This window comes from Maylandia zebra, linkage group LG3, assembly GCF_041146795.1.
Source record: "Maylandia zebra isolate NMK-2024a linkage group LG3, Mzebra_GT3a, whole genome shotgun sequence".
Classification (NCBI taxonomy): domain Eukaryota; kingdom Metazoa; phylum Chordata; class Actinopteri; order Cichliformes; family Cichlidae; genus Maylandia; species Maylandia zebra.
Window position 1 is genome coordinate 63,378,833 of NC_135169.1, and position 72,089 is coordinate 63,450,921.

At 43.1% G+C, this 72,089-nt stretch overlaps 1 protein-coding gene and 2 long non-coding RNA genes across 3 annotated transcripts; 1 reads left to right on the plus strand and 2 right to left on the minus strand.

The window, feature by feature from the left end:
* The first annotated feature begins 8,159 nt into the window (after positions 1-8,159).
* LOC143416624 (uncharacterized) lies at positions 8,160-29,141 on the plus strand. Its single transcript, XR_013097002.1, has 3 exons — positions 8,160-8,392; positions 17,525-17,630; positions 28,308-29,141. It is a non-coding gene; the product is annotated as an uncharacterized LOC143416624 (long non-coding RNA).
* Positions 29,142-31,612: 2,471 nt separating this feature from the next.
* On the minus strand, positions 31,613-34,094 carry LOC143416622 (uncharacterized). The gene is made up of 2 exons (XR_013097001.1): positions 32,615-34,094; positions 31,613-32,466 (listed from the first exon to the last, which is right to left on the minus strand). It is a non-coding gene; the product is annotated as an uncharacterized LOC143416622 (long non-coding RNA).
* A 4,608-nt stretch (positions 34,095-38,702) lies between these two features.
* Positions 38,703-66,290, minus strand: LOC143416623 (uncharacterized). The gene is made up of 5 exons (XM_076882065.1): positions 65,012-66,290; positions 61,994-62,099; positions 50,649-50,907; positions 40,329-41,765; positions 38,703-40,003 (listed from the first exon to the last, which is right to left on the minus strand). Exons 3-5 carry the CDS (start codon positions 50,790-50,792, stop codon positions 39,311-39,313), a joined length of 2,274 nt encoding a protein of 757 aa, XP_076738180.1. The 5' UTR covers positions 50,793-50,907; positions 61,994-62,099; positions 65,012-66,290; the 3' UTR covers positions 38,703-39,310.
* Between the last annotated feature and the right edge of the window lie 5,799 nt (positions 66,291-72,089).

Sequence of the window (72,089 nt, forward strand, 5' to 3'; positions counted from 1 at the left end):
CTCAAACGGTGAAAACCCCGTAGCTGCCGAGGTGAGAGAGTTATAAGCATACTCAATCCAAGCAAGATGACCACTCCAGGAAGCGGGGTCAGAGGAGGCCACACAGCGCAAGGCGGACTCCAGCTGCTGATTGGCCCTTTCAGTCTGTCCATTAGACTGTGGGTGATAGCCTGAGGAAAGGCTCACCCCCACTCCCAACGCGGTACAAAAAGCCTTCCACACCCGAGAAACAAACTGAGGCCCCCGGTCCGACACAATGTCCAAAGGAAGTCCATGTAACCGAAAAACATGATCCACGAGCACGCGAGCAGTTTCCAGGGCAGAAGGAAGTTTAGACAGAGGGACAAAATGCGCCGCCTTGGAGAACCTGTCCACAATGGTGAGGATCACCGAGTGACCAGCGGAACGCGGCAACCCGGTAACAAAGTCAACTGCAATATGCGACCAAGGTCGACCAGGGACAGGCAGGGGATGCAGCAACCCGGGAGGGGCCAGGTGACGGCTCTTATTGCGCGCACAAGTGTCACAGGCCAGCACATACTCGCGGGCATCCCTCGCCAAAGCGGGCCACCAAAAGGAGCGCTGTAGCAGGGAAACCGTACGACGCACGCCAGGATGACAAGCAAAACGAGACGCGTGCGCCCAGTGCAAGACACACGCGCGCACGGCCGCCGGAACAAACAGTTTACCCTGCGGGCCCGAACCCGGGTCCGGATCCTGCCGCTGTGCCTGGCGCACCAAGCTCTCGATCTCCCATGTCACGGCCCCCACCACGCAAGACGAGGGGATGATCGGAACCACCCCCGTAGACTCAGACGCGGGGGAAAACTGACGGGACAAAGCGTCCGGCTTAACATTGCGAGAACCCGGGCGAAACGAGATCGTAAAATGGAACCGGCTAAAAAACAGCTGCCACCTGGCCTGCCTGGAGTTAAGCCGCTTCGCACTCCGAATATAAGAGAGGTTCCTATGGTCCGTCCAAACCACAAACGGCTGTTCCGCCCCCTCCAACCAGTGACGCCACTCCTCCAAAGCCAGCTTAACCGCCAGCAGCTCACGATTACCCACGTCATAGTTCCGCTCAGCCGGAGAAAACCGCCGCGAAAAAAATGCGCACGGATGGAGACGGCCATCATCGGGCGAGCGCTGCGACAACACCGCCCCCGCACCCACATCAGAAGCATCCACCTCCACCACAAACTGTCTGGCACCATCCGGGTGGGCGAGAATGGGCGCGGAACAAAACAACTCCTTCAACCGAGCAAACGCCTGCTCGGCCTCAGGAGACCAACAGAAAACTCGAGCCGAGGACGTAAGCCGGGTGAGCGGAAGGGTGATCTGACTGAAGTTCTTAATAAATCGGCGATAAAAATTAGCAAACCCCAAAAACCTCTGCAGGTGTTTGCGCGAGGAAGGAGTCGGCCAATCAGCAATCGCCCTGATTTTGCCAGGATCCGGCCCCACCCGCCCCTTAGCAAAGACATAGCCCAGGAACGACACAGAATGAGCATGAAACTCACACTTCTCCGCTTTCACAAAAAGTTTGTTTTCCAGGAGGCGCTGCAAAACGCTGCGCACCTGCTGAACATGGTCCTCAAACGACCGCGAAAAAACAAGGATGTCATCCAAATAAACGAACACACACCGATTCAAAAAGTCCCGAAGCACATCATTAATCAACGCCTGAAACACTGCCGGCGCATTCGTCAGACCAAAAGGCATTACCAAGTATTCGTAATGTCCACGGTGAGTGTTAAAGGCCGTCTTCCACTCATCTCCCTGGCGCATGCGCACCAGATGGTACGCATTGCGAAGGTCCAGCTTCGTAAAAATGACCGCGTCCTGTAAAGGTTCAAAAGCAGAAGAGATCAGGGGAAGAGGATATTTGTTTTTCACAGTAATGTCATTAAGACCCCGAAAATCAATGCAGGGTCGGAGAGATCCATCTTTCTTATCCACAAAGAAAAAACCCGCCGCCAACGGCGAAGACGATGGACGAATCAGGCCCGCCTCCAGTGACTCCGTAATATACCTCTCCATGGCTGCCTTCTCTGGACCAGAGAGGTTATACAGCCGGCTGGTGGGCAAAGGAGCTCCAGGTAACAGTTCAATGCCACAATCATAAGGGCGATGGGGGGGAAGCGAGAGCGCACAGCGTTTACTGAAAACCGCCCCCAGATCATGATATTGTTCAGGTACAGACGAAAGATCCACCTCCTCGGGCGCCAGCTTAGACGAGCAGACAGGCGAAGGCGGAAGAGCAGACTGTAAACAGTGAGACAAGCAGTGGCTACTCCAACTCTCAATGCGACGGGAGGACCAATTGATATGAGGATTATGACGCTCGAACCACGGATAACCTAAAACAATGGGAGACTCCGGGGAGGAAAAAACAAAAAAACGAAGAACCTCACGATGATTACCAGAAAGAATCAACGAAACCGGTTCACGAGTGGCGAGCTCATCCTTCATGCGATCGTCCAATCCAATGACGAAAGCCCCGCGCAACGCGTCCTCACCCCACCCCGTCTCCGCGGCTTTAACCCGGAAATCAATAGAAAACTCCGCCACCGACCGGCCCCCTTGGCGGAGCCCGTGCAGTTGCCGCGCGGCCTCATCCGAGCGCAGGGGGTGGTGAAAAACCGCCTTAAAATCCCGAACAAACTGCTCATACGTGACAGTCTCCACGGGATGCAGAGCGAGATAAGACTCGGCCCAGTCCAAAGCACGATCACGAAGGGCACCGATAACATGAGAAATCTTAACAGCATCAGTGGAAAACGCTTGGAAACGCTGAAAAAGCAGAGAAACCTGAATCAAAAAACCCCCGCAACGGCCCAACTCTCCCGTAAAAGGCACCAGAGCCGGGGGAGCGGGGTCACGAACAGAGCCCACACTCAGTGAGGCAGACGGTACGGGCGGGGGAGCAGGAACAGCGGGAGCAGTAGGAGGAACTAGCCGAGCCAAAGTCTCTTGAATGGCCGACAGGGTCTCATTAACTCGGCCTGCCCATTGCTCGGACGCCGCCAACTGCCGAGACAAGCTAGACAAAGACTCCTCGTGTTTCCAGTGATCTGAGACCGAGACACTAACCCAGGATCATGATATGATGTTGTGAGAGTTTCACTAAGAATTAGCTCTGATTACAAGATTTCAATCTATCGTAACTCTAATTTGTATTTACTTCAGTTTGTTCATCTTGGAGCTGTGTGCAGCTGAGGACAGTCTTATTATTACCAGGTGAGGATATGTAACAGCCACAGTCTGTAGAGATGATGTCACCATGGAGTGGTGATGTCACTGGAGCTGCCAATATGTGCTCCAGCCAAAGCTACACCAGAGGGTTGTGCTGTGTAACAGGTTGGTGCAGGTGGTGTTATCTACATTTGAACATTAGGCAACAGTCTCATGAAGACACTTTATATTGTTCACTAAAGACCAACAATAACAGAGACAAAGGGAGAGCAGCAGAACTAGTGCTAACAATTAGCACTGCTAGCCTGCCCACCAACACCAGCTAATGTTCTAAAAACGATGATCAATGATTTTGCTGTAACGGCTCCAGCTGTCTGTGTCAGGGACACGTTGGAGATGAAGTGAGTGATCCAGTGACAAAGGTTTGGAAAGCTGCAGTCAGCTGAGACTAAAGGAGTCACCTGACCGAGAGACCAAATGTTTCACTGAGAACGTCCAGATGAACAGAATCAACCTTTGGGATAATCTGTTCCACACATCCATGTTTCACTTACTGCATTATATTTCCTCATTGCTGTGCACACAGGCCTGTGGCTTATAACCAACTCCAAGTTCAGACTCAGAGGCTGCTGAAGCTGTTTTCTGGAACAGAGACGTGTTGGATATAAAACCAACTCTTCTTTATGTGTCAGCACTGAGGAAAGGAGCAGCTTCGTTTCTAAGTGTATGAAGGACTGTAGCAGTGTGTGTGTGAGCTTTATTTCACAGACAGAACCATGTCAAAAACACAACTTCAGGTAAAAACAATACAAAATCAAAGAGTCTGATCAGAAGGATTAAACAGAGGAGTGTGGGACTGTTTTTAACAGACAGCAGGTTAAGCCAGGCTGGAGGAGTAAACTGAGCCTCGGTGTGAGCAGCAGTGTGTTTGACAGGAAGCTGAGATAAACAGTCTGGAGCCCATTTAGTGCTTCATATGAAAGTGTGAGGATTTGAAAGCAAATCTAAAATCAAGCAGGAGTCAGTGTGAGAATGATTTGTGCTTTTCCTCAGTCAGATGCTGGGAGTTTCAGTTCATCCATGTTCAGCGTGCTGTGCTTTGTGTAACAGGAGAATATGACAGTATAAATCAAGTCTTCATGTCACTGAAAGCCTCCACAGTCTGCTATGGAGGTGCATCAGTTTGGATTTACAAGAAGAACATTTCTTAAACCTGCCACAAGATGGCGCTCCAACAGAAGGGATGTCCACAGTGTAACACAGACACACACATACTGTGTGAATGTGTGAGTGAATGGGCTTTCAACACAAGGCTTCTGCTGCTACCTTTAATGACATAATTAGCTAACAAGAACAAACTGTTAATTACCACCAAAGAACGGCTCCAGATTTTAGCTGCTGACCATTTTGTGAAACGTTGATTACATCAGCTTATTGTTGATTTTTCAACCTTAATATCAGCTGCTTTAAAGGAGCCTCGTTCTCTCGCAGTAACACTTTTCTTCACTAGATGCAGTGCAGGCACAGTCTGTGTTTCTAAACTACACACTAATGTTCATTGTTGTGCAGCTAAATCCTCCCTCTGGATGGGAAGAATCCCTGTCAGGCTTCAAACACCTGGCTTGGTGTTCTGGAGCTAATGTGTCACCTGTGAGGACTCTGAGATGAACACACAGCAGACACTTCAGTTCTCCGTCTGTGTGTCCTCAGTTTCCCAGCATGCCTTGGCTGTGGTGGTGGAGGTGAATGAGGGGGAACATGCTGCTCTGTCAGCACTCAGGTTTCATACCTGGTGATCTCAGAGGACAAAGCGGCGTTACAGCAGCGCACGTTGATGAGACCTGATGCTCTGAACAGTTCAGACTTCAGCCTCACTCTGAGAAAACAAACGACTGACTGTCAGCAGCAACTACACCTGCTCCATCAGTGACGGAGAGAAGAACTGAGACTGAGAGACATACAGCTGCAGGTCAAAGGTCAGAAACGCCTGCTCTTTGTACGGGTCAGGAGTTAGTACTGCAGAGGTCAGAGGTCAGCTTGCTGACAAACCATTTGAAACAGTTTGGAGCTAAAAGCACAACAGCAGAGGAAAGAAGAGACACTGCAGAGATGATGCAAAATATTGTGTTTTGTTCTCAGCTGTCAAAAAGTGTAACACACGTGTTCCAGCACAGCCTTTGTGTACTTTCACTTCTCCATACTGTCCATTGGAAATCCTGTTTGTTACTTTTTGATTTCAGTCCATGTGTCCAAAGCAAACTTCTGTCCCACACTTTCTCTGCTGACTCTTCACCGATGCTCAGATGATCTCAGATGATTTCACCAGAACTCATCAAAATTCGGGCTCCACAGAAACCCAGACGTCACTAAACAAGCGTAACAAGCAAAGTGAAAACTGGTCGTTCAGCTTTATTGACCAAAGATAAGCTCACATGTCACCTCATGACACAGACACTTATTTCCACAGCATGCACGAGGACTGACAATAAGTGTCTATAAAGCCACTTCTATCTGCCACACCTGTGCTTCTGTCATGGTTGCTCTCCTCTCACTCTGTCATTTATCCACAGTCTGCCTCCCTCTGCTCCGTCAGCTGACGTCCTCTCTACACCACCTGCTGTGTTTTATCCTGCAAAAACACATTTAAGAAGCGTTGCACCGAGTAACGGGAGGAACTGCTATAAAATCCATTTAAAGGAGGTGGTGCTGAGTGCTGTGACTGGGGTCCCACCACTGACATCACGGGTGGAGGACATGTTGGAAAACTGCTACAAAGTGCTGTGCAGCCAGCAGAGCTTACAGTCTGTCCTGTGTGTCATACAGGCTCTCACACTTAGTGTTTCTGTGACACATTGAAGAGAAGTTTGTGTTGTTCACAGTTGTGCTTGTACTGAGTGACAGCTGACATGACCTAACAGGAATAATGTGTCTGTGCTGAATGAGAAGTAACACACAATGAAGTCTTGATGCATCTCAATCATCCAGGAAAGTGAGTCTGTTGCTTCTGTTCATCTGGACGCAGCGTTTTGTGGGAGAAACGTGTCGTCATCATCAGGTGACGTCTTCAGTCTCAGCTGCAGGTTTCAGTCTTACAAACAGGACATTTGCATAAAGACTGAAAGCAGCTGCAGGAACGATGGGCTGGGAGCTCCGTTCCTTCATCTTAATTATGCAGATTCTCAGGACCATTGATCAACAACCACTGATCCATGTCCATGAGTCCCATTCACAGAGATGTGGGAATGGCTGCAGTCACAGCATGTAAGATGGAAATAAATGAGAAGTATTTAGCTGAAGTGGATTTGATTTATGTTACTTCTTTTTTAACTTGTAGTTCTACATTGGAAGATTATTGTGATATTGGAATATAAAAATACATTTATATTCTATTATTTTCTCAAAATAAGCGTCACACTCGTGGAAGCCGGTGTAGCCGCCGAAACGCCTGCATTTATGGAGACTTTCAGCCCCAGGTAGGCCAGTTATGGATCTTCGGATCCACATTATGTCAGCAGCTGTTCTCCACCGTGAACTGTGTTCAAACAAACACGCTCACGCCTCACAGACGACAGCTTACAGTCTGTAGAGATAAAGTGACTCGTACAGCCCCGACCTGCAGACGCTGTGCGCAGAGGTTCAGGAGCAGAAGTCCCGTTGTAATGTGAATGGTTGGTTGTGTCTAAAGCCCTGAGATAGACTGGTGACTGCACACATCCTTTCAAGGAAGCATTTCATTCATCCCTAACAAATGGAACAAAACACTGTGCAGCGTGTTCAGGTTTGAACGTGGCCCTGGCCTCTCTCTGCATCCACCTGGCACATGCAACACACATCCACTCCCTGCTGAACTGCTTGTATTTGATGTGTTGAAGTTTTGGTAAAGTTTGAATAAATTCCACTTTATTTATAGGAACATTTCATCTGTGGACTCCTGCTTCCCCTCTCCTTGAGCCAGTTTGTGACGGGAACATGACATAAGAAAACTAATTTATCCCTTTTTGATTCTGTGTATCTGGCGCTCATCCAGTGAGTTCACACTTGGCAGAAACAGACTGAATTTGTCTGGAGAACTTTGGCTTCAGCCAAGTTAGATAAACACACTGTGTCTCTGTCAAAACAGCAGTGTAGTTGTGGCACCCCTGTGAGGGAATGACCACATGAATATTATTTTGTGTAAAACACTCATGTAACGGGACATTTTTCATTGCTATATGTATTTATTTTCAGTTTCTTTAAGAGGATAGAAAATCCATGTAACAGGGATTCATTTTATGTTAGAAAGCAGTGAGGGCGGAACTTTGGTGCTTGCTCCGGGGTTTCGGGGTGCAGTAAGTGGAGCCCACCTTCCGCTGCTTCCTCAGACACGTTCTGGAGGAAAGCAGAGACGCATCGTGTCTTCCTTACTCTGCTCTTCACCTGCTTTTACAGGTCGGTACACGGTGCTCGCACCGAAAATGTTGTTTATTGTCACCATGGTTACCCACGTTAATGTGAATGGGAGAGTTAAGGCGGTCCGCCAAAGTTATTTATATGTAAACACGGGAGAAAACCAGAGGAGTGTCCCGCGCGACCGCACCGCGAGCCCGCTCGTTAGGTGGAGCGCTCGTGAAGCAGAGTCAGTGCGCTCCTATGCTCTGTGCAAACGTGTTGTAATGCTCCAGTCAAATCAGTTCTGTGAGATGTGAATGTTAATAGTTCTGTTAAAGTGACTGAGTAGATTAGCTAGTGTAACACAAGCACTCTGAGCAACTCTGTGTAGCTAACAGAGGCATTCATGGGTTGATTCAACAAGCTGTGTTTCATGATGCACTAAATAGTGATTTTGCCAGTAAATTACTGGAGGGAACAAATGTAATGTATTTACCAATGCTGTTATTGAATAGAACTGTTTAGCCAGTAAGACACTGCAGAAGACAATGTGATGTGTTTATTGATATGATAAAAGGATGTAGCTGTTATGGAAAGAAGTGTGAACTTGAGAAACTGAACCAGTTAAAAAGAGTATATTTCACTGATGTTGTGAAATAAGTAAATGTAATTGATGTGAATGAGGAACCAGCTGAACAGTATATTGAAAGCTCATGTTTAGTGTTTTATAGCATTTATTTGTGTGAAATAAATCAGACTCAGACACGTTCTGGAGGAAAGCAGAGACGCATCGTGTCTTCCTTACTCTGCTCTTCACCTGCTTTTACAGGTAACATATTTGTCATCGAGGTCTTCATCCTTGGGACCCGTAACATAGTAACTTCTTCATTGTTATACTTCTATAGTTTTCCCATTTTGTGAGCTGTGGATGTGGAAAGTGTCTCAGTGACACATCCACATGAAAACGGCGTTACCTTCGTTCATTTGCACGTCAAATGAACGAGCTGTTTGGACTTTAACGTCACAGCTGATGCTTCGATACTCGAACTCAAGAGTTCAGCTTCCACTCAGAGGTACAAGTACACACAGCAAAGATAAACGTGTACACAAGGTTGAACCCACAAGTGCACAGCTCCAACCAGAGATGGGCAGTAATCCGATTACTTTTTTCAAGAAACGAGTAAAGTGAGGGATTACTATTGCAAAAAAGGTAATTAGATTACTGTTACTTTCCCGTAAGCACGCTGCGTTACTGCGTTACTAAAACCGCAGCTGTGTGCAGATGAACAATGGATAATCTATCGAGTGTGGAGAGAGTGTGAGCGTGCAGCGTTTAAAGCGTGGAAGCACTGACCTTACTTTGAGTTTGACTCTGTAAAAAGTGACAAAAACATTAGCATCCACTGTTCACTGCGTGGGAAGACAACATGCTCACTCACTATGTGTTAATGGGCATGCTTATTTATAACTTTGATTAAATGTCATAAAAATAATTCCATGCCAGCTCACCATTGGTGATCAGGTAGTTTCTGTTCCAGTTCCAGTCCCATAAATCATGAAGCTTGCTGCCAGAAAAGCTTCAAATCTCCTTTGAAAGCTGTTTGTGGTCTTGATTGTGGGAGCTTCAGTTGTCTGACTCCAGCTGCCACACAGTGCTCACTGATATCATTTGCAAAAACCCCAGTGTGACAATATTTATCAGTGAAGCAGAAATCAGGAAGTGACGACTTTTCTTTGAACATTTGCTCAGGCTAAGCTGTGCTTTCTACCACAGTTGGGAATTTCCTGGTTTACAACAAATTATTGTGTCAACACCGCATAAGATTTCAAACTACAGGAAAATCACTGGAGTTATAAGAGGCAGACAACGACACACACACCACATGCATGCTGTTGCTATTTATTGTGGATTAACCTGTCAAGGGCAAGAACAAAATAATTCTGCCTCAAATACAGGAAATCATAGCTTTCCTGTATTTCCTCCATTGTTGGCATGCTGGTTAGTGCTGTTGCTCCACAGTAAGAAGGTCCTGGGCTAAATTATCCATGAATGTAAACGGCTGTGTGTTTCTATCTGATAGACTGGTGAGCTGTCCAGGGTGTACCCTGCCTGGTAACCTATCACTTCAGGGTTATTTCCCAGCCCTGCTGCAACCAGGATAGAGATAGGAGGATGGTAGTTGTTGTAGACCCATTCAATTTCAATTGAAGGATTAAAATGTTCCAGGAGCTCAACTTACTCCATCTGAACATGTTTCAATCGTGTTTTATGAACACAACATGCAGCTTTACTGAATATGAAAAGGTTGTGTTGATTTAACTCAGTTGTTTAAGTTTCTGCCAAAGCAAAACCTTTGTGTGCAACCAGTGTCCACTATTGAATCAAGTAAATCCAACATGTTTTTGTCAGTGCAAAAGGAGTTACGGTGCCTGTATTCCTGCACAATATTGTCCCGGGAGGGAGGAAAACTTTCTGGTGAAGTTTTGGTTGATTTTTGGGTTTTGCTTGACACTAGGTTGATTTTATCAGTGAGGTTTGGATTGTTTTCTTTCTCTAAGAGAGAGAAAGATGGTTTTATGCTTGGACATGTTTGCAATGGGCCCCAGTATTTGTTACTTTATTAGTATTTTATTGGTTGCGTTTGTTTGTGCTTTTGTTACAGTGCACTGAGATAAGAACATCTGAGAGGTGTGATCCACCGGTGGTGATATTTTGGTATTTTGTGAGTTCCCGATTTAACAAATCAGCTCTTTAATCCAGACCTGAGAGGTTGAACTTTAAAGCGCTATAAAATATTCTTACTGGAAACAGTGGCAAAGTGTTTTTCTCCATGATTATAATGGGCTTGGGAGAAATTCACTGATATGTGACATTGATCACATGAGAAGTCCTGAGCCTAAAAGGATTGCAGCCAGTCAATCCAGTCCAAAAACAAGGAGCTGTTTTCCTTTAAAATGATGACGTCATCTTGCTGGTGATGGAGGCTCGAATAGGTTGCGCGTGAGACTCCATTATCAGCAATATCTGGTATGAATGTGTGTGGATGTATGCATGTGACTGGACTGTGATGGACTGACGACTAAAAGTTTAACTGACTTGATACTGAGACAAAAACGGTGCCGACTTTAGGATTAGTGAATGTCCACAACAATTCACCCAGCCTGTAGAAGAAGGGTGGAGGTTTTGTCTTGCTTTGTTTTGTTGTTGCAGGAGCAGAAGGATGACAGAGACTAAAGGGGGAGGCTGTAGCTTCACATGAGTGTGAGCTGCAGACTGAACCCTTTGGTTGCTAATGTTGAGTCACTGATGTTTGCATTAAGAAAATTGTGTTTTATTAGCTGTGTTTTAATTAAGGTATCACATTATATTGTTGGGAATGTTAAATGCTAAAGTGAAGAAAAGCTTTGATTTCACTCATGACTGAACATGTTATTATTAACCATAGCAGGCCACTGTAAAGAGTCAATTAACTTTTATAGAGGAAAAAAAGGCCAAAAACTCTGTTAATACCTATGAATAACAGGCAATGATAGACTTGTCACATTCAAAATAGAGATATGTAATAACAAACACGGGTCCGTGTCATTTAGGTTCTCCATTGAAATAGTCAATCATTTAGAAAAGTAGAATATATATATATATATGTCTCAACGCTGTTTCTCAATAATATTAAAAACCTAAAAACTATTGTTGTGGAAGATAGAAGTCACTGTGACAGCCCTCTGACTGTGGAGGACGTTTGTAATCCTATTTCTGCACTTAAGGCCAACAAATCTCCCGGCACAGATGGTTTAACTGCAGAGTTTTATGAATCATTTTCTAATCTCCTGGCTCCGTCTTACTGCAGCTTTTCATAGGAAGTGTAGAGAATAACATCCTCCCTCCTACTCTTACTCAGGGTCTCATAACACTTATTCCAAAGCCAAACAAAGACTTACTTCTTATTGATAATTGGAGACCCATCTGTCTGCTCAATGATGACTATGAGATTATGGCTTTAGTACTTGCTAACAGAATGAAAGAGTTCTTTGACACAATTATCGATGAGACACAATCAGGCTTTATGAGAAACAGACACCTTTCTAAGAACATGAGATTGGTTTTAGATCTACTTGATTACTCTGATTTGGTATCTGACTATAGCTTCATTCTCTTCCTGGATTTTTAAAAGGCTTTTGATACAATTGAACATCAATTTATTTTCCACTCTTTGGAAAAATTTGGCATTTTTCTGTAAAGCTATCAAAACCTTGTACACGAATGGCAATAGCTCAATTAAAATGATTAAGACTCCACCCCGAGATTTGACCTGTTATACAAGGAATCAGCACAGCTGATAAGGAGTTCATCATCAGCCAGCTAGCTGATGACACCACACTCTTCTTGAAGAATGCAAATCAAATCCATCCAGCCCTTAGTGTTATTAGTGATTTCTCTGAGGCATCTGCTTTATGTCGAAATCTAAAAAAAATGTGAATTACTAGCAATTAAAGGCTGCACTGCAAATGCTCTCTGTAACATTTCTGTTAAACAAGAAGTCACATATCCAGGACTGTTAATATAAAGACCAAAAGTCAAGATGCTCGTCAAACTTGTCAAACAGTGTTGGGGAATTCTCAATGGTGCTTGGTGCCATACCCTCAGGGACTTTAATGTTATATAAAAACACCGACAGCTCAATATCTGCCTCAGTCACTCTCCCTGATCCAGCTGAGTCAGCAGTGGGAAAAATCTGCTTTTCACAGGAACTTGGTAACAGCAATAAGAGAATACGTAGTTTATTCCAAGAAGATATCATGTCTCTCCCATATATAGAATATCTTACTGGAATCGACATGTTCCAGATATCACCTGGAAGACAGTCTGGATGATCCCATAAATATCTAATTGTGAACAAGGTGAAAGAAATCTCATATAAAATTCTTCATAAATGTTACCCAGCCAGTCACTATATGGTAACATTTAAAAGAGACATAAATACTAATTGAACTTTCTGTGGGGATCATCCAGAAACTTTGGCACATCTCTTTTGGTTCCTCTACACAGAGATTCTGGAAGAATTTAGCAGTTTTGTTATTGTCCATATTTTAAGGGAGTTTTCTTTACGATGGGAAAATGTTTTATTCTTTTTCTTTAAGGTCCCCAGGAAGAATGATAAATGTTTTTTTATAAAAAAATTGTTAATACTTTTAGCTATTTTATATCCATAAATGTAAGTTTATTAATAAAACACCATATTTCTGCCTTTTTATAAGGATATGAATTGTACATACAATCAATTTCAGACTCAACCAACAAAAAGCCTCTCAGAACAATATTTATATTGTAACAGTTGCTATTGTAATGCAGTGTATCACCACATGGCGGCGCCTCCTGTCTCACGACTGGTGTCACCCCCTTTTTGTTCTTCTTTGCACTCCTCCTGTAATGGATGCTCCCGTGTGTACGCAGACTAGTGTGCTCTTTAGTAATGTGTGGTAGAGGTAGCACTTTTATTTTTGATATTGTAAATAAATGAGTACTTTTTGGAAAGTCAGAAGCTGTTGCTCATTCGCTATCCACCTGCACACCTCCGCGGCTGGCTTCATCTCCACTGCACGTTACAATATGTTGATTTTTTTCGCCTACTCATATCATAATTTTTTTACTCCTGGTTCTGTATGTTCATGTTCTGTTCTTTTGTAAACTTCATCTGTTTGTATGTTGTATACTCATTGTGTTTCAATAAAGTTCGATTTAAAAAAAGGTACGTTCTAAACGAAGCTTCAGACGTCACTGATCACGTGACTCTGGCCAAACGAATCAAGCCTCGACACGGTGCTTCTGAAGCAGCGCGTTGATCTTTCTGACACACGCACCGGAGCGTCAGCTTCAAGCTGGCCATCACTACGTCTCACATCTAAAGGTGTCAAGGTAACTTTGAACTGAGTTCAGTCAATCTGGAGTTTTTCCAAGTTTTCTGTTGCTCTCTGTGAGAGAAGAGCGTTAAAGGCGGGGCTCTCCAAAGTCCAGCAAAACAGGAAACCACAGCTGGGTGTGTGTAAGTGTGCAAACCAATAGAATGCATCGTGGTGGGGGGGGCATCACGGGCAAGAAAAAAATAAAATAATCGGTCGTACCCATGCTTCCCCGACGTCATGCCAGCGCATATTGGGAAATTCGTAGGCACCGATCGGTTTTCTATCAGCCATTTGCTGGGAGTAAGGGCGCCCTCCGTTTGCGAGGTGCGCCTGCTGCTGGCGGCACAGGGAGGAGAGGTCGGGGCGGCGGGGAGTCTCTGGCTGGCTGCAGCGGCATCTAATAACCAACTCGCAAAACAAAATAAAAACAACAAACAGATATTATGATACAGACTTATAATCTGCACCCATGTTTTTTCTAAATTCTATAAAGTGAGCGCGAGAGCCCTCGGTGCGCCTGCGCGCTGCTGAAGTCAAAGTAAACTTTATTGTCATCTCCGCTACAGACAGTCCAGCATATAGAGAGACGAGACGACGAGGCTGCAGTTACAGCGGTGCAAGTAAACAAACAATAAATATAAGAAGAGTAAGAAAATAAATCTACACTTTAGGACTCGGGGTAAAGGATCAATAAAAATTAAAATTTATAATTTACAGTTTGATGATTTAAAGTCTCACACAAGCCGTCAAAAGGGGCGGGGCCGGCTGCTTCCAAGTAGAGCACATTTCATTTATAATGATGTAAATCCAAGCCCATCATGGATTCACGATCTGAATCCTGGGTTGTGTGAAATCCCAGAAATCAACCTTAGACAAAGTGAATCTGTGAACTAAGGTGTAGGTCTGTTAGGTTAATTGTGCTGATCCTCGGGTTGGGGGATTTGTGTTTGTACTGGAGCGCAAAATTCAAACCAATGGAAGATGGACAACAAAAGTTCAAAGCCATCAGGTGCTCAGTTTATGTATTTATTTTTGGCCTACATCAGTAAGAAATGCCAAATTATATACACAAAGTTACAGGAATCACCACTCCTGTTATTCATGATGATTTCAGTAACATCACATAATAACATGTAACGTTATTATGTGATGTGCGTACTGTTAATGCTGATACTGTGGTGAAATTCTCTGCTTCTTTTGTGTATTCTGCATCTATTACGTCAGATTGTCTTACCCCTCATATGGTTGAGCATTTTGCCAATACCCTGTTAACTACATGTTCCTCCATCCTCGACACTGTGGCACCTATTAAAATGAAGCGCCCCAGAACTTACTCACAATGTTGGTTAAGTGACTCTGTTCGCGCTCTACGACGTGCGTGTCGGCGGGATGAGAGAAGGTGGAGGAAAGATAAACTCCAGGCATCTTACGACATCCTACGTACTAGTCGCTTGAAGTTTCAAACTGCTGCCAAAATGGCTAAAGCAGCTTTTCTTTCAAAAGTTATCTCTACCAATGGTAACAATCCTCGAATTTTATTTAAAATTTTTAACTCTGTGGTCAACCCCTGCCCCACTATGCCGCTGCCGTGCTCCACGGTTCTTTGCGAACAATTTTTAAATTATTTTTTAGATAAAGTCTCATCTCTTAAATCTGCTCTTCCTTTAATGACAGGCCCTGCGTTTACCCCTGACTGTTCCTCTTCCTTCTATCAGTTTGAACCCGTTTCACTCCCTACTCTTAAGCGTCTGGTTGAACAACTGAACAATACTAATCTCGTATATGATGTTCTTCCATCTCGTATAGTTAAGGACTGTTTTAGTGCAATTGGACCTAGTATATTGTCCCTTTTGAACTCTTCTTTGCTCTCTGGTTGCGTACCATCAGCCTTTAAACATGCTATAATTCAGCCTGTTCTTAAAAAAAGGAACCTCGATTATAATGATTATGCGAACTATAGGCCGATTTCCAAGCTTCCGTTCTTGGCCAAAATTCTTGAGAAGATAGTGTTGCTTCAACTCCAGGCCTACCTGGATGAGAATAGCATTAATGATAAATTCCAATCGGCCTTCAAACCACATCATAGCACTGAGTCAGCGCTGCTCCGAGTTCTCAATGACCTTCTACTAATGGCTGACAATGGACGCTCCTCGGTCCTAGTGCTATTGGATTTATCGTCGGCTTTCGATATGGTTGATCATAAAATCCTATTGGCGAGACTTGAGCACACTGTAGGCATCAAGGGTGTTGCCTTGGATTGGTTTAAATCATACTTGTCCAATCGGCTCTCCTCGGTTCACTTGGCCACTTCCTCTTCCTCCGCTGTACCTGTCTGTTGTGGTGTCCCTCAGGGATCTGTGTTAGGCCCTACTCTGTTCTCATTGTACATGCTTCCATTAAGCGCTATCTTTGAGAAATATCACATCGCTTTTCATTATTATGCTGATGACATTCAGATCTACTTTGAGTTAAATGATGACCTAGCTTTGTCCTTGAATAGTTTTCGAGGGTGCATGTGTGAGGTCAGGCAATGGCTCCTGGCAAATACTCTTATCCTTTATGATAAGAAAACTGAAATTGTGGTCTTTGGCAGTGACGTCCTTCGTGCCAAACTTCGTGATGCTTTTGGTTTTCTCACTAGCTCCTTTTACGACACTGTTAGGAATTTGGGCGTGTTACTTGACAGCTCATTTAAACTTGATAGACAAGTGTCTGCTGTTGTTAGATCCAGTTTATACCAACTCCGCCTTATTTCTAAGGCCAGGCAGTATATCCCGCATAAAGACCTGGAAAAACTCATCCATGCCTTTGTAACTTCGAGGCTGGATTACTGCAATTCACTCTATTTTGGACTCCACTCTGCCCTCCTCCATAGATTACAGACAGTCCAAAATGCTGCTGCACGCATTCTAACCAAAACTAAGAAGTTTGCCCACATTACTCCCGTCCTAGCTGATTTGCACTGGTTGCCTGTGAAATACCGTATCCAATTTAAAATTCTGCTGTTTACTTTTAAAATCACTAATAACACAGCACCGAGCTATCTTAAGGAACTCTTAAGCTTATATGTTCCTGCTAGGGCTTTAAGATCATCCTCACAGTTACTGTTGGTGCAGCCTAGATCTCGGCTGAAGTCTAGAGGTGATCGAGCGTTTGCCCTGGCCGCACCAGAGTTGTGGAACAACCTTCCCATTTGCATTCGGGCGTCTGACTCTATTCAATCTTTTAAATCACGGCTTAAAACGTATTTGTTTAATCTTGCGTTTTCTACCGGTTAAATGCTGGCCTTGTCTGCAGTGATTTATTTTACTAATTTTCCTATCTTGCTTTTTATTTGCGCTGTGTATGTCTTATCCCCATTGTGTGTTGATGGCACAGTTATATTGTGCTATAGCTATGTGCTATAGTTATTGTTGAAAGATTTTATTATGTTTATGTATAGAAGTACATTTCATTTGAGGTTCTCTAGATGTGTTTGCTCTTTGTACTAGAGAAGTTACACTGTGCAAGCTCAGCACGAAGTCTCTACTGTTGTATGTTATCTCTTCCACTCATGTATCTGTGATGAAGTCTCTACTGTTGTATGTTATCTCTTCCACTCATGTATCTGTGATGAAGTCTCTACTGTTGTATGTTATCTCTTCCTGCATGTGTCTGTGACGCAAACATGTTTGAGTATAAATAAAGGGTGGCAACTGCTGCGGGGTGTGAGTCTTCGTTTGAACACTCACCCGTGTGCACGTTAAACCTGCAAACCTGTCTGAGTGTCATTTATTCTGACCTGAGTTGCATTACAGGAAAACTCCTGACAGTTATATTTTTTCTATTGGTGGCTTTTTCCTGTGAACATAATTCTACACTTTTATTTTTATGACTCTGATTATACTTGTGTTAATTTGTTCAGGCAGGTATCAGTGCTCAAACCTTTTGTGTTTGTTTCCAACAAGTTGCCCACCTCGGGAAACAAAAATGTGTTCTTTTACTTGTCAGATGAACATATGAGACGCTTTGACTCTTCAGTGCAGTGTGGAGCCTAACAAAGATCTGTTTTGTGTCCCAGCTGATCAGCAGGAGGAGGAGAGTCTGACGGAGCAGCAGAGGAACATTTTCAGCTACTTGGACTCAGCTCAGCCACTACAGAGGAAACAATGAGCTCAACACAGAAGGTGACAGACAGAGCAGGACCATATGACCAAAGATATTTATCACCATATACATTTGAACATTTGCCATAACGATGTAGCTGACGATAGAATTGACACCAGACAAAATACTTTACAGCTGCACAACTTTATTAAAATCCCATCAATGTATTTTCACTGAAACAAGCAGCTGTTGTTTATGTGTTTATGTACTAACAGCTGGAAACGTTTCATACAGCTGTGTTTGACAGAAATGAAGGAGAACATATTTAGTTCATTTGTTTCTACATGAGCTCTGTGTGATTTGATGAGTATCTGAGGCTGAGACCACAGGACTGTGAAACATGATTGTTGGGCTTCATTTCTGTGCTGAACAGTCGTTTAAGATTAGCTGTAAATAACAATTAGCTGATGTTGTTCATGAGACTAAAGTCATCTCACTGTGGTAATGTAAATATAATATGGCCAATATTATAGTTATTATATTGTTGGCATTACTAAATTTGGCTCAATGCTTACATATATGCGTAAAAAGCAAATGTAGGAGCTGTGATAACTGTTTCTGATAAAATGAAGAGTAGACTGATATATGAAATATTCCTTTATTGGGTGAGAAAATCAGACCATGTCATAACTGCTTTAAGTCACACAGAATAGATATCAGAGCCTTAAACAGGCTGACTTCTGCTAAATGGGTCAAACTGGGCAGAAAGTCTACAAACACATAACATCCTTATAGAATATGATGTAACACTATAGATCAACTTAGCTCAGAATATATAAAGCATATAAACAGTTACAGCAACATGATGCAACAAACACAGCAGCTACTGATCCAAAATGCTCAAAGCTTCATAGTCAAAGGAGCTTGCAAAGAAAAGCGTCTGGACTTCTTTAAGTTACTTGAAGACGTTTCACCTCTCATCCGAGAAGCTTCTTCAGTTCTAAGGTCAAATGGTGGAGAGTCCCAGATATAAACCTAGTGGGAGTGACCCCCCACAGAGGGACAAAAGGACCCCCTGATGATCCTCTAATCGCCTGAGCCAAGGTGTGAAACTGGGTGTGGGTCCCAATCAGCCAGAGTTTCGGGTGAGTTCATTGTGAAACCTGGCCCCACCTTATCATGCGAATTCCTGAGATCAGATGGCCCAGGATGTGAGTGGGCGTTAAGGCGTCTGGGAAGGGAACTCAAAACTGGATTATAGATGGCAGAGAGTTGGTGTTGTAAACCACCGCCTCTGTTCAAAGATGGTCGCTCACAGTGGACATAGATGGCTTCCTTCACTCCTCTTTCAAACCATCTGTCCTCTCTGTCCAAAATGTGAACATTGGCATCCTCGAAAGAGTGACCTTTATCCTTAAGATGCAGATGGACTGCTGAGTCTTGTCCTGTGGAGGTGGCTCTTCTGTGTTGTGCCATGCGCTTGTGAAGTGGCTGTTTGGTCTCTCCAATGTAGAGGTCTGGGCATTCCTCGCTGCACTGTACAGCATACACCACATTGTTAAGTTTGTGTTTTGGCGTTTTATCTTTCGGGTGAACCAGTTTCTGTCTGAGCGTGTTGCTGGGTCTGAAATGCACCGGGATGTCATGCTTGGAGAAAACTCTCCTGAGTTTTTCTGATACACCGGCTACATAGGGGATGACAATGTTGTTGCGTCTGTCCTTCTTATCCTCCCTCGCTGGTGTCTGGTCTTCTTTTCTGTGCCTCTTTGCTGACTTTAAAAACGCCCATTTAGGATAGCCGCACGTTTTGAGTGCTTCCTTTACATGTGTGTGTGTTCCTTCTTTTTTCCTTCAGGTTGAGAGGGAACATGTTCTGCTCGGTGGTGTAGGGTCCTAATTACTCCAAGTTTGTGTTCCAGAGGGTGATGGAAGTCAAAGAGGAGGTACTGGTCCGTGTGTGTGGGCTTCCGGTAAACTTCGATGTTGAGGTTGCCGTTCTCTTCAATGTGCACAGCGCAGTCCAGGAAAGGCAAACAGTCATCCTTTGTGTCTTCCCTGGTGAACTTGATGTTTTTATCCACAGCGTTAATGTGCGCAGTGAAGGATTCCACTTCTTGTGTCTTGATTTTGACCCAGGTGTCGTCCACATATCTGTACCAGTGGCTGGGTACTCTTCCTTTGAAAGAGACAAGAACCTCTGTGATCAGTGTGGGTCATCCTTCACCACTGCATGGAAGCTTAAAACACACAAAGGAGTCCACACAGGAGAGAAACCACACAAGTGCAGACACTGTGAGAGAAGCTTCTCACAGTCAGGTAGTCGTAACATTCATGAACGTGCACACATGGAAGGAAACTACAGCTGTGACCAGTGTGACAAGAGCTTCAGGAATCTCAGATCATACTCTGCACACAAACGATCCCACGTTACTAATAAACTGTTTCACTGTTACCAATGTGCCCAAACATTCACCTCATTGTCTGCTCTGTGCAAACATCAGCGTGATCACTCAGGGCTGAAATCACTCCCATCACTGGATCACAGTGAATCTGAAGACACAGAAAGATCCTCTGGTTTCTGTGTCAGACTCAAAAAGCTTGAGATCAGGCTCCACAGAGTTCAGATAGAATCATTTAAACTTGTGTTGAACTGAACTGGTTGCTGGGATGAACTTCTACATAATACAGATCTACATGGGATCTTCTTTTCTGTTGTTTTACTGAGTCAGTTTTGTCCTTTTTTCTCTGTCCTGGTTTTGCTCGTCTGTAAATGATTGAAACTCAGTCAAATAGTTCATTGTTCTCCAGTAAAACGTTTTGGAAACTCATGTTTAACCTTTAAAACTCTGACATGTTTTAGCACACAAGGCTTCATCGGGGAGTTCACTCATGATTGGACCATGAGAACAAAGGTTTTTAGTTCTTTCAAAGAGAGTCTTGGAGATGTTTGATGTTTCTGTTTTTCTGAAACCACCTGAAAGAAAAACTATTTTTCTTGCTTTATGTAGTGTGGAAGTTTTTAATGTTTCTTCATCTGTGATGTTCTTGAATGTGTTCGCGTGAAGATGGTACAAATAAACTGTCCTTTCAGCTTTAGCTCCTAATTTATTCATTATTTATGGATGTAGCACAGCAGCCGTCTCTTGATTAACACATGGAGGGCTCAGGATCTGATGGTGTCGTCTCCCTAATTTGCCCACTCAGTAAATCTCACTCATGGCCAAGAAATTGAAATAAACCTTGTTTCCCTGCTGGATAGTGATCCACTGTAACTCTGCTCCTCCTTCCTGTTTAGGATTTCTGTGGCTGAAGTAAAATTCCCTCCATCCATCACTTATCCCAGCTAACCCAAAGTGAAATAAAGTTTTGCTCGTCTTAAAAAAGCATTACAATAATGGGCATTACCAATGCAAACTGAATGATACAGAAGATGAAAGAAGAGACTTTGATCAGTTAATAAAGCTCATGATCTGGATTCATTGTGGCTGCTACACAGATACTTCTGGGTCACTTCTCTCAGTTAAGATAAGATAAGATAACCTTTATTAGTCCCACACGTGGGAAATTTGTTTTGTCACAGCAGGAAGTGGACAGTGCAAAAGTTATGAGGCAAAAATTAGAATACAATAAGAATAAATACAGTACACAACTGTACAGAATAGAATAAAATAAAATACTATATACAGAAGAATAAAATAAAATAAATATACAATAAGATAAAAATAGAATACAAATACAAATACTATATACAACTGAGTAAAAATACAACGATGACAGAAAGGATTATTGCACTTAGTACTATTGCATATGTATGGATGTGTGTGCTTGATCAGTTAAAGTCTTTATTATGGAGTCTGACAGCAGTGGGGAGGAAAGACCTGCGAAATCTCTCCGTCCCACACCGTGGGTGCCGCAGTCTCCCACTGAAGGAGCTGCTCAGTGCTGTCACAGTCTGCTGCATGGGGTGGGAGATGTTGTCCAACAGGGATGACAGCTTAGCCACCATTCTCCTGTCACTCACCACCTCCACTGGGTCCAGAGGGCATCCTAGAACAGAGCTGGCCCTTCGGATCACCCTGTTCAGTCTCTTCCTGTCCCCAGCAGAGATGCTGCCGCCCCAGCAGACCACACCATAGAAGATAGCAGAAGCCACAACAGAGTCATAGAAGGTCTTCAGCAGTGGGCCCTCCACTCCAAACGACCTGAGTCTCCGCAGCAGGTACAGCCTGCTCTGCCCTTTCCTGTAGAGGGCGTCTGAGTTATGAGTCCAGTCCAGTCTATTGTTCAGATGAACACCAAGGTACCTGTAGGTGTCCACAGCCTCAATGTCCATACCTTGGATGTTCAGTGGTTGCAGTGGAGAATGCTTGTGCCTGCGGAAGTCTACCACCAGTTCCTTGGTTTTACTGGCGTTGATCTGGAGGTAGTTCAGCTGGCACCAGTCCACAAAGTCTTGGGTCAGACCTCTGTACTCCTTGTCGTCCCCATCAGTGATGAGGCCGACTATTGCAGAGTCATCAGAGAACTTCTGCAGGAAGCACTGGGTGGAATTGTGGGAGAAGTCTGCAGTGTAGATGGTGAAGAGGAACGGAGCCAGAACCGTTCCCTGTGGGGCCCCCGTACTGCAGACGACCCTGTCCGACACACAGCCCTGAGTCCTCACATACTGTGGTCGGTCGGTGAGGTAGTCCAGGATCCAGGTAGTGAGGTGATGGTCCACTCCAGAGTTCACCAGCTTGTCCTTTAGAACCGAGGGAAGAATGGTGTTGAAGGCACTGGAGAAATCAAAGAACATGATTCTCACAGTGCTTCCAGCGGTCTCCAGGTGAGCGAGGGAACGATGTAGTTAGGAACCTTCCTCACCAAACTGACTGTTGGACCACACCCCTGGTTTCATGAGAAATTGTTTCAGCCATGATTTCTCTTCCTGTATTTCAGAGTAAAGACTGAAGTGACAAATGGAAGCATGTTTAAAAAACACAATGTGAGAGAGACGTTGAGGTCCTTAGAAGTTACCCTGGGTTTTTCTGTCACCCTGCTAGATGTTACACACCTTGTTATTGGACTGATTTCTACTGCTGGACTACTCCTGCGGAGAGTAACAATACTCTTACTAATTAGCTCCCTTTCACACCTTTGGGGATATTTATTTTTGTGTTTGCAGCGCTGTGAGCCAGAACAGCGAGAGAAAAATCTGCAACAGCGACGAGCCGAATGCTTACGTGAATCGCAGCAGCTGCACATGTGCAACGCTGAATTAGAGGATATCTTTGCTCTGGATTTCTATTTCTACTTTTTCGTTTCTATATGATTCTTCTTGCATCTAAACAAAGATGATTCAATTTGCTAAATGTTGATGGCTCTTCATGCTCAGGTGTAAATGAGACGTAATATTTGCTCTTGGTTTGGTTCTCCTGTACAGAACCTTGCAGTACAACAGAAACCTAAAAACATTATTTGTAGTTGTTATTCTTAGTTGTTCTGCTGCCTAAATACCACAGGGTCTGATTATGAAGTTATTGAGCTGCACATACGTTACGACCTGCTTAAGTTCGAGGTCACAGCGTCTGTAGAGCAGCTGGAACATAATGAAGTCTACAAGGTTAAAGTTTTCTCTTCAGTTATTGTTCTTTCTGCTGCTTGGTTTGATGGATCTGAGAGCTTTTGTTTTTATTATTGTTATTATAATTATCATGAATATTTTACTCTCTAGAAGCTTTAAAATAGTGTTTGTGTTTGAAAAAATTGATTTAAGAATTGAACAGAAACATCTGTCCTTCTGAAAATGGCCCAAAGGCACGGAGACAAAGTCAAAGGATGCAACCTGTAACTTTCTCTTCCTTCATGTCAGGACCATCATCCATGATTTATATAAAATGCATATAGCAACAGTAGCACTTTAGTTTGGACTTTATGATTTCTGTAACTGGAAAATATTATTTTGTTTAAAGACAGAAGTGACCGCATAGTTGCAACATCAAAGGGAAATATTAATTAATTAGCATCAAGTATATTTGTTGCTTAAGCGTTTGCACTATAACTTAAGTAGGATTATAACTTTTAAGGAAGGAAAGATTTCAGATATTTAGTTCACTGTTTCAGTTATTTTATATGAAATTAAAACATTTACGTTGGTCAAATATGATGCTCTAAATCAAATAAAAGTTTGAAAATAAATGATGTATTTTTAAATGCTGCAACAAATGTTCACAAAAAGTAACTATAATTAAAACCAGTTAAACAAAATCAAATGTTTGAATCATGCTTAACCAAATGCCAGGCTGGAGAGCTGAACCTAAAGTATACGTAGAAAGATTTCAACATCTGAGCAGTTTTTAATGTTTTTATCACATATAAATGTCACAGCAGTGGGTCCTGGCCCAATGCTTTGTGTTTTTGGTTTTCTTTGACTCTTGTTTTTCTTGGTTTTTGTTCTTCTTATTTATCAGGCTCTCAGTAATCTTAGTTCTCCCTCCCTCAGTGTTCATTTCAGCCTGTGTTTAGTTTCTGTTCCCGTGTCCCACGTTTCATCGTTTCATGTCGAGTCAGCCCTGTCTCTCTGTTTCCTGTGTCTCCCCAGTCAGCCCCGCCTCCCTCGGGCACTCATGTGTGATACAGAGTAATAAACCTGACTACATTTGCTGCACTCTCTTTATTACCTGTTACTTTAAAATTCATACACTAATTATGTCTGCCCATCTCTCTAATGTGAAGGTCAAAGGTCAACATCCCAGTGACATAAGAATAATCCCAAATCAGAATCGGAATCAGAATACTTTATTGATCCCTGGGGGAAATAATTTTTTGTTACAGTGCTCCATTTTAAACCAACATTAAGACAAGACAGACAATACACTAACTAAGAATAGTACAATATATACATATATATACATACATACATACATACATAAGTCACTCATAAATAAATAGTTGGAAAAGAAACATGTGTAGCTGTAGCAGCAAACAGTGTGTTAAGTGGATGCGTTGTACAGGGAGATGGCCACAGGCAGGAAAGATTTCCTGTGTCGTTCAGTGGTGCTTTTCGGTAATCTCAGTCTCTCACTGAACGTGCTCCTGTTACTGACCAGCATGTCATGGAGTGGGTGGGAGGTGTTATCCAACATTGTCTTTATCTTGGACAGCATCCGCCTCTCCGACACCACCTTGAGGGTGTCCAGCACCATCCCCACAACATTGCTGGCCTTACGGATTAGTTTATTAAGTCTGTTGGCATCTGCGACCCTCAGCCTGCTCCCCCAGCATGCAACAGCATAGAGGATCGCACTGGCCACAACAGACTCATAGAAAATCCTCAGCATTTTCTGGCAGATGTTGAAGGACCTCAGTCGCCTCAAAAAATAGAGACGACTCTGGCCCTTCCTGTAAAGTGCTGTGGTGTTTTTAGCCCAGTCCAGTTTATTGTCAATGTGTACTCCAAGGTATTTATAGTCCTCCACAATGTCAACACTGACCCCCTGAATTGAAACAGGGGTCAAGTGTTTCCTGGTCTTCCTGAAGTCCACGATCAGTTCCTTGGTCTTTGCCACGTTGAGCTGCAGATGATTCTGCTCACACCACGTGACAAAGGAGTCGATCACAGCCCGGTACTCTGTCTCATCATCCCTGCTGATGCATCCAACCACCGCAGAGTCATCAGAAAACTTCTGAAGATGGCAGGTCTCTGTGCAGTGGCTGAAGTCTGTGGTGTAGAGGGTGAAGAGGAAGGGGGAGAGGACAGTCCCCTGTGGTGCCCCTGTGTTGCTGATCACCTTGTCAGACACACACTGTGGGAGACGTACAGTGGGGCAAAAAAGTATTTAGTCAGCCACCGATTGTGCAAGTTCCCCCACTTAAAATGATGACAGAGGTCAGTAATTTGCACCAGAGGTACACTTCAACTGTGAGAGACAGAATGTGAAAAAAAAAATCCATGAATCCACATGGTAGGATTTGTAAAGAATTTATTCGTAAATTAGGGTGGAAAATAAGTATTTGGTCACCTCAAACAAGGAAAATCTCTGGCTCTCACAGACCTGTAACGTCTTCTGTAAGAAGCTTTTCTGTCCCCCACTCGTTACCTGTATGAATGGCACCTGTTTGAACTCATCATCTGTATAAAAGACACCTGTCCACAGCCTCAAACAGTCAGACTCCAAACTCCGCCATGGCCAAGACCAAAGAGCTTTCGAAGGACACCAGGAAAAGTATTGTAGACCTGCACCAGACTGGGAAGAGTGAATCTACAATAGGCAAGCAGCTTGGTGTGAAAAAATCAACTGTGGGAGCAATCATCAGAAAATGGAAGACATACAAGACCACTGATAATCAGAATCAGAATCAGAATCAGAATACTTTATTGATCCCTGGGGGAAATTATTTTTTGTTACAGTGCTCCATTTTAAACCAACATCTCCCTCGATCTGGGGCTCCACGCAAGATCTCATCCCGTGGGGTCAAAATGATCATGAGAACGGTGAGCAAAGATCCCAGAACCACACGGGGGGACCTGGTGAATGACCTGCAGAGAGCTGGGACCAAAGTAACAAAGGTCACCATCAGTAACACACTACAACGGCAGGGAATCAAATCCCGCACTGTCAGACGTGTTCCGCTGCTGAAGCCAGTGCATGTCCAGGCCCGTCTGAAGTTTGCCAGAGAGCACATGGATGATACAGCAGAGGATTGGGAGAATGTCATGTGGTCAGATGAAACCAAAGTAGAACTTTTTGGTATAAACTCAACTCGTCGTGTTTGGAGGAAGAAGAATACTGAGTTGCATCCCAAGAACACCATACCTACTGTGAAGCATGGGGGTGGAAACATCATGCTATGGGGCTGTTTTTCTGCCAAGGGGACAGGACGACTGATCCGTGTTAAGGACAGAATGAATGGGGCCATGTATCGTGAGATTTTGAGCCAAAACCTCCTTCCATCAGTGAGAACTTTGAAGATGAAACGAGGCTGGGTCTTCCAACATGACAATGATCCAAAACACACCGCCCGGGCAACAAAGGAGTGGCTCCGTAAGAAGCATTTGAAAGTCCTGGAGTGGCCTAGCCAGTCTCCAGACCTCAACCCCATAGAAAATCTGTGGCGGGAGTTGAAAGTCCGTGTTGCTCGGCGACAGCCCCAAAACATCACTGCTCTCGAGAAGATCTGCATGGAGGAATGGGCCAAAATACCAGCTACTGTGTGTGCAAACCTGGTAAAGACCTATAGTAAACGTTTGACCTCTGTTATTGCCAACAAAGGTTATGTTACAAAGTATTGAGTTGTATTTTTGTTATTGACCAAATACTTATTTTCCACCCTGATTTACGAATAAATTCTTTACAAATCCTACCATGTGGATTCATGGATTTTTTTTTCACATTCTGTCTCTCACAGTTGAAGTGTACCTTTGGTGCAAATTACTGACCTGTGTCATCATTTTAGGTGGGGGAACTTGCACAATCGGTGGCTGACTAAATACTTTTTTGCCCCACTGTACATATTGTGGTCTTCCTGTCAGGTAATCAACAATCCAGGACACCAGAGAAGCATCCACCTGCATCGCTGCTAACTTATCACCCAGGAGGGTCGGCCTGATGGTGTTGAAAGCACTGGAAAAGTAAAAAAACATGACCCTCACAGTGCTCGCCGGCTGGTCCAGATGGGTGTAGACACGATTGAGCAGGTAGATGATGGCGTCCTCAGTTCCGAGACGAGGCTGATAAGCGAACTGAAGGGGATCCAGGTGTGGTCTTACTATGGGTCGCAGCTGGTCCAGGATGAGCCTTTCCAGGGTCTTCATGATGTGGGAGGTCAATGCCACGGGCCTGTAATCCTGGGGGCCACTGGGACGTGGCGTCTTTGGTACAGGGACGAGGCATGATGTCTTCCACATCACTGGGACCCTCTGCAGACTCAGACTCAGCATAAACAGTTTATGAAAGACTCCACACAGCTGGGGGGCACAGGTCTTGAGGACAAGGGGACTCACTCCGTCTGGTCCAGCAGACTTGCCTGAGTGAAGTCTCCTCATTTGCATCTCAACCTGGTATTGAGTGAAGGTGATGGGTGGGGGAGGGGTGTCAGGAATCTCACAGGAGGCAAAATGTGAAGAGAGAGGCTGGCACAGTGGTGTGGCTCTGGATTCCAGGCTGACTGCAGGTGAGGTTGTGGGGGTGGGAGCAGACACTGTGGTGTCGAATCTATTGAAAAACAGATTCAACTCATTGGCTCTATTCTCACCTCCCTCAGCTCCCCTGCTGTTGGTTGGCCTGAATCCAGTGATGGTCTTCATGCCCCTCCACACCTCTCTCATGCTGTTCTGCTGGAGTTTCCACTCCAGCTTCCTCCTGTAATTGTCCTTAGCCTCTCTGATCTAAGGGGCAAAGGCAGCGGTTAATTTAGCACATTTAGCATTAAGGGTACAGCAAGGATATACTTTTACTTATTGTGGCAGGGGTGTGGTCTCTGGCCTGCTGCAGTGGAGGCTGGTGGCGGGACGTTGGACGGCACAGGTGAGGGTGATGGAGCTCATGACTCTCCCCTTTATAGTGACGGAGGAGACTGGCGTGGGGGAAGCGTGTAGTGGAGGAAGCCGAGGAGAGAGCTGGTTTCTGGCTACAAAGACGGCGTCAAACCAGAAAAGATTGCTCGTGGTCAAATAATGTGTCAATCACCTGTGAATCAAACTGTGTGGCTCAGTTCATGTCACAGTGTTGTTTAGTATATCTTCACTTGTCTCACTCTCCTTCTGTTCTGTCCATCAGGACGATCCTCAGCGCTTACACAGATCCTCCATCGATGTTTTGGATCCAATCAGTGATCAGTTCTACGAGGAGGCCTGGATGTTCACCAGCGCTCGCTGTGCAGTGATGTGTGTGAAACCTCTGAGGACTCACACGTGTGTGCTTCAGCCCACACACACATATGAAGCACTGCAACCTCACACAGAAGTGTTTTACACATCCAGCCTGAATCCTGATCATTTCTACAGTTTATTAAGTTCAGCTTCACCTGAACATCAGTGATGAAGCTGCTCTGACTCCATCACAGCTCACAGCTGTTGGAATGAGTCAAACAATGAAGAAGGTTCAGAAACAGCTGATGATTTTACAGAAACATGATGCAAACATGAAAATGGACACATGATTTTTTATTAACAGAAACTGTTTATGTTTCACTGTGCATGACGTCATCAACACTGACACCAGGGGGCGCTCATCACCAGCCTGAGGAAGTGTGATAATGGGGGGAGACGCAGTGTTGTGTGTACTGCAGTCGGACAGAAGGAAAAACTTCCTCCTGAAAACATTTTCATCCTTCCCAAAAGTGTTTGAGTCAAATGTTACAAATATATAAATACAATAAAACACAGGGTCTTACATAAAATCAGTGATGCAGTTGTGCACTGAGCACCTTTCCAATGTTCCTTCCTCAGATGAGTCCAGCTGCTGAACACATTAACATCTGTATGTAAATGTAGCCGAGAACCAACCTGAGCACTGCTGGGAAAATACAAAGGCAACCATCAAAGTGCTGTATTATCTTATTTATTCTGAATGTTGACTTAGATCCACACCACGATTTATGAAACTATAGAACTAAAATAACAACAATCGTCTGCTTCTTTAAAATTTCTTTCATTACATCAAACCAGTGAAAACTGAAAAAAACAAAGAGCTGTTAGCATGTTCAGACCAACTTTGAGACAGAGACTGTAAAGTTCTGCACTTTAAATCCTGCCTGTGTTCCTGCAAATGATTCACACTGAAAGTATCTTAGTTTAGTATTGAGTGAGCCACAAAGCAGCCTGATAGCTTTAAAACAGGAAAAGTAAATGAAATTGACAGTTTCAGTGTAGCTGGATCTATTATTGGGGGGTCATGACCCCCGTAACCCCGCCTGGTCCTGAGGTCAAATCCACCATCTTTGTTTCAGTGCTTCATGTTCTCCCGTGTTTGTGTGCGTCCTCTCCGGTACTCCGGCTTCCTCCCACAGTCCAAACACATGCAGTTAGTGGGGTCAGGTTAGCTGTGAGTGGTTGTGTCTCTGTGTTATTCCACCTTAATCAATGACTTCCTGTTAGCATGAAGTGCTTCTGTAGGACTGATGTCATTTTCATGGTTGGATCATTTAAATGAAGCTGGACTCAGATGCAGTAAATAAGCTGATTGATCATTAATGAATAAAGCTGGTCAAACTGCATCACGTGGACACATGTGATTGTGTGTTGTAGTATTGATCCCAATGCTGGTATCAGTCCTGGATCAATAACACTGGATGGATGCGTTCAGCATGGAGCCCCTGAGCTGTGTTACAGACAAACATGGAAACTGACAGGTCTGTGTCATTCACAGTCTGTAACACTTCTAAACAACAGAGGCTGACCCAAGTGCCTCAGAGCCAGGCACGCTCACATCACAGCTCTCTAAATAAGCCAGTTTCAAAATAAGAGCTGAAAGCTGTGTTTGCTTGTGTTAGCTTATTATTGTGGAGACTAACATTCAGTGATCATGTGTTCAGACTCATAATGATTACTCTCAGAAATCCTGATCTTTGTATTTACTGTGTGTTGGATCAATAACTGAGATTCATGGTATCACACAGCTGTGCTGCTGCTGATGTCAGCACATCTGGAACAATACGAGGTATCTGCTACCAGACTGAGCAGGACGTGAGACCTGTGGACTGTTTAAAGCTGTCCCTCCACAGCTCACTCAGACCTGATCCACACCTCAGTGATATTCTCTGACTTCCTCAGTAGAGACAGAAACCATTCAGATCTGGGACCATCAGCTGACTGATGATGTCACACAGACTGTGTTTTTCAGGAACAGTGATTCTGATGTGAGCCTGCTAGCTGACAGCAGACCTGATGAAAGCACATGTTCACATCTGTGAGGACAGACTGGACTCTTTGACTGCACCTTGGTTCTCCTCAGAGGTCTGTACAGGAGCATGTCCACCCCCACTGAAGATCTCAGTCACTGTGAAACATAGAAAGCTGCTTGTGTGGCCTCTGCCTCACATGTAGATACAGCTACAGGTTTCTCTGTCAGTCAGACTGAAACAGTGTCCTGATGCTGCATCATTCAGCTCTGTGCCCCAGTCAGCATCACTGGGAGCTACCAGTGTTTCTGCCCCTTTCCTGTAACACTACACTCAGCACAGGCTCAGCTGGTATCCAGTGTTGGACTTTGGCTTCAGCTGCTGTGATAGATCCTCTAACATAGATCAGCTCTGCTACATGTTGTTAGATAAGTGCAGCTGCTGTCATGTCCTGATGTTTCTCTGGCTCAGCAGCTTCTCCATCAGAGGTTCACATGGAGCTGATCCAGTATCTCCAGTAACTGTGTTCTGTGCCTCACTGGTTCATCCTTCTGTCTGTGTGACGTCAGTCAGATGTTGAAGTTAAACTCTGTAATCTTCACTGTGTCACAGAGTTCAGTGAGTCCCGTTATTCACAGTATCAATCAGATCATCAGAGAACAGCTGATCAGCAATCAGTGGTGCCAACAGCGCCTCCTGTGGTGAGAGGATGCAATAATGCAATGTAGCATTTTTCCACTCAACACTTGCAGTCATAGAAACTGTCTGTTGGATCTGTGTGACGTTGCTTTCTTGGTTAGAGTTCCTCACAAATGTCCAGATGATTCTTCTAATGAGGCGTCGACCATGTTTTCAGCTCTTTGGAAGAAAACGTCGCCCTTTGCCATCCTTACTTTTCTTTGACTTCTTCAAATGCAGCTGAACTCCAGCTGGTATTTTCTTGGACTTTGCAGCTGTTTCTGGTCATCAGTTCATTCCTGCAAACCTCTGAAGCTGAACAACAATGATGCTGCATTGCTGGCTGATCCCAAAAGGTTGATTCTGTTCATCTGGACGTTTTCAGAAACGTTTGCTCACTGATCAGGTGACTTCTTCAGTCTCAGCTGACTGCAGCTTTACAAGCTTACAAACAGCACATTTGCACAATGACTGAAAGCAGCAGCACCTGATATATATGATACTAATATAATACATATACATATATAATCCATACTAATGATGAAGGAACTGAGCTCACAGTCCATTGTTCATTCAGTGAACTACTCAGTTTATTTTGGGCCTCAGAAATGCTCACTCTGTTTGTACATCACTGTCAGCAATAGACTCATTCTGCTGTGTGGACAGGAACACATGTGACATCACTTCCTGTTTGTTTGTGACTGAAGAGGAAGAAGTTTACAAGGAATCATTTAGAAGAGTTTCAAACATCAACTGATTGAATCCATGAATCTGAAAACGTGTTTGTGAGTGAAAGAGACAGACATGTACAGACTGAACTATCTGTTCAACAGTCAGAGTGTTTCTGTAACAGGAGACACTCTTTACACTCCACTCAGCACAGGGACACTGAGGCACCAGGAAACCAGACCATAAACCCAGGATAAAGAGTTTGAGTGAATGTGGTGTTGAAGGTGTGGAGGTGGATCAGAGTGTCAGAGGAGACTCTGTAGAAGGACAGAGTGCCAGCAGGACAGTCCACATACACTGCTGCTCTGTTAGAGACAGAGGAGGAGGAGGAGGAGGAGGAGGAGGAGATGGATGTTTTTATTTTATTGTGCCTGACAGACTGAGGACCACGATCAGAGCAGAACAGACTCCAGGACTGATCATTCCATCCAAACCAACAGTCATAACTGACTCCTTTCCTTCTGATGCTTCTGTAACTCACTGATATACAAACGTCTCCTCTCCACTCGACCTCCCAGTAACAGCGACCAGTCAGACCATTTCTACACAGCAGCTGATGAACATCATCAAATCTGTCTGGATGATCAGGATATGACTGAACCTCCTCCACATGTGTCACCTTCCTGTTGTTGTCAGACAGTTGGAGCTTTGTGTTCACTGTGTTTGTGTCGATTGTGAGTTGACAGGAATCTGATGGAGAGAACAAACACAATCCAGCTGCAGTTATTGATCCATCATCTGTTCATTGATTGACACTTTGATGATGACTCCTGACATGATGAAGATGGTTGAATGTGTGCTGCTTTGTTTTCATGAATCCCATTAAAAACACACTTACACTTCCTCAGACCTGGTCTCAACCATCGGACTCCAGCAGGCTCCACCCTGAAAGGAGGAGGGGGGTCAGAGCAGCACAGTCAGCATGCACACATGGACATTACATGGCTCTCACACACACACTGTTACACACTGAGCTCAAAGCTCGGCTCCACTGTTTTATTCAAAGAAATCTACATTTATTTATCAGCACATTTAAAAACAGGTTGAGCCAAAGTGCTGCACAGAGTAGAGAGAAAATAGGAAACATACACAGTAATGACTATAAAGACTGGTCAGGATTGAAAGCTACAGAGTACAAATGTGTTTCCAACCGGCTTTTAAAAATGTCCAGTGTTGGTGACGACCTGATGTGAAGGGCGACTGTTCCAGAGTTTGGCTGCAGCCATCGATAAAGCTCACCTCTGTTTTTACGTCTAGTTCTGGTCAGAAGCTGCTTATCTGCAGACCTGAGGGCTCCACTTGGATTATTTTGTTAAAGAGAGATAAGATGGAGCCAATCCATTCACAGATTTAAAGACAACCAGATCTGGAAGTGGATTCTACCACGTACTGGTAACCAGTGGAAAAAGCTGGTGATGGGTCGTCTAGCACAGACCCACCGCTGGAACCAGACAATTGATGAGGGAGAGAACTGTGACAGCGCCGTTCCTTCACTTGACCTCAGTCGCTCTCGTCTGCTCCCTCGTAACACTGCTCTTTATTGAGCTTACATGAATATGCACAAGTTCATTAACATATGACGTCTTACACAGGTATGAACAAAGAGTACCAGTCTGTGCATAGTGTGTGTGTGTGTGTGTGTGTGTGTTCCAGATGTGACCCTGTGACCCCAAAGCTGGTGCTAAGAGTCCAGCGGTCCCCCTAACAAAGGGCTCTTATACTTAACCAGACGCAGAGTAGGTGTCCTCCTACACCAGGGGTCTCAAACTCGCGGCCCGCGGGCCAATTGCGGCCCGCAGGACGATAGTTTTTGGCCCCACCTTAATATGAAAATGTAATGTTAGTTTGATAACGTATGACACTTTACAGTGTTGTGGGCGGAGCTGAATTAACCCACCAATCAGGGTTGGATATGGATCTCATGGGACACCAGCCGGGCTTGATGCAAGCAGGGAAACATTTCTCAATGAGTCAAAGTTCCAGCAGCGTTGCCCTGGAGTGTTTCTTTCTTTCCTGTGCCTGGCTGGCTTCCTCCTTTCTATTGGGCAAACGCCGACATTCGCCCCAGCGCGCTGCGTTCACAACACTTCAAAAAAACTTGTTTTTTTAAGTTGCTGCCCAGCGGGACATTATACATATATAGATTTATACACACGTCAGTGGGATTTAAAGTTATTTTTCCACAGAGAGAGATCTCATATTAACTCTCACAGTGATGCGTAGGCGGCGGGATAAAAGAAAAGTCATGAACTCAATGCAGCCCAATTTAGTTTGCAGTCACATAGCGACGTCCCACCACCAGCCTCCACTGCAGCAGGCCAGAGACCACACCCCTGCCGCAATAAGTAAAAGTATATCCTTGCTTTACCCTTAATGCTAAATATGCTAAATTAACCGCTGCCTTTGCCCCTTTGGGATTATTCTTATGTCACTGGGATGTTGACCTTTGACCTTCACATTAGAGAGATGGGCAGACATAATTAGTGTATGAATTTTAAAGTAACAGGTAATAAAGAGAGTGTAGCAAATGTAGTCAGGTTTATTACTCTGTATCACACATGAGTGCCCGAGGGAGGCGGGGCTGACTGGGGAGACACAGGAAACAAAGAGACAGGGCTGACTCGACATGAAACGATGAAACGTGGGACACGGGAACAGAAACTAAACACAGGCTGAAATGAACACTGAGGGAGGGAGAACTAAGATTACTGAGAGCCTGATAAATAAGAAGAACAAAAACCAAGAAAAACAAGAGTCAAAGAAAACCAAAAACACAAAGCATTGGGCCAGGACCCACTGCGGTTGTGGGATTCATCGGGAAACTAGCGGATGATACCGTGGAGACAAAGACTATCACAACGTTTCCCAACCAGAAGCCGTGGGTGGATAAAACCATCCGCGACGCTCTGAGATCCCGCACCGCTGCCTACAACACGGGACTCATGACGGGGGACATGGACCCGTACAAAGCCGCGTCATATAACGTGCGGAGGGCGGTGAAAGAGGCGAAGCAGCGCTACGGGAGGAAACTAGAGTCACAACTCCAACAGAGTGACTCTAGGAGCCTGTGGCGGGGACTAAGGACAATAACGGACTATAAAGCACCAACAACCGGTATGACGAACGCGGCCGTGACTCTGGCAGACGAGCTGAACACTTTCTATGCTCGCTTCGAGGCTGCAGCTAAGGTCTCCAACAATGCTAGTGTTAGCGGCGCTAACGGCTGCAGACAGGAAGATACTGCCAGCACCGGAAACGTGCTCGTCATCTCCGAGCATGAAGTAAGGAGAGCCTTCAAGAGAGTGAACACCAGGAAAGCAGCAGGACCAGACGGCATCCCAGGTCGTATCCTAAGAGACTGCGCATACCAGCTAGCTCCTGTGTTCACTGAGATATTCAACATCTCTTTATCTCAGTCGGTGATCCCCACATGCTTCAAAGAGTCCATCATTGTTCCTGTCCCGAAGAAACCCCACCCTGCTTCTCTCAATGACTATTGCCCTGTAGCCCTCACCTCAGTAGTGATGAAGTGCTTTGAACGCCTGGTCAGAGACTTCATCATTTCTTCACTACCAGACACACTGGACCCACTACAGTTCGCTTACCGTCCAAATCGTTCCACAGACGATGCCATCTCTCATCTCCTCCACACATCACTCACTCACTTGGACACTAGAAGGGGGAATTATGTTAAAATGCTCTTCATAGACTACAGCTCTGCATTTAACACCATAATTCCCTCCACACTCACCACCAAGCTGGAGCATCTGGGACTCAGCTCATCTATGTGTCAGTGGATCTCCAACTTCCTAACTGGCAGACCACAGGCAGTAAGGATGGGCGGACATGTCTCAGCCTCCACCACTCTCAGCACTGGAGCCCCCCAGGGGTGTGTTCTGAGCCCCCTGCTGTACTCTTTGTACACATATGACTGTGTGGCCACTACCAGCTCCACCACCATCATCAAGTTTGCTGACGACACCGTCGTGGTGGGCCTGATCTCTGATAACAACGAGACGGCCTACCTGAAGGAGATTAGGAATCTGGAGAACTGGTGCCAGAGGAACAACCTCCTTCTAAACGTCAGTAAGACAAAGGAGCTGATAGTGGACTTCAGGACTAAGCAGGAGAGGAACTACCAGACCCCTGTCATCAACGAGTGCCCAGTGGAGAGAGTGGACAGCTTCAAATACCTCGGAGTTCACATCACGCAGGACCTGTCATGGTCCTGTCACATCAACACCGTGGTGAAAAAGGCCCGACAGCGTCTCTACCACCTCAGACGCTTGAGAGACTTCCAACTGCCCTCCAAGGTGCTCAGGAACTTTTACTCGTGCACCATAGAGAGCATCCTGGCGGGAAACATCTTAACCTGGTTCGGGAACAGCACCATGCAGGACAGACGAGCTCTACAGAGGGTTGTGCGGTCAGCTGAGCGCACCATCCGCTCCGAGCTCCCTGACCTGCACTCAATCTACAGCAGGCGGTGCTGGACCAAGGCCAGCAAGATCGTGAAGGACCTCAGCCATCCCAACAACAGACTGTTCTCTCTGTTGAGGTCAGGAAAGCGATTCCGCTCCCTGAAGACCAACACAGAGAGACTGAGGAGGAGCTTCTTCCCGCAGGCGATACGGTCTCTCAATCACACCACCACACAGTACTGACCCACACATATGGTTCTTTCACACACACTGGACTTTCTGGACTTTGGTTTTGCACAACACTGGTCACTATATTCTTCATTTCCGGTTAATACTTGTACAGCTGCTGTTATTGTGTATATATTTATTTATATTTAGATTTCTTCATACATTCTTATATAGTTCTATATTGTGTATTGTGTATTTTGTTGTACAGTTATTTTATTTTCAACTTTAATTTATATATTTATCTTTATCTTATTCTTCCCAGTTAAATTTACCCTTCATTCTAATTTGTGTTGTACAGTTATTTCATTTTTAACCTTAATTTATATTCTATTCCTTCCTAGTTAAATTTACCCTTTTTAATTTTTCATATTTATTTCCTATCTTATTCATAGCCTTTTCCTTTTTTGTTTTCTTTAGGTCACGAGCAGTTGTCCAAGCATTTCACTACATATCGTACTGTGTATGACTGTGTACGTGACAAATAAAATTTGAATTTGAATTTGAATTTTATATGTGATAAAAACATTAAAAACTGCTCAGATGTTGAAATCTTTCTACGTATACTTTAGGTTCAGCTCTCCAGCCTGGCATTTGGTTAAGCATGATTCAAACATTTGATTTTGTTTAACTGGTTTTAATTATAGTTACTTTTTGTGAACATTTGTTGCAGCATTTAAAAATACATCATTTATTTTCAAACTTTTATTTGATTTAGAGCATCATATTTGACCAACGTAAATGTTTTAATTTCATATAAAATAACTGAAGCAGTGAACTAAATATCTGAAATCTTTCCTTCCTTAAAAGTTATAATCCTACTTAAGTTATAGTGCAAACGCTTAAGCAACAAATATACTTGATGCTAATTAATTAATATTTCCCTTTGATGTTGCAACTATGCGGTCACTTCTGTCTTTAAACAAAATAATATTTTCCAGTTACAGAAATCATAAAGTCCAAACTAAAGTGCTACTGTTGCTATATGCATTTTATATAAATCATGGATGATGGTCCTGACATGAAGGAAGAGAAAGTTACAGGTTGCATCCTTTGACTTTGTCTCCGTGCCTTTGGGCGATTTTCAGAAGGACAGATGTTTCTGTTCAATTCTTAAATCAATTTTTTCAAACACAAACACTATTTTAAAGCTTCTAGAGAGTAAAATATTCATGATAATTATAATAACAATAATAAAAACAAAAGCTCTCAGATCCATCAAACCAAGCAGCAGAAAGAACAATAACTGAAGAGAAAACTTTAACCTTGTAGACTTCATTATGTTCCAGCTGCTCTACAGACGCTGTGACCTCGAACTTAAGCAGGTCGTAACGTATGTGCAGCTCAATAACTTCATAATCAGACCCTGTGGTATTTAGGCAGCAGAACAACTAAGAATAACAACCTACAAATAATGTTTTTAGGTTTCTGTTGTACTGCAAGGTTCTGTACAGGAGAACCAAACCAAGAGCAAATATTACGTCTCATTTACACCTGAGCACGAAGAGCCATCAACATTTAGCAAATTGAATCATCTTTGTTTAGATGCAAGAAAAATCATATAGAAATGAAAAAGTAGAAATAGAAATCCAGAGCAAAGATATCCTCTAATTCAGCGTAGCACATGTGCAGCTGCTGCGATTCACGTAAGCATTCGGCTCGTCGCTGTTGCAGATTTTTCTCTCGCTGTTCTGGCTCACAGCGCTGCAAACACAAAAATAAATATCCCCAAAGGTGTGAAAGGGAGCTAATTAGTAAGAGTATTGTTACTCTCCGCAGGAGTAGTCCAGCAGTAGAAATCAGTCCAATAACAAGGTGTGTAACATCTAGCAGGGTGACAGAAAAACCCAGGGTAACTTCTAAGGACCTCAACGTCTCTCTCACATTGTGTTTTTTAAACATGCTTCCATTCGTCACTTCAGTCTTTACTCTGAAATACAGGAAGAGAAATCATGGCTGAAACAATTTCTCATGAAACCAGGGGTGTGGTCCAACAGTCAGTTTGGTGAGGAAGGTTCCTAACTGAGAGAAGTGACCCAGAAGTATCTGTGTAGCAGCCACAATGAATCCAGATCATGAGCTTTATTAACTGATCAAAGTCTCTTCTTTCATCTTCTGTATCATTCAGTTTGCATTGGTAATGCCCATTATTGTAATGCTTTTTTAAGACGAGCAAAACTTTATTTCACTTTGGGTTAGCTGGGATAAGTGATGGATGGAGGGAATTTTACTTCAGCCACAGAAATCCTAAACAGGAAGGAGGAGCAGAGTTACAGTGGATCACTATCCAGCAGGGAAACAAGGTTTATTTCAATTTCTTGGCCATGAGTGAGATTTACTGAGTGGGCAAATTAGGGAGACGACACCATCAGATCCCGAGCCCTCCATGTGTTAATCAAGAGACGGCTGCTGTGCTACATCCATAAATAATGAATAAATTAGGAGCTAAAGCTGAAAGGACAGTTTATTTGTACCATCTTCACGTGAACACATTCAAGAACATCACAGATGAAGAAACATTAAAAACTTCCACACTACATAAAGCAAGAAAAATAGTTTTTCTTTCAGGTGGTTTCAGAAAAACAGAAACATCAAACATCTCCAAGACTCTCTTTGAAAGAACTAAAAACCTTTGTTCTCATGGTCCAATCATGAGTGAACTCCCCGATGAAGCCTTGTGTGCTAAAACATGTCAGAGTTTTAAAGGTTAAACATGAGTTTCCAAAACGTTTTGCTGGAGAACAATGAACTATTTGACTGAGTTTCAATCATTTACAGACGAGCAAAACCAGGACAGAGAAAAAAGGACAAAACTGACTCAGTAAAACAACAGAAAAGAAGATCCCATGTAGATCTGTATTATGTAGAAGTTCAGCCCAGCAACCAGTTCAGTTCAACACAAGTTTAAATGATTCTATCTGAACTCTGTGGAGCCTGATCTCAAGCTTTTTGAGTCTGACACAGAAACCAGAGGATCTTTCTGTGTCTTCAGATTCACTGTGATCCAGTGATGGGAGTGATTTCAGCCCTGAGTGATCGCGCTGATGTTTGCACAGAGCAGACAATGAGGTGAATGTTTGGGCACATTGGTAACAGTGAAACAGTTTATTAGTAACGTGGGATCGTTTGTGTGCAGAGTATGAACTGAGATTCCTGAAGCTCTTGTCACACTGGTCACAGCTGTAGTTTCCTTCCATGTGTGTACGTTCATGAATGTTACGATGACCTGAATGTGAGAAGCTTCTCTCACAGTGTCTGCACTTGTGTGGTTTCTCTCCTGTGTGGACTCGTTCGTGTGATTTAAGATGACCTTCAGTGGTGAAAGATGACCCACACTGATCACAGAGGTGCTTTTTAACCCCACTGTGAATCAGTTCATGTCGTTTTAACTCACTTGGTGTGGTGAAGCTTCTCCCACATTCTTTGCAGTATTTCAGTTTGTCTCCAGTGTGTCTACGTTGATGTAGTTTTAGGGTCTTTTGCTGACTGAAAGTTTTTCCACAGAGGTCACAATGAAAGTCTTTCCCACCACCACAGTGATGACAGGGTTGAGAACTGGATCCATCTGTGTCGCTCTGCTTCTAAACAAAGACACAAAGACAGTGTAAGTCAGTCCTTCAACATTTGTATCCTGAACGTCGCCTGAAATAAAGAGCATCTCTGCAGACGTCCAACTACATTTGACTGTTTCAGTTAACACACTCAGTTTACTGGGCTGCAATAACTACAATACTACCACCATAATACTACAGTAATACTAAAATCATAACTGAAAGGAAAATCTGAATAATCACTCAGAGCTGCTTTTCCATGCAGTAGAATTGCTAACATGCTAACACAGTTTAATGAGCAGAGTTGTTCCAAACAGTCAGGCTAAAATGACAAGATAACAATATAAATACATACCTCACAGTAGCTGCACTTGTAGAGTCTCTTTCTGGTGTGGATCTGTTGGTGTTCTCTCAGGTAACGTGGAGCTTTAAAAGTCTTCTCACACAGGTCACATCGATAAGGTCTCTCCTCAGTGTGGGTAAACATGTGTCGTTGTAAGACTGAGTCTGTTGTAAACTGTTTGCCACACTGTTCACAGCAGTACACATCATGTCTGGTGTGAATGCGTAGGTGTGTATTTCGGCTTCCTCTCCGGCTGAAAGTTTTTCCACAGATGTCACAGCTGTATGCCTTAATTCCAGAGTGGGTAACTAGATGCCTCTGTAAGCTGCTACTGTGAGTAAAAGCTCTGCCACACTGATCACAGCTGTACGCTTTAACTCCACTGTGGATGAGTTGGTGTTTTTTTAGAGAATCCTTCCAGGAAAAAGACTTTCCACACAAGTCACAGCTGAACGGTCTCTCTCCAGTGTGGATGACCTGATGCTGTTTTAGTGAAGCCTTCAGAGTAAACTCCATCCCACACTCGTCACAGCTGTATGGCTTAATTCCAGAGTGGGTAACTAGATGACTCTGTAAGTTGCTACTGCGAGTAAAAGCTCTGCCACACTGATCACAGCTGTACGCTTTAACTCCACTGTGCATGAGTTGGTGTTTTTTTAGGTAACCCTTCAAGGAAAAAGACTTTCCACACAAGTCACAGCTGAACGGTCTCTCTCCAGTGTGGATGACCTGATGCTGTTTTAGTGAAGCCTTCTCAGTAAAACCCTTCCCACACTCGTCACAGCTGTACGCTTTAACTCCAGTGTGGATGACCTGATGCTGTTTTAGTTTAGCCCTCACAGTAAAACCCTTCCCACACTCGTCACAGCTGTATGGCTTAATTCCAGAGTGGGTAACTAGATGCCTCTGTAAGTGGCTACTGTGAGTAAAAGCTCTGCCACACTGATCACAGCTGTACGCTTTAACTCCACTGTGGATGAGTTGGTGTTTTTTTAGGTAACCCTTCAAGGAAAAAGACTTTCCACACAAGTCACAGCTGAACGGTCTCTCTCCAGTGTGGATGACCTGATGCTGTTTTAGTGAAGCCTTCTCAGTAAAACCCTTCCCACACTCGTCACAGCTGTACGCTTTAACTCCAGTGTGGATGACCTGATGCTGTTTTAGTTTAGCCCTCACAGTAAAACCCTTCCCACACTCGTCACAGCTGTATGCCTTAATTCCAGAGTGGGTAACTAGATGACTCTGTAAGTTGCTACTGTGAGTAAAAGCTCTGCCACACTGATCACAGCTGTACGCTTTAACTCCAGTGTGGATGACCTGATGCTGTTTTAGTGAAGCCCTCACAGTAAAACCCTTCCCACACTCGTCACAGGTGTGTTTTTTCTCTCCCTTTCTTCTGTGAGGTTTGTCGGCCTCCTGAGAGCGCTGACTTCTGGCTCCATGTTGGTCCTGCAGTGACAGAGATACAAACAGAGGCAGTGAGTGAAATGCAGTCGTGGAACAAACTCAACCTTCAAACTCCATTAACACTAGTTTTAAACCTGAAGGTGGAGCGTGGCACCAAACACCTTAAAGGTCTCTTACCCCCACCTGCTGGTAGTTCTAACACATTACATCCAACCTGCTGTTAAAGATAATTCATGACTGTTCAAACACTAAAATCATGCACACACACACACACACACACACACACACACACACACACATTATTTTATAATTTAGATTATTTTGTTGTTTCCTATTACATATTTCTATAATTTGTATAGATTTATACAGAATTATTCAGTGATAATAAATCCTATGTTTGTTTATTTTAAAGGAACCCCGTTAGCTTCCACAACAGATGTTGCTCGTCTTCCGTCAAATACTCACATAAAATATTACACAATAAAGTGGATTCAAGATATCCACATAATTTCACTCTTACATCCACAGTGAGGTTTCACAATTGTTCAAATATAAGCAATCAATAAGTGACGGAAGTGACGAGTAAGGTAAGCGGAGTGACGAGTAAGGTAAGCGACCCATGTTGTAGGTGACGTCAGACGCCGGAGATTTGGCGGAATAAAAAAAAAAGCAAATGGTAGCACAGAGTTTAACAAAGGTTTTTCAAGCTTCAGTATTACCAAATATACTAATCGATTGTCATATAACTAACAACATCTGTTCTATCATCTCTAACACCCTGGAGGACAACGGGGAGAGTTTAGACGCTCTCCAAGATTACATCGACCGCTGTTTTCAAGATCTAGTAATGAAGAAGGCCCTCAGTGCATCCTCCCCGACCAAAATTGAGACGCCGTCATCGAAGAGATGTCGCCCGGCAGACTCCCCCGGTACAACATCGCCTGCCGGCAAAGACATCGCAGACATCCTGGAGTCAATCGACAAGCGATTGTCCAGTTTCGATGCGAGGCTGGCCCTGGTGGAGATTTTACACCGGGAATTTAAATCTCTGAGAGAATCCCTGGAATTCAGCCAGCAGCAGGTGGAAACGCTTGCCGCTGAAAATGCCACGCTACGGGAGTCGGTCAAATCTCTCACCGATAACGTGACCCAGCTAAACATTGAAAATAAAAAAATAAAAGAGTCCGTTATCGATCTACAAGCCCGTAGCATGAGAGATAATCTTGTGTTCTCTGGTATTCCAGAATCTGTCGGAGAGGATGCGGAGGCAACGGTGAAAAGCTTCATCAAAATCCACCTGATGCTGCCGGAGGACACCGTAAAGAACATCGACTTCGATAGAGTACATCGCTTGGGGGGCGTGAGGTCGCGGACCGGGAGACCACGGCCTATTGTGGCCAAATTCGGGCAATTCAAACAGAAGGAACAGGTGAAGAGTCGCGGCAGAGAGCTGAAAGTAACGGACTTCAGCGTGAACGACCAGTTCCCCAAAGAGATCCTGGAACGACGCAAGGTCCTCTTCCCAGTTCGACGTAGCTTCATCCAGAAAGGCTCCCGTGCTGTCATCGCCGTGGACCGGCTCTACGTGGACGGACAGCTGTACCGCGACCCCGGCACCACACCGTGGTTATATTGACTGCACTCCAGATAAGAACCCGCTACACTCTTTTCTTATTCATTCACACTTTCTCCTTTAACATGGGTTTAACCTAGTAATATCAATATGATGTCATAGCAGATATAACACCGTCACCCTCCGTCATTGCTTTAATTGGAATGTTTCCGTTTCGTTTCTTTTTTTTGTTGTTGCTCACAGTTCATGTGGTTTCTTTCTTTCTCTTGTCTTTCACTGCTGTGATCACCTACTTCCCCACTCACCTACAAACAACACCCTCTATTTCCTCCATATTTTCACACCACGATCACGCAAACACATCCGTTCAACGGCAGCACATTCACAACAGCCTCACAGCACGCACAGACTTGCAGGACACATAAGCAAGCCACGCTTGTTCATATTAGTGAATATTCACACATAGTCAGACTTATGGAGCCTCTCACCACACTTTTTTTTCTCTCTCTCTCTTTCTATTTACAAACAAGGGATGTTTCCACACTCTCTCCACCTGTCTAAACGAAACACCCAGCGTACATCATTCGACATACACACACAATTATGGGCATGCTGAGGTTTGTCACATGGAATGTAAATGGAGCTGGCACCAGAGGAAAGAGGTTAAAGATATTTAACCAGCTTAAAAAACTACAGGCAGATGTTTTATTACAAGAAACTCACAGACCTGTCACAGGTTTAAACGAACTTAAAACACCTGAGTTTCCTAACGTGTTTGCAGCCTGTTATAATTCTAGACAACGGGGAGTAGCAATTTTAATACATAAAAATGTTAATTTTACAGTACTCGATACAGTTATAGATCCAGAGGGTAGATTTCTAATTATTAAACTATCAATATTGAACAAAAAACTATGTATTGTAAGTATATATGGTCCAAATGTTGATGAACCCTCATTCTTCCACGGATTTTTTAGTGCACTCTCTGAGCACCTCGATTGCGCACTCATTCTTGGCGGTAACCTCAACCTTGGACTAAATGAAGAAATGGATAGGCTCAACACAACAGGAACTCAGCGCAATTGGCAATCCACAAATATAATCAAACAGTATATGAGCGACTTTGGCCTTCGCGATGCATGGCGCTCCCTTCACCCCAACAGTAAGGAATATACTTTTTTCTCGCATGTTCATCACTCTTACTCTCGTCTGGATTATTTTTTGGTCACCAGCTCACTGCTGAGTGACATTTCAGACACTGAGATTCATCCTATAGCTGTCAGCGATCATGCTCCTGTATCTTTAACACTAATGCACAAGAATAATACTACGCTAAGTAAAAACTGGAGATTTAATACATCACTGCTTAAAGATGAAGACTTTATTACATATTTTAAAAAGGAATGGACTTCATATTTAGACTTTAATGACACTCCCGGAATATCTGCTTCTGTTCTATGGGAAGCAGGGAAAGCTGTGATGAGAGGTAAAATAATTTCTTTCTCATCACACAAAAAGAAAGAAGAAAACAAAAATATTCAGGAATTAGAAAAAAACATAAAATCACTAGAAGAAGCCTATGCGTGCGACCAAGATCAGGAAACATTGAACAAAATATGCAAGACAAAACTAGAATTAAATGAAACTATTAATAAAAAAACCCACAATTCCTTATACAAAGACTTCGCTTGCAGAATTTTGAACACAGTAACAAATCAGGCCGATTTCTAGCTAACCAGTTAAAAATAAATAAAGAAAAAACAACTATATGTGCTGCTAAAGATTTATCGGGGAACACAATATATGACCCTGGAAGAATAAACAACATTTTTAGGGATTTCTATGAAACTTTATACTCACCACAAATAAACCCATCTATTTTTTTTTTTTATATTCTTTATTTCTACAATATTACCTCATAAAGATGATTACAGGCATTAATTAACACAGTTTACAAGAGAAAAACGAAACAAAACGAGAAGAAAGACAGATAGAAAGAAAGAGAAAGAAAAAAAAAAAAGGAAAAAAAAAATTATATATATATAAAATAAAAGGAGAAAGCTCTGTCGGGAGTAAACAATTAACTAAATTGGTGGTTTCAAGCTTTAAAGAGAAAATTCGGTTTATAGGTATTAACGTATTGGACCCACTTATCCCAGCACAGATGGAACCAGGCCATCCTGTCATTAACATGAGCTGTTACTTCCTCCATCCTATATATCTCTAACGTAATTTCCCACCATAATGACAAAGTCGGTATGTCTTGCGAGGACCATTTCTTTGTTATACATTTCTTACTTGCAACCAATAAAGCTCTTAACAGACATATGTCATTTTTGGACCAGTTCTGCGGTATACAGCCAAAAAAAATTGTCTTCATATCCTGAGGGAATGTACAGTTAAAAATGCCTTGTAATATACCATGAATGTCTTTCCAGTAAGTCCGTAGCACAGGACAGTCCCACATAATATGGGTGTGATGGGCTCCTTGGTATCCACAGTTTCGCCAGCACACGGGAGGATTCCCATCATAGTGAGCCTTTTGACATGGAGTGATAAAGAACCTTATCAGAGTTTTCCATCCGAACTCCCTCCAGCTTTTGGAGGAAGTACTCCTCCATTGCCATTCCCACATCTGAGTCCATTCTTCCCTAGAAATACACATCCCTCCCTCCTTTTCCCATAACATCTTCACATAATCAGTTGAGTGTGGAAGCTTATTCATAAAAAAATTGTACCAAAAAAAAAATGAGTCTTGTGTCAACATCCCCACTGTATGCCTGTCTAAATAAAGTTACCAATTCCACATTAGTATTTGACATCTGACCGATTGTTGTCTTTATATAGTGTCTTATTTGCAAGTATCGAAAAAAATCCTGTTTTTCTAGATTGTGTCTCTGTTTCAGCGTGTCAAAACTAATAAGGTTCCCATCCTTTATCAAACTATCATATGTAGATAACCCTTTAGCAGGCCAGCTTTTAAAACGTGAGTCCAATTTATTCGGGGCAAAGTCAGAATCATATGCATACCATTTGAATAAAGCCAAATCCTGTTCAAGTTTGAATTCTTTCACGACTTTTCTCCATATATTAAGTGTGCACGACACCCAGGGGTTATGAATCTTGTCAATATATTTTCGAATATTCGAGTCCATCAGGACAGCTTGTATTGGGGAGGAAAACATATTCTCCTCTATAGTCTTCCAGTGTGCTTGGTAGCTTGTATCACACCAATTAACCACCGTTTTCAACTGAGCAGCCCGATAATAATTTTTTAGTGATGGCAACCCCCATCCTCCCACCTTCTTATGTAATTGTAAAGTTTTAAAACAAACCCTCGGCCGCTTCCCCCCCCATATAAACCGCGATATTATTTTATCCCATTCATTGAAACGACTTGGATCAATGGATATTGGTAGTGTTTGGAATAAATATAATATTCTTGGCAAAATGTTCATTTTAATAGATTCAACTCGTGAGTGTAAAGAAAGAAAGGGGATCATGTTCCATCGCCTAATATCACCCACTATTCTCCTTTGTAGAGAACCAAAATTCTCCTCAGATAGTTTAGTTAAATCCTTGGGAATAACAACTCCTAGATATTTCAATGATTGTGCTTGCCAATTCATTGGATATTGAACAACCATGTGAGCTGGGGGGTTGTAGTTATAGCTGAGAATTTGAGTTTTAGACATATTAATTTTATATCCAGAGAGTTTCCCAAATTTTTGACACAGATTCATCAGCGAAGGCAAGGAGTTAGTGGGCTGATCTAAATAGATCAATATGTCATCCGCATAACAAGCGAGCTTGTGTTCCTGTCCTGCAATAGTGATCCCCTTAATGTCTTTATTTTGTCTAATTGATTGTGCCAAGGGTTCTAAGTACAATGCAAACAGGAGCGGGGACCAAGCACAGCCTTGTTTATTTCCTCTCTGCAGAACGAAGCTATTTGAGAGAGAACCATTAACTTTAATTCTTGCGGTGGGGTTAGTGTATAGTGCCCTCACCGTATCAACAATTCCCTTATGTAAGCCGAATTTATCCAGGACTTTATATAGAAAGTCCCAATTTACAGAATCAAAGGCTTTTTCTGCATCAATACTCATAAGCATGGCTGTACTCTTAGATGTCTGTATCTGATGTATTACATGAAGAGTTCTACGTATATTATCCTGGGTCTGTCGTCGTCTTATAAACCCCGTTTGATCATTGCTAATTAAGTCAGGTAAAAATTCTTCCATTCTCCTGGCCATTATCGAAGTAAACAATCTATAATCTATGTTAAGGACAGAAATAGGTCTATATGAGCCACACTCCATTTTGTCTTTCCCTTCTTTCGGAATAGCCGAAATAATTGCCTCCTTCCAACTCGGTGGAATTTGCGCTGTTTTTAACACACAGTTAAAAGTAGTAAGTAGTGTAGGGATCAAGTCCTGTTTGAATTCCCGATACCACTCCGCGGTGTAACCATCGGAGCCTGGTGACTTATTTGATTTCAGCCTATTGATGGCATTCACAAGTTCAGCTTCCGTCACCTCCGCTATCATCGTTTTATTTTGTTCCTCGTTAAAGCTTGGTAGGCATAAAGAGTTCAGGAAGTTGTCCATTTCCTGTTCAGCCCCCCCTGGGACTCCCGCATATAATGTTTGAAAATAATAAACCCATCTAAAAATGAAATTGATCGGTTCCTTGACAACGTAACTCTCCCAAAATTACTAGACAGTCAAGCAATGGAACTGGATTCGCCACTGACGCCAAGTGAATTCCAGGAAGCCCTGATAAGTATGCCCAATAATAAGGCTCCAGGTCCAGACGGCTTCCCTGCAGAATTCTACAAAGAATTCTGGACAATTCTGGCACCAGTATTCCACGGAATGTTGCAAGAAATCAAGGAAAATGGCAGACTACCACCAAATATGAATTCTGCCAACATTAGTCTCCTGCTAAAACCAGGCAAAGACCCTTTATTTCCCTCAAGCTATCGTCCAATTTCTCTTTTAAATGTAGACCTTAAAATAATCTGCAAAGCTCTCTCAAAGAGATTAGAGAAAATAACCCCCCTCTTAATTCATCCTGACCAAACTGGTTTCATAAAAGGTCGGCACTCCTCAACAAACACTTGTAGATTACTTAATTTAATAGACTACTCATACAATAAAAACATCGAAACCATAATATTTTCTTTAGATGCAGAAAAAGCATTTGACAGAGTTAACTGGAAATTTTTATTCGCAACTTTACACAAATTTGGTTTCGGAAACTCTTTTATAAACTGGATAAGAATATTATACAATTCCCCAACAGCTCGTATCAGAACAAATGACCAGACATCCTCCAGCTTCTGTCTCCTGAGGGGCACCAGACAGGGATGCCCACTCTCCCCTTCACTTTTTGCAATTTTTATCGAACCTCTAGCAGCAGCATTTAGACAGGCTACAACAATTAAGGGCATAAAATGTAAGAACATAGAGCATAAAATCAGTCTCTATGCGGATAATGTGTTGCTTTTTCTGCAAAACACACAAACCAACCTCTCTGAGGTAATTACTCTAATAAACTGGTTTTCAAGAGTTTCAGATTATTCAATTAACTGGCCAAAATCTACAGTTCTCCCCATTAACTGCTCCTTCCATAATTCTTCCTCTGCCCCACTGCAATCCGAAAATATTAAACATTTAGGTATTAATGTTTCTCCTAAGCTTTCAGACTTAACTAAATTAAATCACATCCCACTTCTAAAGAAAGTAGAAGGCGATCTGACTAGATGGAAATCTTTACCCATATCACTCATGGGAAGGGTCGCCACTATAAAAATGATCTTGCCAAAAATAAATTACTTATTTTTGATGATCCCTAACAAACCATCACAAGATTGGTTCAGATCTCTGGATTCATATATTTCCAAATTCCTTTGGAAAAATAAACCTCCGCATATCAGCTTAAAAACGCTACAAAGAACCAAGGATAGAGGAGGATTAGATCTGCCTAATTTTCACCAATACTTCTTAGCCAACAGGCTTCAGTTCATCTCAGAATGGTCAAAACATACCTTCTTAGATGAGCCCTGGCTAGATGTTGAACAGGCACTATGCAAGGATCTAGAGATTTCAGACCTACCATTTATTAGCTCAAACATCAAAAGACATGAATGCTTTAAAAGTATCAACATCAGCTTCTCTCTGACAGCATGGTGGGAGTTTCTAAAAATAACGGAGTCTTCATTAATCCCATGCAAACGTACACCTATCTGGAATAACCCTGACATATTACAAAACAATAATATGATTAATTTCCCAGAATGGAGTTGTAAAGGAATTAAATACTTAGAACATATATTAGAGGGAACAGAATTTATCCCATTTGACAGACTAGTTGCACAATATGGGATCAACAAGAAAAGATTTTTAGAATATCAACAAATTAAATCCATAATAAAAAAGAAATTCAACCTCAGTCAAGTTGAATTACAAACACCACCAAGTGCGGCACATCTCCTTACTCTTAAATCCCCCAAATTATTATCTAAAATATACAGAACACTTTCTAAATTAGATGAATCAATATCACTTCCTATTGCAAAGTGGGAAGCAGATTTATCAGTCAGTATAGACCAAAACTTCTGGTCTCAGGTATGCTTAAAAACCTTTAAATTGATTAAAAATCCCAGTCTGCAATTAATACAATACAAAATACTACATAGAGTGCACTATACAGGTCATCGGATGTTCAAGATGGGCTTTACATCTTCAAACAACTGCTCATACTGTCAAAGCAATACACCAGACAATTACATTCACGCTCTTTGGTTCTGTCCACCAGTGCAGAAGTTTTGGCGCGAGATATGTGAAGACTTATCAAAGTGTCTGAAATGTAACATTCCAACTTCCCCCTTAGTGTGTTTGTTGGGCAGCTTAGATAATGTCACTTCAGAAAAGAATATAGCCCATATGGTTTTCCCTGCCCTATGCATAGCCAAGAAAACTGTCCTCATGAACTGGAAAAATAAAAACAATCTTAATTCTAACCAATATAGAAATTATCTATTAGATTACATTAGTTTTGATACAGCCTCTGCCACCACATCAGATCAATTGCTCTGGGCTCCTTTGATCAGCTCCATCACCTAGTGGGGGTGGGGGGTCATAGTTTGGTCCAGCCTTCAATGTTGTGATTGGTGTGGGGGTAGGGACAGGCTTAGGGCGTCGGGGGTTTCCCTGGAGGCATCTTCGTTGGGGGGCTCAACCCGGGGTAGCGGTCATGTCCGGTTGGGGGCTTTTCTGACTATTTCCTCGTGGCTGCGTGCAGCGGGGCTAGGGGAGGGTCTGTGCTGATGGACGTGGGTTACTGACCTGGTAGCCTGTCTGCCCCTGGGTGGGTCCGGGATGGGCGTGAGGGTCTGGGGGCGCGCCGTCTCTGGGCCGGGGCCCTGGCCGGGCCTCGGGGCCTTGGGTCCTGGTTTGTGTGTTGCCGGGGTTGTGGGCGGGTGGGTGCATGGGGGCCCATCCCTGGCGCAGGGTGCTGCCGGTGTGTCGAGCCACCTGTGGGGCTCTTCAACCGGTGGGGAAGATTGTCACACCTTGCAGGAGCTTTCCTCTCCTCAGGAACTCTCTGCAGGAGGGGGAGATACAGGAGAAGTGAAGGAAGATCTCAGCCTGGGTGTCTATTGTCTCATGTAGTCTGGAAGATGAGTGGATGGTGGGGTGGGTGCAGTTTTCTCTATGGTGGGTTTAGGTGGACTGTCCCGGGCTCTGTGGGGCCGGGGGGGCGCTGCTGCGCTGGGCCCCGGTCTGGATGGGCCTGAGCCCCCTTTCCCTGGTGGGTCGCGGAGTATGGGAGTGCCTACTGGGGTCAGTGGGGGAGCTGGCCCCAGGGAGGGGTCACCTGCCCCTCCCTTCCTTCTCTCCCCATCTCCAGCTGCCTCCCTCTTCCCGCTCCACCACAACCACCCACACATGCAGGGCCTTGGAGTAGGGGTATGTCACCAGGGTGCAGAGGAGGCTACCCCCCTCTGTCCCCTTCTGGCTGCCTCTGCCTCAATTTTATCCCACAACTTAGACATTCACATTACTCACACCCTCATTACACATACATATAGGATCTTGGGGGTGGGCACGATACACGGAGTCCAAGTTACCATCAGGGTGTACACCTCACACCTGGCATCGTTGCCCACCTCTCAATATTAAATACACGTAGACATTGAGGGCTAGCAGGAGGGACTATGCGCTTACCTGCTGCTCTCTGGCAGGTAGCTCCATGCCCTCCTGGGTTTTAATTGCACCTTAGAACACACATGCATCAACACTACTATAAGCAGGTGGAGGGAGGTTTGGAGTCTTCTCTCACCCCCATTCTCTGCGGCCTGCTGGAGCGGGGGGGCTAGGAGGAGTTGGCCGTCCGACTGCGGTCTGGGGTGTGGGGCCTCCCTGCTGCTGCGGAGTCGGGGCGGTCTGCCTCTCCCCACCGCAGGGAAAAGGGTAACACCACCTGGGTCTGGGTGCTGCAGTTCCCCCCTCCAGGGGCAAGGGTACCTAGACCCGGTTTGTAGAGTACGCTTGGGGAGTGTGATCGTGTGTACAGCGTCTCTTTATGTCTGTCTCCACGTCGGTTGAGTGTGAAGTGCATATGAGAGCATGAGGGTGGGAATAGATGTTTGTGTCTGTGTGTGCCTGTATGTGGGCAGGGATAGCTCAGTAGGTAAAGTGGTCGCCCCATGATCGGAAGGTCGGCGGTTCGAATCCACTTAACGGCTACCCTGAGGTACCCCTGAGCAAGGTACCGTCCCTACACACTGCTCCCCGGGCGCCTGCTTAGTGGGCTGCCCACTGCTTCACTGAGTGAATGGGTCAAATGCAGAGAAAAACAAGTAATTTCCCCATGGGGATCAATAAAGTATCCATTATTATTATTATTATTATTATTATTGTCTGTGTCTATATGTCAGGTTGGGTATCAGACGCCACCTCTCTGGGGACATCTCGGGCCCTCCAAGGTTTGGAGGCCTATCTCCACCCACCACCACCACTTCCTCTGCCGGTGGCGGACTCCCTCAGGTGTCGGTGCGTTGGTGGTTCTTTGTATCTGGGGGTGGGCGTCCGGGAACACACCGGCTCACTCCTTAGCGGCCGCTTATTGGGGCTCGCTCGGGCCACTTCGGAGGTGGGGTGCCCCCAGCCTCTCGGCCTGGGGCTCGGTCACTCAGGCACAGCTGGCTGCCGGCGGACCTCACAGACGCGTCGCTATAACTCCCCCTGGCTTCTGCTCCGCGGCTGCTGAGTGAGCCCTCATCTGGGACTCTCCTTAGCTCTTACTGGGACAGTGGTGCGGCTGCCCCTCTGTGGGTCTTCCTTGGTCTCTTGTGTTCTGGGGGCCTCTGGATGTCTGGAGTTTTGATCTCCTCCATACCTGCTTGATACCATAGAGCACAGGGCTGTGGCTCCCCACACTCCCTAGCAGATCATTACATGGAGATTTATTGCTAGCTAGTTTATTGTGATGGTGCTTTTTTTTTTCTTATTATGTTGCTCTTTGTTGTTTGCTTTCTCCTCTGTTTTTTTTTCTCCATACAGGTGACTCAGGAGTTTTGTTTTTTTATTTGTTTGTTTTTTTTCTCTCTTCCCCCCCTTCTCACAGTCTCTTCTCCCCTTTGGTTTTCTTTCTTTCTCTCCCTCTCTTTCTTTCATTCTTTCCCCCTGTCCTATCGCACAGTCATGTCTGTCCCGTTTGTAGCAACTGAAAATAAAATAAATTCATAATTATAATATAAGGTCAATCAAATGGACCAATATGGCAAGGTCATGATGATCCACTTGGTAAAATAAATCCGCTTGGCATCTTTCTTGGCCTTAAGACAACAATTCTGATGGCTATAGATCCAAACGGGACAAAAAAAAAAATATGATGATGTATTTTATCTGGATACTGCAGCTGAGCAGAATAAATGTGGTGTGTTTAATAGAATTGCTTTTTTTAGAACTACAAGTAAGCCATAGAATATTTTAGCCTGTACAGGAAGCCAAGAAAGGTTATTATGCATTTTATCAATATTAGTATAGTATGAACATCTTCACACTAATCTGGACGCCTTATTCTGGACTAACTGAAGTCTGTTAAGATCTGTCTTATTAGCTGCTGACCAAATGATTGAACAATACTCCAGATGAGACATTACTAGTGCATTAATGACATCTTTCATAATGAAGAAGTGATACACAAAGAGCATTTCATAGCCATAGCTATGCCTTGTCGGCAGAGTTATGTGACATTAGTGATGTTTGTACTTTCAGCGTTAACTTGGTTTTAAAGCCTTTAAAATATACGCCGTTCAATAGTCGACCTTAATCTGACAGAGAATGTGATGATTTTGTGGATAATTAAAGTCAGTCATATATCCACAAACACAACAAGCAGAAAGTCAGTGATGCTGCTCGGTTTGCAGTCCTGAACATCACGGCACAAGCAGGATCCACTGCACTGTTAATGTTAGCTGTGTTATATTGCTGCCTCTGTTCGCTGGTGTCGAGCCAAACGCACTTTAACGTGTGTTTGAACGAGCTGACGGTTCACTCGTTAAGCTGAAAGAAAGATGCTTTAATCACAGCAGTCACACATGTGTCCACTGCACCATCTGGAACTCTTCTTGTTTACACTCGTAATAACACAAACACTAAATCCTGCTTCTCTGGTGCTGTTGTGTAGCAGTGTGTACACCTGAGACTGTTACCTGTCTGTCTGTCCTGCACTCTCTCTCTGTTTCTTTTTCTCTGATTGTGGAATAAAAGTATGAACATGTGTTTATAAGTTACACTTGTGTTTGAATCCTGCAGCTCATCACACATTTGATTTCCATGTGTGACGACTGCAAGTGTCCAGAGTGAGGACAGACTGAGGGAGCCACTGCTGCACATCATCTGTGAGGCTTTGCAGCCCTGATGATCCACCAGGACAAACTCAGCAGTGTCTGAGGAAGAGGAGGAGGAAGAGCCAGCAGCAGCTGACAGATGGAGAGAATAGACAGACTGTTCCCTGTTTGTGAAGGACTGCTAGGAAAGTTTAACATAACTGTCTGTCCTGAGTCTTATTAGGTAATGTTCAAATAATGTGATCATCCCAGTGTTTCCAGTGTGGGAGAAAGTACTCAGGGCCTTCAAGTTACACACTATAAAAGGCAGCAACAAGTTTAATGTTCAGAAACCTAAAGTCTGTATCAGCAGCAGAATGGAGCTAAAAATAAATGTTGGTTTCAGTTCTATGAAGCTTTGAGTATTTTGGATCAGTAGCTGCTGTGTTTGTTGCATCAATTCAATTTAAATCAATTCAATTTTATTTATATAGCGCCAAATCACAACAAAAGTCGCCTCAAGGCGCTTCATAGATACAGAGAAAAAACCCAACAATCATATGACCCCCTATGAGCAAGCACTTTGGCGACAGTGGGAAGGAAAAACTCCCTTTTAACAGGAAGAAACCTCCGGCAGAACCAGGCTCAGGGAGGGGCGGCCATCTGCTGCGACCGGTTGGGGTGAGAGAAGGAAGACAGGATAAAGACATGCTGTGGAAGAGAGACAGAGGTTAATAACAGATATGATTCAATGCAGAGAGGTCTATTAATACATAGTGAGTGAGAAAGGTGACTGGAAAGGAAAAACTCAATGCATCATGGGAATCGCCCGGCAGCCTACATCTATTGCAGCATAACTAAGGGAGGATTCAGGGTCACCTGGTCCAGCCCTAACTATATGCTTTAGCAAAAAGGAAAGTTTTAAGCCTAATCTTGAAAGTAGAGATAGTGTCTGTCTCCCGAATCCAAACTGGAAGCTGGTTCCACAGAAGAGGGGCCTGAAAACTGAAGGCTCTCCCTCCCATTCTACTCTTAAATACTCTAGGAACAACAAGTAGGCCTGCAGAGCGAGAGCGGAGCGCTCTAATAGGGTGATATGGTACTACAAGGTCATTAAGATAAGATGGGGCCTGATTATTTAAGACCTTGTATGTGAGGAGCAGGATTTTGAATTCAATTCTGGATTTAACAGGAAGCCAATGAAGGGAAGCCAAAACAGGAGAAATATGCTCTCTCTTTCTAGTCCCTGTCAGTACTCTTGCTGCAACATTTTGGATTAGCTGAAGGCTTTTCAGTGAGTTTTTTGGACATCCTGATAATAATGAATTACAGTCGTCCAGCCTGGAAGTAATAAATGCATGAACTAGTTTTTCAGCATCGCTCTGAGACAGGATATTTCTAATTTTAGAGATGTTGCACAAATGGAAGAAAGCAGTCTTACATATTTGTTTAATATGTGCGTTGAAGGACATGTCCTGGTCAAAAATGACTCCAAGGTTCCTCACCGCGTTACTGGAGGCCAAGGTAATGCCATCCAGAGTAAGAATCTGGTTAGATACCATATTTCTAAGATTTTCAGGGCCGAGTACAATAACCTCAGTTTTATCTGAATTAAGAAGCAGAAGGTTAGCGGCCATCCAGGTCTTTATGTCTTTAAGACATTCCTGCAGTTTAACTAATTGTTGTGTGTTATCTGGCTTCATGGACAGATAGAGCTGGGTGTCATCTGCATAGCAGTGAAAATGTATGCTATGTCTTCTAATGATACTGCCTAAGGGAAGCATGTATAATGTAAACAGAATTGGTCCTAGCACTGAACCCTGTGGAACTCCATAATTAACCTCAGTGTGTGAAGAGGACTCTCCATTTACATGCACAAATTGGAGTCTATTAGATAGATATGATACAAACCACTGCAGCGCAGTACTTGTAATACCTACAGCATGTTCTAATCGCTCTAATAGGATATTATGGTCAACAGTATCGAACGCTGCACTGAGGTCTAGCAGGACAAGCACAGAGATGAGTCCACTGTCAGAGGCCATAAGAAGATCATTTGTAACCTTCACTAAAGCTGTTTCTGTGCTGTGCTGAGCTCTGAAACCTGACTGAAACTCTTCAAATAAACAATTCCTCTGCAGATGATCTGTTAGCTGTTTGACAACTACTCTTTCAAGGATTTTTGATATGAAAGGAAGGTTGGAGATTGGCCTATAATTAGCTAGACTGCTGGGTCTAGAGATGGCTTTTTGAGTAAAGGTTTAACTACAGCCAGCTTGAAGGCCTGTGGTACATAGCCGATTATTAGAGATAGGTTGATCATATTTAAGATCGAAGAATTAATTAATGGCAGGACTTCTTTGAGCAGTTTTGTAGGAATGGGGTCTAAAAGACACGTTGATGGTTTGGAGGAAGTAATTATTGAAGTTAACTCAGAAAGATCAATTGGAGAAAAAGAGTCTAACTTAACATCAATGGTACTAAGAGTAACTGTAGATAATATTACATCTGTGGGATGATTATTGGTAATTTTTTCTCTAATGATAAAAAATTTTATTTGTGAAGAAGTTCATGAAGTCATTACTAGTTAACGTTAAAGGGATGGTTGGCTCAAAAGAGCTCTGACTTTTTGTCAGCCTGGCTACAGTGCTGAAGAGAAACCTGGGGTTGTTCTTATTTTCTTCAATCAGTGATGAATAGTAAGATGTTCTGGCTTTGCGGAGGGCTTTCTTATAAAGCAGCAAACTATTTCTCCAGGCTAAATGATGATCCTCTAGATTTGTGACACGCCATTTCCTCTCCAGATTACGAGTCATCTGCTTTAGGGTACGTGTTTGAGAATTATACCACGGAGTCAGGTACTTCTGATTTGAGGCCTTAGTTTTCACAGGAGCTACAGTATCCAGAGTCGTACGTAGTGAGGAGGTGAAATTATTAACAAGATAATCGACCTCTGTTGGGGTAGCGTTCAGATAGCTGCTCTGCTCTGTGTTGGTACAGGGCATTGGAGATGATAACAGTGGGTGGATTATATTCTTAAACTTAGTTACAGTGCTTTCAGAAAGACATCTACTTTGATAAAGTCTACTCTCCACCGCTGTGTAATCAATTATTGTAAAAGTAAATGTTATCAGGAAATGATCAGACAGGAGAGGGTTTTCAGGAAACACTGTTAAATGTTCAGGTTCGATGCCATATGTTAAAACAAGATCTAGAGTGTGATTAAAGTGGTGGGTGGGTTCTTTTACATTTTGAGAGAAACCAATTGAGTCTAATAACAGATTAAATGCCATGTTGAGGCTGTCATTCTTCGCATCTACATGGATGTTAAAATCACCCACAATAATTATTTTATCTGAGCTCAGAACTAAATTAGATATACAGTCTGAGAAATCAGACAGAAACTCTGTGTAAGGCCCAGGTGGACGATAGATGATAACAAGTAAGACTGGTTTCTGAGTTTCACAGCTGGGGTGGACAATGTTAAGCATCAGGCTTTCAAATGAATTAAAAGTCTGTCTTGGTTAGGGATGGGTATCGAAACCCGGTTCTTGTTGAGAACCGGTTCCCACTGTTTCAATTCCTTGGAATCGTTTGCCATTTTTGCAAACGATTCCCTTATCGATTCCAGTCGCCCCGAATGACGTCACCACGTTGCGGAGCGTCATTTACCTGGCAGGAAACACGGCACCAGCGGCTCAAATGCTCAAAAGCTTGGTTATACTTTACGAGAACGGATGACAACAGGGCAACTTGCAATACTTGCAAAGTAGATATTTCATTTAAGGGAGGAAACACTACGAATATGCAAAAGCATTTGCTCACAAAACACGTGATAACCTTAAATGAATGTCGTGTTTTTAATTCCGCTCCGGACTCGTGAATCTCAACCCAGCAGCAGCAGTAACGTTTGCACGTCCTCTCCCGTTAATGCGGCAGGTAAATAATCAACTAACAGTGCATATTATGTTAGCGCGATCTGCCTTATTACAAACCTGCCATTACTGTGCATTTAGGGGACCGTGATGAGACAGACAGAGTCTGGCTGGCTCAGATGCTGGCAGTTCTCACTGCAGTCTACCGGTAGCGTCTCCTTTCAGGCCAGGATAGACGAATGTCACCGAGCAGTGACTGAGTTTGTGGTCAAAGGCTTGCACCCGTTTGCCACAGCAGATGCCCCCGATTTCACTTTGGTAAGTGAATGTGTTTAATTGTAGGCAGGGACATTACTGGATATTCTTGTGTAATTGCTACAGAATAATTTATGTTACACTTTGTTATTGCTACAGGAGAATATTTATTTTATTATTTTACATTTACATTTTTTTCCTGGGGACCCTGTGACACCCCATTGAAGAGCCGCAGGCTGGATCTCTTAAGATCTCACTGTTGGGTTTGTAAGGCCATGTTACTCCTAAATTTCTATCTTGTTCAAAGAGAAGATAAAAAATAAAGTTCTAAGCTAATCGACCTCAGTGTTCTCCTTTTTTAAAAATAAGAATCGATAAGAGAATCGATAAAGAATCGAATCGTTAAACAGAATCGAAAATGGAATCGGAATTAGGGCTGGGCCATATTATACCGTTCACGGTAATACCGGTATAAAGTTAGGCAACGATAGGAAAATGAAATATCGCGATAGAATATGAGTAAAACGCGCATGCGCAGTGCCTTTGTTTTCATACGCACATGGCCGATTGTTGAGTGAAACAAATGAACCAGAATTGGTTTGTAAAAATGGTGCAACTTCAGTGATGTGGAACTGGTTTGGTGTTTGTCCGTCAGATACACAAAGCACATTTTTTGCAGAACATGCAAGCGGCCGTCGTTATTGTTGTATTTGTCGGACTAAGATGCTCTTAAATCTGGGAGTAATCTGGGTCCTAAACTCCGTATGCTATAGGTCAAACAAACACTGCAGCATCACCTAGACTTAAAAACTGTCTAAATTCTTTCATCTTTAATAAAACGATCAGCATTGCTGCTTTACCAGGTGTAACTATGAAGTTTAGCTTCCAGGCATCCATGAAAACAAAAGTTATTACATTTAACGGAGTTAGAAGTTAGCAGGAAGCTAGCGGAAGTTAGCTCACTAGTTTTGCTAGTTACCCAAGCATGATATAGCATGTTCTGACAGAGATTTCTGGAAAAATTCAAACGTACAGCTCTGCTATCACTTCCAACATAAATGAAGACAGGAAACTAAACAGCAGTGACGTTTGTAGGGTTACTGAAGGTGGGCTAACTGGTATATAACGATATGCTACGTGATCGCTAGCAACACAGCTATGTTAGCATAACATAAACAGTGAAGCTGGAGGACGAACACCAACACTTTTCCACTTAGAAAAGTTAACGTGCCTGATAGTTAGAGACAAATGCAATCGCATGGCAGGATGCTGTAAACGGACCAAACTTCAGTCAGGAGAACAACTGAGATAATCCATCCACAATACAAGGTTAGTCATTAATATACTGCAACAACATGGGAATAGAACAGCTGCCAGAGAATTCAACATTAATGAATCAATGGTACAGAAGTGGAGGAAGCAAGAAGAATGAGTTTAATAAAGTTTGATTTATCTGACTGCTTTGTTTCGCTTAATGTGCCTTATAATCACGTGCACCTTATGGTCCGAAAAATACGTACTGCACACTGCAGTTTAATGTTGCAAAGCACCTCTTTTTAACTTCAGTCGATATTATACATGGTTATGCTCAGGATATGTCAGCCCATTTCTACTGGAAATGCCTTTTGGTTAAACTTTCAGCAAGGAATTTGCATTTGCACTGTTACATTTTTATAAAGCTTTAATGTACATAAAAACCAGCTTCTTGTTTAAGTGAAAATAAATGGAAGGTTGTCTTTTTGCGCTAGTAATGTTGTGGAGTTGTATTTTGTCTCGCATCAATTATATCGTCAGTTATATCGTTATCGCAAATTTTCAAATATATATCGTGATAAATATTTTTGGCCATATCGCCCTGCTCTAATCGGAATCGTTAAAATCTTATCAATACCCATCCCTAGTTTTGGTCTTTCATTAATTAATAGGCTGGTGTGAAAAATTGCTGCCACACCGCCCCCTCAGCCTGTGCTTCGAGATTTCTGGTAGTTAGAATGACTCGGGGGTGTTGATTCATTTAAACTAACATAATCATCCTGCTGCAACCAGGTTTCTGTAAGGCAGAGTAAATCAATTTGTTGATCAATTATTAAGTCATGTACTAACAGAGACTTGGAGGAGAGAGACCTAATATTTAATAATCCACATTTCACTGTTTTACTCTTTGGTTCAGATGTGGATACTGTATTGTTCTTTCTTTGTGATTGTTTATGTTTAAGTTGTTTGTTGCTGGTTTTTAGTTTGTTTTTTGTCTTTTTGGAAGCTGACACAGTCTCTATGGAGATGGGGGGTTTTTTTGGGTGGGGGGTAGCAGGAGGAGAGAAGCTGCAGAGAGGCGTGTAAGACTGCAACTCTGCTTCCTGGTCCCAACTCTGGATAGTCATATTTTGGGGGGGTTTAATAAATTTGTCCATATTTCTAGAAATGAGAGCTGCTCCATCCAAAGTGGGATGGATGCCGTCTCTCGTAACAAGACCAGGTTTCCTCCAGAAGGTTTGCCAATTATCTATGAAGCCCACATCGTTTCTGGGACACCACTCAGACAGCCAGCAATTTAAGGAGAACATGCGGCTAAACATGTCACTCCTGGTCTGATTGGGGAGGGGACCAGAGAAAACTACAGAGTCCCACATTGTTTTGGCAAAGTTGCACACCGATTCAATATTGATTTTAGTGACCTCCGATTGGCGTAACCGGGTGTCATTACTGCCGACGTGAATTATGATTTTACTGAATTTACGTTTACCCTTAGCCAGCAGTTTTAAATTTCCTTCAATGTCGCCTGCTCTGGCCCCTGGAAGACAATTGACTATGGTTGCCGGTGTCTCTAGCTTCACATGTCTGAGAACAGAATCGCCAACGTATTGCTGTAACTGTTTATATGCTTTATATATTCTGAGCTAAGTTGATCTATAGTGTTACATCATATTCTATAAGGATGTTATGTGTTTGTAGACTTTCTGCCCAGTTTGACCCATTTAGCAGAAGTCAACCTGTTTAAGGCTCTGATATCTATTCTGTGTGACTTAAAGCAGTTATGACATGGTCTGATTTTCTCACCCAATAAAGGAATATTTCATATATCAGTCTACTCTTCATTCTATCAGACACAGTTATCACAGCTCCTACATTTGCTTTTTACACATATATGTAAGCACTGAGCCAAATTTAGTACCAACATATTAAATGAACAATATTTGTCTCTTATATATGATACATCTATATACACGCTGTCACAGATACTTGTCTGTGAGTGAAGTGATTAATATAATAACTATAATATTGGTCATATTATATTTACATTACCACAGTGAGATGACTTTAGTCTCATGAACAACATCAGCTAATTGTTATTTACAGCTAATCTTAAACGACTGTTCAGCACAGAAATGAAGCCCAACAATCATGTTTCACAGTCCTGTGGTCTCAGCCTCAGATACTCATCAAATCACACAGAGCTCATGTAGAAACAAATGAACTAAATATGTTCTCCTTCATTTCTGTCAAACACAGCTGTATGAAACGTTTCCAGCTGTTAGTACATAAACACATAAACAACAGCTGCTTGTTTCAGTGAAAATACATTGATGGGATTTTAATAAAGTTGTGCAGCTGTAAAGTATTTTGTCTGGTGTCAATTCTATCGTCAGCTACATCGTTATGGCAAATGTTCAAATGTATATGGTGATAAATATCTTTGGTCATATGGTCCTGCTCTGTCTGTCACCTTCTGTGTTGAGCTCATTGTTTCCTCTGTAGTGGCTGAGCTGAGTCCAAGTAGCTGAAAATGTTCCTCTGCTGCTCCGTCAGACTCTCCTCCTCCTGCTGATCAGCTGGGACACAAAACAGATCTTTGTTAGGCTCCACACTGCACTGAAGAGTCAAAGTGGCTCATATGTTCATCTGACAAGTAAAAGAACACATTTTTGTTTCCCGAGGTGGGCAACTTGTTGGAAACAAACACAAAAGCTTTGAGCACTGATACCTGCCATTGCTGCCATTGAAAGATGCAACGCCAGCAATGTGGATTGTCAAGACTCAAACCAATCATCAAGCAAAGACCACAGGGATCATTTGTTTCTGTTTATTTAGCATTCACAGCATTTGTAGTTGCCTTCTGTGCAGGGGAAGTCCACGCACACTGTGTGGTACCGCCATCCGCAGAAGGTGCATTCAACCTCTGTAAGAGAAACGAGGTTGTCTGAGACTGAAATGATATTCACTAAAGAAGTCGTGATTTGTAAAACTTCAAGTGTATGATAAGGTGAAAACAAATACACAACTGCATGTCATGTAGTTGAAGGTTTTTTTTCCTTTGGAAGACCGGAAAACACTGAAAGTTATAAATTAGTCCTTTATTTATCCAGGTAAAAAAAAATCTCATTGAGATTAAAAATCTCATTTCCAAGAGAGACCTGGCGTCATGGCAACACAAGTCACATACCACACAGGTATATAACATTTAAAACAAACACAATATCCCAACATGTGTAACAAATGTATTGTGCTTGAAACAAATTCAGAATAGGTGATAAAGCAGCTGCACATGTGTGTATCGAGTAAATCTGGCTGTATAACAAACAGAAACAAGTGATCCTGCTGTCTTTGCTCAATGGTTGGTTTGAGTCTTGACAATCCACATTGCTGCCATCTTTCAATATGTTTGAATGCACCAGTGTAAGTGCAGCCACTCAGACTCAATGTGTTCATAGAAACAGGTGCAGATGTGTCACGAGTTCATCCAGCAGTAGCTATGGCACTTGGCCACAGGGGGCAGCAGTGGACTGACCTGCATTCGAGACTGCTCCAGCTGCTCTGTGACAGTCAGTAGATCTGCTACAAATTGCAGATCATATGCAAGTTTTGTGATTTGTAAAACTTCACATTTTGATCCGGGACGTACTCTGCATGAAAACAAGCGCTCACTCTTCCTGCTCAACAAATGACAAGGGCGGAGCCTTATACCACGTGATACAGAAGCTGTGCCGTGTGATGCTAAAATTAGCAGGGAAACAACAACGGAGAGCACGTCAGGGATGACGAGAAAGTGACAGGAGAAAATCCGTCCCGGTCAACCACCCAAACATCAATAACGGGAACCTTATACAGCGCTTCCCTATACACGTCAAACTCCCGCAGGCACAAAGACATCACGGAGGCTATCACTTATCACCTGACCAAAGATATGGCTCCATCAACACTGTGCAAAACGAGGGATTTAGGAAAACGATCAACACCCTAGACAAACGCTACACAGTGCCGTCCCGCAACTATTTTTCTATTGTTGCACTATCTGCTCTGTACACGCAGCGTCGAGCAACGGTGGAGACGGAATTTCAAGCAGGACAACATTTTGCTGCAACAACAAAACGTGAGACATTTGTTGTTTTATGTTTATTTATTGTTATGAGAGAATCATGATCTCAATTCTAAGCCAAAAAATCGTGATTCTCATTTTATGCAAAATCGTGCAGCCCTAACATTAACACAAAACTATTGTTTCACCAGAGAAACACACATGAAGAGAGAGAGAGAGACAATAAGAGCTACCAAACAGTCGTCATAATTCGTCACACAATGAGAAAAGGACAAATCAACAAGTAACAATGACTAATTAATATTAAAATCTGTAACATAATGTATTGTTTGGAGTTTAGTCTGATTGGTTCAGGATGACCTGCCATTATCCAATCACACGTCTGCTTACCTGCATGTTTTCTCTTTTTTCTAACCTGAGCACCTGATGGCTTTGAACTTTTGTTGTCCATCTTCCATTGGTTTGAATTTTGCGCTCCAGTACAAACACAAATCCCCCAACCCGAGGATCAGCACAATTAACCTAACAGACCTACACCTTAGTTCACAGATTCACTTTGTCTAAGGTTGATTTCTGGGATTTCACACAACCCAGGATTCAGATCGTGAATCCATGATGGGCTTGGATTTACATCATTATAAATGAAATGTGCTCTACTTGGAAGCAGCCGGCCCCGCCCCTTTTGACGGCTTGTGTGAGACTTTAAATCATCAAACTGTAAATTATAAATTAAATTGTTATTGATCCTTTACCCCGAGTCCTAAAGTGTAGATTTATTTTCTTACTCTTCTTATATTTATTGTTTGTTTACTTGCACCGCTGTAACTGCAGCCTCGTCGTCTCGTCTCTCTATATGCTGGACTGTCTGTAGCGGAGATGACAATAAAGTTTACTTTGACTTCAGCAGCGCGCAGGCGCACCGAGGGCTCTCGCGCTCACTTTATAGAATTTAGAAAAAACATCAGTGCAGATTATAAGTCTGTATCATAATATCTGTTTGTTGTGTTGTTTTTATTTTCTTTTGCGAGTTGGTTATTAGATGCCGCTCCAGCCAGCCAGAGACTCCCCGCCGCCCCGCCCTCTCCTCCCTGTGCCGCCAGCAGCAGGCGCACCTCGCAAACGGAGGGCGCCCTTACTCCCAGCAAATGGCTGATAGAAAACCGATCGGTGCCTACGAATTTCCCAATATGCGCTGGCATGACGTCGGGGAAGCATGGGTACGACCGATTATTTTCTTTTTTTCTTGCCAATGCCCATGATGCCCCCCCACCACGATGCATTCTATTGGTTTGCACACTTACACACACCCAGCTGTGGTTTCCTGTTTTGCTGGACTCTGGAGAGCCCCGCCTTTAACGCTCTTCTCTCACAGAGAGCAACAGAAAACTTGGAAAAACTCCAGATTGACTGAACTCAGTTCAAAGTTACCTTGACACCTTTAGATGTGAGACGTAGTGATGGCCAGCTTGAAGCTGACGCTCCGGTGCGTGTGTCAGAAAGATCAACGCGCTGCTTCAGAAGCACCGTGTCGAGGCTTGATTCGTTTGGCCAGAGTCACGTGATCAGTGACGTCTGAAGCTTCGTTTAGAACGTACCTTTTTTTAAATCGAACTTTATTGAAACACAATGAGTATACAACATACAAACAGATGAAGTTTACAAAAGAACAGAACATGAACATACAGAACCAGGAGTAAAAAAATTATGATATGAGTAGGCGAAAAAAATCAACATATTGTAACGTGCAGTGGAGATGAAGCCAGCCGCGGAGGTGTGTAGGTGGATAGCGAATGAGCAACAGCTTCTGACTTTCCAAAAAGTACTCATTTATTTACAATATCAAAAATAAAAGTGCTACCTCTACCACACATTACTAAAGAGCACACTAGTCTGCGTACACACGGGAGCATCCATTACAGGAGGAGTGCGAAGAAGAACAAAAGGGGGTGACACCAGTCGTGAGACAGGAGGCGCCGCCATGTGGTGATACACTGCATTACAATAGCAACTGTTACAATATAAATATTGTTCTGAGAGGCTTTTTGTTGGTTGAGTCTGAAATTGATTGTATGTACAATTCATATCCTTATAAAAAGGCAGAAATATGGTGTTTTATTAATAAACTTACATTTATGGATATAAAATAGCTAAAAGTATTAACATGCCTCAGAGAAATCACTAATAACACTAAGGGCTGGACGGATTTGATTTGCATTCTTCAAGAAGAGTGTGGTGTCATCAGCTAGCTGGCTGATGATGAGCTCCTTATCAGCTGTGGTGATTCCTTGTATAACAGGTCAAATCTCGGGGTGGAGTCTTAATCATTTTAATTGAGCTATTGCCATTCGTGTACAAGGTTTTGATAGCTTTACAGAAAAATGCCAAATTTTTCCAAAGAGTGGAAAATAAATTGATGTTCAATTGTATCAAAAGCCTTTTAAAAATCCAGGAAGAGAATGAAGCTATAGTCAGATACCAAATCAGAGTAATCAAGTAGATCTAAAACCAGTCTCATGTTCTTAGAAAGGTGTCTGTTTCTCATAAAGCCTGATTGTGTCTCATCGATAATTGTGTCAAAGAACTCTTTCATTCTGTTAGCAAGTACTAAAGCCATAATCTCATAGTCATCATTGAGCAGACAGATGGGTCTCCAATTATCAATAAGAAGTAAGTCTTTGTTTGGCTTTGGAATAAGTGTTATGAGACCCTGAGTAAGAGTAGGAGGGAGGATGTTATTCTCTACACTTCCTATGAAAAGCTGCAGTAAGAACGGAGCCAGGAGATTAGAAAATGATTCATAAAACTCTGCAGTTAAACCATCTGTGCCGGGAGATTTGTTGGCCTTAAGTGCAGAAATAGGATTACAAACGTCCTCCACAGTCAGAGGGCTGTCACAGTGACTTCTATCTTCCACAACAATAGTTTTTAGGTTTTTAATATTATTGAGAAACAGCGTTGAGACATATATATATATATTCTACTTTTCTAAATGATTGACTATTTCAATGGAGAACCTAAATGACACGGACCCGTATTTGTTATTACATATCTCTATTTTGAATGTGACAAGTCTATCATTGCCTGTTATTCATAGGTATTAACAGAGTTTTTGGCCTTTTTTTCCATCTATAAAAGCTAATTGACTCTTTACAGCCTGCTATGGTTAATAATAACATGTTCAGTCATGAGTGAAATCAAAGCTTTTCTTCACTTTAGCATTTAACATTCCCAACAATATAATGTGATACCTTAATTAAAACACAGCTAATAAAACACAATTTTCTTAATGCAAACATCAGTGACTCAACATTAGCAACCAAAGGGTTCAGTCTGCAGCTCACACTCATGTGAAGCTACAGCCTCCCCCTTTAGTCTCTGTCATCCTTCTGCTCCTGCACAAACAAAGCAAGACAAAACCTCCACCCTTCTTCTACAGGCTGGGTGAATTGTTGTGGACATTCACTAATCCTAAAGTCGGCACCGTTTTTGTCTCAGTATCAAGTCAGTTAAACTTTTAGTCGTCAGTCCGTCACAGTCCAGTCACATGCATACATCCACACACATTCATACCAGATATTGCTGATAATGGAGTCTCACGCGCAGCCTATTCGAGCCTCCATCACCAGCAAGATGACGTCATCATTTTAAAGGAAAACAGCTCCTTGTTTTTGGACTGGATTGACTCGCTGCAATCCTTTTAGGCTCAGGACTTCTCATGTGATCAATGTCACATATAAGTGAATTTCTCCCAAGCCCATTATAATCATGGAGAAAAACACTTTGCCACTGTTTCCAGTAAGAATATTTTATAGCGCTTTAAAGTTCAACCTCTCAGGTCTGGATTAAAGAGCTGATTTGTTAAATCGGGAACTCACAAAATACCAAAATATCACCACCGGTGGATCACACCTCTCAGATGTTCTTATCTCAGTGCACTGTAACAAAAGCACAAACAAACACAACCAATAAAATACTAATAAAGTAACAAATACTGGGGCCCATTGCAAACATGTCCAAGGATAAAACCATCTTTCTCTCTCTTAGAGAAAGAAAACAATCCAAACCTCACTGATAAAATCAACCTAGTGTCAAGCAAAACCCAAAAATCAACCAAAACTTCACCAGAAAGTTTTTCTCCCTCCCGGGACAATATTGTGCAGGAATACAGGCACCGTAACTCCTTTTTGCACTGACAAAAACATGTTGGATTTACTTGATTCAATAGTGGACACTGGTTGCACACAAAGGTTTTGCTTTGGCAGAAACTTAAACAACTGAGTTAAATCAACACAACCTTTTCATATTCAGTAAAGCTGCATGTTGTGTTCATAAAACACGATTGAAACATGTTCAGATGGAGTAAGTTGAGCTCCTGGAACATTTTAATCCTTCAATTGAAATTGAATGGGTCTACAACAACTACCATCCTCCTATCTCTATCCTGGTTGCAGCAGGGCTGGGAAATAACCCTGAAGTGATAGGTTACCAGGCAGGGTACACCCTGGACAGCTCACCAGTCTATCAGATAGAAACACACAGCCGTTTACATTCATGGATAATTTAGCCCAGGACCTTCTTACTGTGGAGCAACAGCACTAACCAGCATGCCAACAATGGAGGAAATACAGGAAAGCTATGATTTCCTGTATTTGAGGCAGAATTATTTTGTTCTTGCCCTTGAAAGGTTAATCCACAATAAATAGCAACAGCATGCATGTGGTGTGTGTGTCGTTGTCTGCCTCTTATAACTCCAGTGATTTTCCTGTAGTTTGAAATCTTATGCGGTGTTGACACAATAATTTGTTGTAAACCAGGAAATTCCCAACTGTGGTAGAAAGCACAGCTTAGCCTTAGCAAATGTTCAAAGAAAAGTCGTCACTTCCTGATTTCTGCTTCACTGATAAATATTGTCACACTGGGGTTTTTGCAAATGATATCAGTGAGCACCGTGTGGCAGCTGGAGTCAGACAACTGAAGCTCCCACAATCAAGACCACAAACAGCTTTCAAAGGAGATTTGAAGCTTTTCTGGCAGCAAGCTTCATGATTTATGGGACTGGAACTGGAACAGAAACTACCTGATCACCAATGGTGAGCTGGCATGGAATTATTTTTATGACATTTTATCAAAGTTATAAATAAGCGTGCCCATTAACACATAGTGAGTGAGCATGTTGTCTTCCCACGCAGTGAACAGCGGACGCTAATGTTTTTGTCACTTTTTACAGAGTCAAACTCAAAGTAAGGTCAGTGCTTCCACGCTTTAAACGCTGCACGCTCACACTCTCTCCACACTCGATAGATTATCCATTGTTCATCTGCACACAGCTGCGGTTTTAGTAACGCAGTAACGCAGCGTGCTTAAGGGAAAGTAACAGTAATCTAATTACCTTTTTTGCAATAGTAATCCCTCACTTTACTCGTTTCTTGGAAAAAGTAATCGGATTACTGCCCATCTCTGGTTGGAGCTGTGCACTTGTGGGTTCCACCTTGTGTACACGTTTATCTTTGCTGTGTGTACTTGTACCTCTGAGTGGAAGCTGAACTCTTGAGTTCGAGTATCGAAGCATCAGCTGTGACGTTAAAGTCCAAACAGCTCGTTCATTTGACGTGCAAATGAACGAAGGTAACGCCGTTTTCATGTGGATGTGTCACTGAGACACTTTCCACATCCACAGCTCACAAAATGGGAAAACTATAGAAGTATAACAATGAAGAAGTTACTATGTTACGGGTCCCAAGGATGAAGACCTCGATGACAAATATGTTACCTGTAAAAGCAGGTGAAGAGCAGAGTAAGGAAGACACGATGCGTCTCTGCTTTCCTCCAGAACGTGTCTGAGTCTGATTTATTTCACACAAATAAATGCTATAAAACACTAAACATGAGCTTTCAATATACTGTTCAGCTGGTTCCTCATTCACATCAATTACATTTACTTATTTCACAACATCAGTGAAATATACTCTTTTTAACTGGTTCAGTTTCTCAAGTTCACACTTCTTTCCATAACAGCTACATCCTTTTATCATATCAATAAACACATCACATTGTCTTCTGCAGTGTCTTACTGGCTAAACAGTTCTATTCAATAACAGCATTGGTAAATACATTACATTTGTTCCCTCCAGTAATTTACTGGCAAAATCACTATTTAGTGCATCATGAAACACAGCTTGTTGAATCAACCCATGAATGCCTCTGTTAGCTACACAGAGTTGCTCAGAGTGCTTGTGTTACACTAGCTAATCTACTCAGTCACTTTAACAGAACTATTAACATTCACATCTCACAGAACTGATTTGACTGGAGCATTACAACACGTTTGCACAGAGCATAGGAGCGCACTGACTCTGCTTCACGAGCGCTCCACCTAACGAGCGGGCTCGCGGTGCGGTCGCGCGGGACACTCCTCTGGTTTTCTCCCGTGTTTACATATAAATAACTTTGGCGGACCGCCTTAACTCTCCCATTCACATTAACGTGGGTAACCATGGTGACAATAAACAACATTTTCGGTGCGAGCACCGTGTACCGACCTGTAAAAGCAGGTGAAGAGCAGAGTAAGGAAGACACGATGCGTCTCTGCTTTCCTCCAGAACGTGTCCGAGGAAGCAGCGGAAGGTGGGCTCCACTTACTGCTCCCCGAAACCCCGGAGCAAGCACCAAAGTTCCGCCCTCACTGCTTTCTAACATAAAATGAATCCCTGTTACATGGATTTTCTATCCTCTTAAAGAAACTGAAAATAAATACATATAGCAATGAAAAATGTCCCGTTACATGAGTGTTTTACACAAAATAATATTCATGTGGTCATTCCCTCACAGGGGTGCCACAACTACACTGCTGTTTTGACAGAGACACAGTGTGTTTATCTAACTTGGCTGAAGCCAAAGTTCTCCAGACAAATTCAGTCTGTTTCTGCCAAGTGTGAACTCACTGGATGAGCGCCAGATACACAGAATCAAAAAGGGATAAATTACTTTTCTTATGTCATGTTCCCGTCACAAACTGGCTCAAGGAGAGGGGAAGCAGGAGTCCACAGATGAAATGTTCCTATAAATAAAGTGGAATTTATTCAAACTTTACCAAAACTTCAACACATCAAATACAAGCAGTTCAGCAGGGAGTGGATGTGTGTTGCATGTGCCAGGTGGATGCAGAGAGAGGCCAGGGCCACGTTCAAACCTGAACACGCTGCACAGTGTTTTGTTCCATTTGTTAGGGATGAATGAAATGCTTCCTTGAAAGGATGTGTGCAGTCACCAGTGGGCGTGGAAGCATGTGCGCCCTCATTTGGTGGGTGTGCAAGAAAAGTCATCCTGTCACACAGCAATGCCTACATAAATCACACCACTCTGCTTAAAATAATAATGTTTAGTGAAGCAGGTGAAGCAAAGGGCTGCTTTTAATAGGCTGGGAGACCCAGGTGTGCTGCTTTAGCTGCTGAGCCTCTTATGACAGAACAGCGGAGAGTGGTAAGAAGGGAGGAGGGGGTCTGGCTGTGTTTGTGAACGATAGATGGTGTAACTCTGGGCATTTCTCTATCAAAGAGACGCTATGCTGTAAGGACATTGAGCTGCTAGCGGTTAGCATGAGACCGTACTATCTACCGCGAGAGTTTACACACGTGATTATGATAGCTGTGTATGTCCCGCCCTCTGCTAACGCTGCAGCAGCCTGTGAGGTCCTGCACACTGTAACCAGCAGACTCCAAACACAGCACCCTCAGGCCCTTTTCCTGATCTCTGGGGACTTTAAAGATGATGTAACCATTTAATTATGGTTACATAATTAATTGTGTAATTAATTATGCAAAATGCAAAACGCTCAGCTGTGTCTCCAGTCAAAGCTCTGTAACTTCAGAGGTGATGTTCATATGTTGACTAATGGTTTTCTTTCATTTTTGATGTACTGCAGAATATTTGTATAAAATCCAGGCCAGGAAAATCTCCTTCATGTGTTTCTGTGTTTTGTCTTCAGCTACGTTGACACAAAGGCCTCTGCTGTGACGCTCACACCTTTGATAAAGTCTGGAGAGTGTCAGCTTCCTGTTTATAGATACAAAAATATGTAATGTTGTGAACTCTGGCCGCAGCGGCGCAAGAAAAAGGAGAATTACGGGAAGCACTCACAACAGGTAAAATCAAAATAACAAAGTAAAGTACGATAAAATAAAAACCAACAAAAGAACAACACAATATACTTCCCCGTACTGTTACTGCTAACCTCTGTTAACCTAGTAACTCTTACCTTCTAACTGACAGCTGGTCAATAAACGAGCTCCATAAACGCTCCATATTCACCTTTACATGGAACATAAAGGGAAAAGAAGAAACACAGTGCTGTGTCAGCGTTAGACATCTAGATATATCCTTGCTTTTAATACATTTGAAGGTGGGTGGGAGAGGTGCTTCTCCGCGTAGTCTACGGTCTCTTTGGGATCGGTAAAGCTTTTCCTCACATCACCATGGGTCACTAACAGCTTTGCAGGGTATAGCAGTC

Excerpts from the sequence above, each read along its gene's own strand:
- LOC143416623 (XM_076882065.1), bottom strand. The coding sequence starts at position 50,792 with ATGCACCCACCCGCCCACAACCCCGGCAACACACAAACCAGGACCCAA. Across the intron at positions 41,766-50,648 it reads AGGGGCAGACAGGCTACCAG|GACCAACATGGAGCCAGAAG; the intron begins GTCAGTAACCCA and ends CTGTCACTGCAG. Across the intron at positions 40,004-40,328 it reads ACAAGTGCAGCTACTGTGAG|AAGCAGAGCGACACAGATGG; the intron begins GTATGTATTTAT and ends GTCTTTGTTTAG.